General features: G+C 36.2%; 2 protein-coding genes across 2 annotated transcripts; one reads left to right on the forward strand and one right to left on the reverse strand.

Moving 5' to 3' along the window:
• Positions 1-6747: 6747 nt before the first annotated feature.
• Positions 6748-24939, reverse strand: LOC104882552 (protein neprosin). Its single transcript, XM_010666375.2, has 7 exons — positions 24811-24939; positions 24612-24698; positions 24304-24516; positions 24019-24165; positions 8088-8141; positions 7663-7812; positions 6748-7350 (listed from the first exon to the last, which is right to left on the reverse strand). The coding sequence occupies exons 1-7, from the start codon at positions 24937-24939 to the stop codon at positions 6970-6972; spliced, it is 1161 nt and encodes a 386-aa protein (XP_010664677.1). The 3' UTR covers positions 6748-6969.
• Positions 24940-35489: 10550 nt separating this feature from the next.
• On the forward strand, positions 35490-36962 carry LOC104882549 (uncharacterized). Its single transcript, XM_010666370.1, has 2 exons — positions 35490-35556; positions 35758-36962. Exons 1-2 carry the CDS (start codon positions 35490-35492, stop codon positions 36960-36962), a joined length of 1272 nt encoding a protein of 423 aa, XP_010664672.1.
• The last annotated feature ends 28003 nt before the right edge of the window (positions 36963-64965 follow it).

The following is a 64965-nucleotide window of genomic DNA, read 5'->3' on the forward strand; positions in this document are numbered from 1 at the left end:
ATCTTGTTGGTCATCCCTCTAATTAGGAGGTAGTGCACCATAGTCTCTACTAGATTAACCAAATTCAAGAATCGATTGTAAACTACTTATCATCTTGTAAGGAACCCTTGACCTATATCTTTTGTGTAACTTCTAATGCACCCAATTCATGTACAATGCAAGTGATGTGAGCTTAAATACTTAAATAAATATTAATGTATACAAAGGATAGAGAAGTGGAAAACCAAGTATAACTTTGTTACGTCATGTTTTGTTTTTAAGGGTTTTATCCCAATATACAAATCTCTTGATAACTCTAATCTAAGCCAAAGCATTCTCTAGTATGCATATGATGATCAAAATGCATTCAAAAGTGAACAAACCAAAAATGCATGTGATCTACACACACTAACCAACAAAATACTATGGTAAAGTAATATAGGAATAAAAATATAACTATAAACTACATTAAAATCAAATCAAGGTGAAAATCAATGGATTGGAGTCATGCATGCAATGGATATCATCAATCAAGTCAACTAAAGACCATCTCCCCCTTTTTGTTGCAAAAATGACAAAGAACAATAAGATAAAGCATGAAACGCATGTGAGATAGGAAGAGACAAGTAAAGATATAGATATATAAATAAGGTTTTGGATACAAAATAAAGAATTGAAAATATGTCAAGAACAAAGCAAAATGAAAAATAAAATTGAGCCAAGCTATTGACTATAAAGGACAAGTAAAGGTGTGGTACAATGCAGTACATCCAAGGAGCATTCAATCCTAGAACGAACTTCAAGTAGTCTTTCTCTAAAAAAATTTCTCTGCACACTGCACTAGTATGTTGAAGAGAGAAATATCCAACTTTACTAGAAAGGAAGGGGAAAATTTGTACATGTGTTGAGAGTGATTCAACATTTGGCTACTCATTTTATACTTCTATGAGGGAATGCTTCCTCAAATGAAGTAATTAGTGGAGACCATGTGTGGAGGGGACTTCTTGAGCAAAAGTTCTAATGAAGCAATCCAATTCCTAGAATACATAAATGACATATCCAAATGATGGGAAGACCTAATGTAGAAAACTATTGAAAACAAAAGTTCTTTGGTAGAGGAGGAATATATGTTGTGAATCAGGATATGGAGTGACAATCTAAGGTATTTGCTTTTGTGAGGAAACTAGAAGAGCTAGAAACAAAGGAAAAAAAAAAATTTTATGAAGTAGCTAAAGTTTTGGAAAAATGTGCATGCAATATGTGAATAAAAAAAACACACTACAACAAAGTGCCTTATTATCCCCACTATTAGTGAAATCTTCAATAAGTAAGCTACTATAGTAGGCATAGTTGTAGGGTATAATCAGGGAATATTCCATCCTTAGCAAAAGCATTCTCCATTTTCAAATATGTATAATCCTTGTTGGAGGAACCATGCTAACTTGTTGGGAACCTCGGATCACTTCATTCCTATGCCTTGGATCTCATAGGGTGTAGAAAATCTATTCTAGTCTCTCTAAATTTATCACATTGGATAAGCAGGTATTCAAAAAATAATATGGATACCATAAAAAACATAGATTTAGAGAATAATGTTACATAACTTTGATTTTGATGTTCTCGGATCAATTCCAACCGATATAAATAACTTCAAAGTTGAAATGGATCTCATCAACACTATGATTTTCTACTTGATGACTCTTCCTTGTGTCTAGGCACTAAGAGGGTGGAGGCTAAGGTTTTCTCTCTGGACTAAAGCGGAGAATAGTAAGACATGGAAACCCTAACCCCTAAAGGAATATTTATAGGCTTTCTACTAGACTTAAGTGACTTGAGCCCACCATGGGCTTAGGTCACTTAAACTAGCCCAAAAAGGTTGCTAATTGATTAATTAACCATACATTATAGTAATTAATTAATTAGCCCAGTCTAAAGCTACCACTCACTTATCCTTGTGCAACCTTACATAATTACCAAAACACCCTTATCCACAAAAGTGAACTAAAGAACCATCAAACCCTTATAAATCATGCTATCAAGGAATATGAGCTTAGAGCAAGGACCATTAGGACCTATAAGAGTACTGGGTCCTTCATAATCAAATTCTGAAATTGACTCAACATCCCACTATAGAGAGTTAACTACACTCTAGTACCCTATGTATATTACAATGAGACACCAAGTGCTCAGGTCCATGACCTACTATCCACTCCATGTAAACACCCCATGAATTGGTGTCCGTAATCTAACAAGGTAGTATTATCACCTATCAAGATTACCTCTTAAATCCTTGAGTTACAAATCTCACTTATTATGTGATCAATTGACATACTCTAGCTCTAATGGGCATATATCAAATTCCATTAAAGGAATTAATGTGGCCACATTTTTTATGATCACATGTCCTTTGGATCACCCAAGGAGAGACACTATCTCAATCCCATGATATGTCATGATGCCTCTATTAAGAATACCTGTTGCCACTAACCTTTATCAACAATGACCCAATCCATAGGAATATATGATCATTTTAGGGTTTCACCCATAGGTCAAAGCCTCCTATTGATTTCAACATAGACTCAATATCCCCTTAAGGTTGAGAGTCCATGAAATTTAGTATCTTATTGAATCATAACATTTGATAACCTTGCATCATGATTCACAATAAGGACTGTCCAGTGTACATTACTAGTGCACTTACCATGGGAAACCCATCTTGGTAGCCAAGATAAGGTGTCCTTCTAATTAGGAGGTGGTGCACTACAATCTCTATTGGATTGCCCAAATCGATGAACCAACTATGGATAACTTGTCTACTTACAAGGAACCCATGATTTGTATCTTCTGTGCAACTCCTAATGTGCCCAAGTCACGTACAATGTAATAAGAGACATGAGCTGAATGCTCAAATCAATGTTAATACACCAAAAGAATGGAAAAGGAATAGTTAAGTCCAACTTTGTTACATCATGTCTTGCTTTTAGGGGCTCAATCCCAACATATATAACCTATCATGGAATAATCCTACAAACTTCTAAAACAATTTTGGTTGTTAGCAAAGAGGAAGTCGATATGGACAGACTATGCACCAATAGTACCAACCACAACATCAATTTCCAAAGTAGGAACAACCATGAAAATCACTCCAATCATCACTGGAAGTGATGATGCAAACCTTCATCAAAGAACAAGTGAAAGGAAATGATGAATTTAAAAAGTCTATCAATGATTAGAGAAAATGGAATGAAAAGCAAAGGAAGTTCAATGTCTCCACTTCTTAAAGCATCACAAATATCCAGACTATGTTGAATAAGATCAACTTACATCCTAATGGTGAGAAGGGAAAATTTCCAATACAACCATACTATATGTGAAGCCAAAGACAAAGGAAAATTAAAAAACAATTGTAGAAGACAACAAACAAGATTGAAGCACAATTTCTAGAAATATGGAGGAAACAAAGGAAAATTGATCATCAGTTCAATACCAATAGTGTATTTCAATATATGGTAATAGAATAAGAATGAGTTTTCAATGTGATAATCGATCTGCAAAGATGTATTGAATTGGTGCAACTAGGAATTTCAATAATTTTTTGTGTCGATTTGAAGATTTCAACATCAAGGTGTTATTCGGTGGCTACAGTAATTGTATAGAATCTATTTTTTGATACACTACAATGCAAGAAATGAGGTATGCCTTGGTATTGCTTCATGTTAAAGTAGATTTTGATAAAGGTGCAAACTCATTGGAAGTAAAAGCACATCAAATTGACATGCAAAATTTCTATTTCAATATGCAAAATATTGAATCAGTTCTTGTCACCTGGAATTGATTTTAGTTGTGAAGCTATTGGAAGAGTTGATTGATTATTTTGATACAAAGCTAATTTGACATATTTCAATACCAAAGTTCTTCTATCAAGATATATCGGGTTGTAGCGAAATGACCATTTGAATAGAAATAGTTGAGCAGAGTTTAGATTTCCATTTTAGTTTGGTATCAATTTTATGTTGTGTTGTTGAAACAATTTGTGAATTATAATAATGAACCTCTGAAGTTTTAGTGTTAGATTTTCTTAGGGTTCATTTGTGTACATAATAGGTTATAACTTGATATCTAGCTATTTGGATGTATAGATTGATAAAGACTTAGAAAGATAGAGAGATTTAGAGATTTAGATGCTTAGATAGAAGAGTTAGATTCTAGAGTTTGGAGATTAGAGAGAGTTTCAATTGTAATTTTCTTTACTTCCAAACAAGATTTAGATTATGGAGAATCTTGTCATGGATAGCTAAGCTACTATTGATCTTTAGAGAAGCTTTCATAATTCAATCATGAAGAGATGAAGGATGTGTTTCTCTATAATATTCTTAGATTAATTTCATTCTTTTATAATTCTATTTTCTTTATCTTAAGCTTGAATCCTTCTGATTTTCTATTGTAAAACTTACGTATTTGATGGTAAAGAGTCCAACAAATGTGGTTCATTGCATTAACCTCTTATTTTCCATCATATCTAGTATGTGAAGCTTTGGGAGTCAAAATAAGAATGGATTTGATCATAAAAGTTTGAGAATTTCAGTTTCAAAAAGATAATCTCAAACTTTTGCAAACAAATAGGAAATTCTATCCTAAGTGTGTTAAAAATGATAAGTTGTTTGTGACTTGTGAGAAGACTTTTATAGATATTAATGTATCAAATCCATTAGATTCATGTAAACTACATTTGTTCACTGCTCAATTGCTAAAATTGATAGAAGTGTTGTCATGTTATCAAAATTCTTTCATTCATTATTCTTTTGCAAAAGTAATCAAAGTTTAACTTCATTTGGTTCTTGTTGATAATTTATCTCCTTTTTTTAAATCTTTGTGGAGATGACCTAACCACTATGCTAGCCTTTTTGTTTCTTTATATTCAGAAGAAAATTATTTTGGTTTGGCAACAAAAAGTTTCAATGATGAATTTTGTGAAATTGTATAATAATAATTTCATTTATTCATTTTATTTTATCATAAATAATTAAACCAGAAATAGTCAAAACTATTTTCCATTATTTTCTCATCAACCAAACATGGAGATTATAGCTAGATCTTTGTGCCTAAATCTTTACATATCCGATGGAAGTGTATTCAAAAGTGAACATTAAATGATTGAATGCAGTTTTCTATGGTAGGTTTTAGTTCCATCTCTAAATTCATGATTTATGTATAATTGAAGTAAAAATTCTTCTAAATTATTTTAGAAATTTGGCATATTTGATTCTTAATGATACTTTGAATGTTATCCTTAGGTTAGATTCGTTGTGAATGTAAAGATCATCTATGTTTAAATTTTTTAAAAGACTAAGAATTAACCTGATTAAGCAAATAAACAATCAATTAGAAACTTCAAAGAAGAAGAATAAGTTGGAAAATCAGTTGAGGGGATTACTAATAACCTTAAGTCATGATATAAAAAGGTTGAGTTGGAAAAGGAATGTGAAAGCAAGCCTAAAGGAGATGGGAATCTTAATGTCTCATTGGGCACATAAACAATCAATTAGAAACTTCAAAGAAGAAGTTGAAGAAGAAGAAAAAGAAGTTGAAAAATTAGTTAAGGGGATTACTTATAACCTTAAGTCATGACATAAAAAGGTTGAGTTTGAAAAAGAATGTGAAAGCAAGCCTAAAGGACATGAGAATCTTAATGTTTGATTGGGCAAATAAACAATCAATTACAAACTTCAAAGAAGAAGAAGAAGAAGAAGTTGAAAAATCAGTTGAGGGGAGCACTGCTAAACTTAAGTCAGGATACAAAAAGGATGAGTTGGAAAAGGAATGTAAAAGCAGGAGTTGGAAAATCGGTTAAGTGAATTAATAATAACCTTAAGTTAGCACACAAGAAGGTTGAGTTGGAAAAGGATTGTGAAAACAGGCCTAAAGGATATGGGAATCTTAATGTCCAATTGGGAAAATAAACAATTAATTAGAAACTTCAATGACTTTGGCATTAAAGTAAATTCTGGAAAGTCCCCCTTTGTGTCATTTTCTTTGAATTATTTTAGCTAGGGACTAAAATACTAAGTTAGGGCACAAAAAGGTTGAGTTGGAAAAGAAACATAAAAGCAGGCCTAAAGGATCTAGGAATCTTAAAGTTTGATTAGGCAAATAAATAATCAATTAAAAGCTTCAATGACTTTGGCATTACAGGAATTGTAGAAAGGCCCCCTTTGTTTCGATTTCTTTGAATCATTTTAGCTAGGGATTAGCTAAGAATCGGTTGAGGTAATTATGATTGGCATAAAAACAGTCTTGTTTGTCTTAGTCCTTTGTGTGCTCGAGTAGTGCATATGTGTTAGTTAATTCTTGACAACAAATGAATTACTCAAACATATGAAAGCTTGCAATTTAGTTGATTTTATCACCATAAGGTACACTGAAATATTTGTGAAAGTTTTTTAGGACAATAGGACAAGGGTAAAATTGAAAAAAAAAGGAAGATGTACTCAACCAAAGAAAAGATTGACCTTCTAAATAGCTTTCATGGAAAGAAAGAAAAGGGGACAATGAAAATGAATTGTAAAACTAGTTATAGAACTAGGCAATTAGTTCACTTGGGTCTGTCACCCAAGCCTTTCAAAGCTGTAATTTTCTTGAATTTCCCATTTATGTTGTTTGACAAGAATATAGTTAATTTGTTTATTTTCAACCAAACTAAGAATTAGAGGCATGCAGTAATCTCTTCTATGATCCAATGGCCGTTACATGTAATATATTTCTAAAACATTAACAAAATAATTAGCTTTTCATTCCTTCTTTTGAGGAAACATCATGATACGCTGATAGAATCCTACCATTTATAAGAATCTTAGTTGTTGTATCAATCTTAATCATCCATATACAATGACCTTTCTTGCGAACAATCTTTACCACAGACTTGATATGCTAATATCAGTAGGTTCTATAAAATTTAAAAGCATTTTTTTCTTCTAATTAATACCATCATATTCATGGACATTTATCTGAACGACCAGGACCACCATAAAAGAAATAGGTTCCGAACTTAGACTTGGTATCTTTTTGGACTTGTAAATCATAGCAGGAAGGACTAGTGATAAGGGGTGCAAGATTGGGCGGGTTTCTGAGAGCGTTGGATTCATCTATGAGAGCAAGATTTCGGAAAAAACTGGATTTTCCAAACTTGTCACCAGGGAATCTGCCACTTCCCATTTTAGTTGCAGTGTGATGCCCTCCTAAATTTGAATTGAGGATCTCTCCACCCCAAGTTAGTGTGGTGAGAGTGGCACCTGAACTAGTGATGATGGAGGAAGGCCAATATCCTAGATCCTTATCTTGAAGCTTTACCCACCAATTTCCACTCTGGATGTCCTGCATTATTTTTCATTGTGCCAAATAATTAGGTTCATGACATGACATGTATTTTTCCTAAAGTTTGAATTGAAGTTATGACTTGAAAGGGCCAATTCTATCATTACCAAACTTTTGTTTCAAAAAAAAAAAAAAAAATTATTTAACTTCAAAAGAAATCAATTCAAAAGTACTAGTCTGTTGAAAGAGTATTGTTTAACATGCATATTGAAATTGAATGGCATGCACTATATGCACATATATATGAAATAGAATCTCTGAGTAAATTGTTTCATATTCCACATATATTGCTTTAGTAGGTATCTGCATTACCTTGTATATAGTAATGGTGATGTAGAACTGGTTGGTGCCGTACTCTGAAACTGGTTTTATGGGACTACCAATGATGAAGTCACTACATGTTTGCACGAAACCAGGGCAATCGAGATCATAGCAACCTCTGGTTCGACCCAGCCTTTGGTGCTGAAAACATTAGCATATTTTAACATACCAGACATATTATCTCATTCTAGAACAAAGTTTGTCTATGCTACTAGTTTGACTGAGTTGTTCCCCTTTTCTTTTTTCTTTTTCTTTTTTGGAATAGGCATTGCGTATGAATAATTTATCTGAGTTTCCCTGAATATAATAGAACCAATTCGAAAATTATTAAATCACTTTTCATCATGGAAAATTAAAAAAAATTATCCATATATACATTAATGTTATCAGTGCATTAACATTAGAGGCCTACTTACTGTCCAGTGCAAGAAAAGCCTTGTCTTAGTGTCTTTGTATCTTCTTCGATTAACCTGGGAATTAACCATCAAATAGTCTATAAATCATCCGTACCTAATATATTCATGTTCAAAGTATGATCAAAATTGTAAGAAAAATATTAAATGACTTATGACATAATTATAGTCACGTCTATTTCTTTCAACCATAGCAAATTGTAATAATACACAACAATTATCCATATATACAAAAATCTCTACAAACACCGGGCAACATATACCATTTTATGGTCGAAATGTCTTTAAAACCATTACAACTAAGTGACCATGGCCTCATTTGGGATGGCTTCGTCCTTTTAACTTCAACTAAAAGCTAAAGCCAAATCCACAACTTTTAAAAAGTAATATTATAGAATAAAAGTCTTATTAAACATCAAATAACTTCTTGCACGAGCCAAAATATAGTTTCTACAGAAAGTAACATTTTATTGACTTGCATATTAAGCTCTTTTGAAGTCATAAGCTCTTTGAACAAAATTAGCCAAATAGATATAGAAGCTCCTATCAAGCTAAAAAAAAAAAAAAAAAAAGGGTTTTGGCTATTCAAACAAGGCCTGAATATGAAGTTATGCATTTAATGGAATATGAACAACAAAAATATAGCGAGTGATTACAATAGGTTATCACCTAAACTTCATGTGCAAAACTAAATGCACATATCACTGAGATTAAAAAAAAAAAAAATACCTGAGTCAATTTTAAAAATTCCATGCCTCTAAGAGTAAGTAAAGAAACACAAGCCTTATATATATAAAACCAATTCTTAAGGATGAATATAAATTTTTAAACGAATTATAGTGGAAATATACTTCCACCAATAATCAAGTTAATCCTAATAGTAAAATTTTGATTCGAGAAGTAAATACATTTTCATTGAACTTCTCCACAACAAAATAACAACAATTGAATGATCTAAATCAGATGCAGAATTTAAATGCTCATACAAATTAGAACACTAAAATATAAATTAATTATTGGATTGTTCTATTATTTTGAAAGGTTATGAGTAGCCCAGGTGGATCCCTTAGTGGGTTGGCCTAAGTATGAGATTAGTATTAGAGGGAGGTTTTTTACCATCTAATCATAATATCTCCTCTATCTCTCTCCATCTAAATCAAAAGATTTGAGAACTATTCCAAAGAATAGTTATTGAGCCATGGATGTTTTATGAGTGATTTTAACCCCACACACCATGAGCATTCATAGGCATTTTGAAGTATTGAGGCTATCCAAACATAAATTAACTTTAAGTATGTATGAAACACTTCCAACAATACATACTTTCTTATTAATGAATAAAAAGCTTTTAATTATAATATATTTGAATTTTCTCTCAACAATTTTCAATTTGTTGTTAGGATAAAGTCTTTAAAAAGTATGACATAATGTAATAATATATGATTTTATTAATATTTATATTATGATTTTGAAGCACTTACTTACATCACTTGCATTGTACATAATTTGGGTGCATTAGAAATTATATAGAAGATCTAAGTCATGGATTCCTTATAAGTTGACGAGTGGCTTACAAATGATTCATGAACTTAGATAATCCATATGAGGTTATAATACACTATCTCCTAATTGGAGAGATGACTTTTTTTAGTCATCAAAATGGGTTTCCCATGGTGAGTACACTAATATGTATGATTACACATTGGATAGGACTTATGGTAGATTATGACATTAACTATCAAGTAGTCATGATTTTACTATGTTACTATGCTATATGAATTATCAACCTTGAGAGAATATTGAACTAGTGTTGAGTTCTTCATTAACTTTGACCTACCAATGAGATCCTGAGGTAGTCATATTTTTTATAGATTGAGTCATTGTTGATTAAGGTAAGTGACAATAGACATTCTGGAGACAAGCACTATGATATCTCATGATTGACATGAGGTATTCCTTCAAGTGATCGTGAGGATTTGTGATCATAAAATTTGTGGAGTTGCAATAATTCCATTAGTGGATTTAATATACGCTCTTAGTAAGATAGAGTATGTTAGTTGATCACATAATAGGAGGATCTAAGACTCAAGGATGATAGAGGTAAACTCAAGAGGTTGATAGCATCTACCTCATTAGATTATGGACAACAGTTTATGGGGAGCTTATATGGTTGTTAGTAGGTCACGTACCTAAGAAATTGATTAAATTGGATTTAATCAATTTATTTCTTAATTTAATTTCATAGGATGTTGGAGTGCGATTGATTCTCTATAGTAGGATGTTGAGTCAGCTTCGGCTACTATTTTCCTTTAGGTCCTAATAGTCTTCACTCAAACTCACATTCCTTGGTGACATATTATCATGAGTGATGTTTAGGTTTTTATTCATGTGTGCATAAAAGTATTTTAGCAAAAATGCAAGGTTGTACAAGAGCTTAATAATTGTCTTTCTAAACTAAATGAATTAATTAATCAGAGTCTAATAGAGCTAATTAATTAATTAGAACCCAATAATTTAGATTAAGTAACCCAAGCCTAAGATGCACTTAAGTCACTTAAGCCCATAAGGAGGTTTATATAAACCCTCTTAGGGCTTAGGGTTAGAAACTCAAGCTTATTATTGTCTTTTTAGAGAAAGATTCAAAGAGAACCCTAGCCTCCATACCTCTAGAGAGAAGTTTACCCCTTTCTATTTCCAAGATCCAAGAAAGAGCTATCAAGAATAAGATTTCTATGTCTTTGAGATCTTTCTTCATCAACTAAAATAGATCAAAGAACATTCAAATTGTAAGTATGTGATCTCTATTGTTTTCTACACCATAGAATAAAGTTTTGAGGCTTATCTAGTTTTCCATTGGGCCTATGATCTATAGATGCATGTACTTGTTAGAGATCTGGGGATTGGATTAGATTTATCTAGGGTATTCCAACATTTACGATTCTTATCCTTTAGGCCAAATCATGGGACAAATACTAAGTTGGCTAAAACCTAAATGGTAAAGTGGTTATACCACAATATCAAGGCAAGTTTTGATACAAATGTGGTCCTATCATTCTCAACATCTTTATATCATACTTCAAAATTGTTGAAAGCATAGGAGTAATTATAGGAAAGATTATAAGAGAGATTATAGAAAAAAATTAATTGTTCGAGAGATTGTCGAAAAGATTATAGAACAAATTATGGGAATAATTTTTATTTTTATTTTTTATTATTATAGACTTATAAATACCTTTACAACTTTATTCAAGATGCATTAAAAAATGTGAGATGAATTTTCATCTTTTCAACACTCTTCTTGTCAACATGATATCAAAGCATGGTCGTCCTAAAGCAACATCCCTCTTAGATGCCTAGTAAGTCACTTTCATCTCAAAGTCTCCTTAGCTAGTTACTACTTTTTTTATATTTCTTTTATCTTAAAGTCTCACCATAATCTTGAAACTTGATTTCTTTCTCATACACCATAGATAATGAAGTGCCAACAAAAGACCCACTTTTTGATAGCCCTATGATTGGGAAGAAGAAATGAACAAGTCTTGACTTTGCTTTGAAATAGTATGAAGTCATAGGTATTTAACAATATATGCTTGTGAGGGTACTTGGAGTACATTGGTTGAAATATATGCTTGTGAAAAATACACCTCATATTTTTGTAATTTGTCAAAATTTTCTCTCTTATCGACAAAGCCATATATTAATTCAACAATAATACTTAGAATTAAAGGGCATATAGGAAGAGTTGAATATCTATCAACCCTTGACTTTAGATTTGGAGATGTATAAGTTCCACTAAGAAGAATTTCACATAACTAAATTCATTTCTGGTCTTCAACCAGAGCTTGAGCGTGTATACTTAGAAATCATTTCTAATGAAAAAGTGCCTATTACTAGAGAATCCTTTGCCTATGTTTAACATGTCATCCTAAATCTACCTACACTAGACAAATCTGAAGCATTAGCCTTTATTATCCTCCTTAGTTGCTCACCTCTCCACTTGAAAGTCATGGTGGATGTGCAGGTCATACAACCTATGGTGATAAAGGAAGCCGTGGCAGCAAACAAAGTACTCAAGCTACCTTTAAGGGGGAGATACCTACTACTCTTTTTGGATCAAATTACATTTTCAAGTTGTTTTATCTTACAATGTATGAGAAAAGAAAAGAAAATATATAGAATGAAACTACATATTTCTAGCTAGCATCTATAGGAAAAGATTAAGATAAATAAATGAGGCTTAAGTTGCAAGAATTGCACACTCTATATAGCATTGAAATTTGCATTAAAACCTTAAGTTAATCACCTTAAACAAGATAAAACATCCTATTGTATGTGTGCAAGGTTAATTTCTTAGTAACTAGAAATTCTAGAATATGGGGTGTGACAACCCTATACCTAAATAACCTAAAAAGAATGGTGATTTGATCCCAAAATAGCATATTTAAGCCAAAACAAATTCTCATGTGAAGCATTTTACACTTTCATCTACCTCCACTACTTTTATGCATAATTTAGGTAATACCTGTCTTTAACCTTCAACTACTATTCCTTTGATTATTGTTTTTTGTGCATTAATCATATGATGGGTAATTCCTTACTTCTTTCCAATCTTTCTGATCATTTACTTCATCCTTTGTAACTATTGCAATTAGTTATAAATATCATATTCATGGGATTAGAACAATTACTATGTTTGATTTTACACTTTTATTTCCTTGATTTCCCTTTCAACATATTGTCTATTTGCAAACCTGCCTCTCACTTGCACTATTCAATCAAATTTTATCCTTCACATTGCATCATTCAGGATATAAAGAGTAAAAGGACGATTTTTGGGGGATTTGAAAAAAACTGCTTCTAGCCATTGCACAAGTCCTTAGTTATCCATACTACTACTCCCCATAGTATTGCATGACACTATCATCTTGGTGACCCTTCCTCTATCAATCTTCATCAATTGGTTCTTCAGACAATTTGGACTTTCAATAATGAATTATTTTGTTGCTAAATAATCTATTTTCTTATAGTGATTGTGAATCACGTGTCCTCATCTTTTAGAGCTTTCTTTACATCTCTTTCTTAAATTACTTTTTCTAAGGTGGCGTTTGTTTTTTTGGCTTTTTACTGAAAGCAATTTGCTTTCAGAATTTAAGTTGTTTATTTTTTTAGTTTTTGATGACTTATTACTGAATTTTTAAAATTTTTGGCTAAATAGAAAAAGCCAATTTTTTAAACATCCCCAACTTGCAAGCCGACGCCCAACCCTAGCCCACCCATCCCTTGTAGCTCTCTGCAATCGACGATCCTTTGTCATCGATCTCTTTGTCAAGAATCGGGATCGCCTCAAGAAACCCAGAAAAAGGCATTCTCGTGTCTCCGATCCAATCCTGCAGCAGCCTGTGGAGCCTCAACAGCGTCCTGAGTTTGTGCAGGCTCTGGCATCTTTGGATTCTTTTTTGGAGATCAGGATCGTTGAATGTGAAGAAGAGGAGATTGGTGGTATTGATGGGGGTAGTCTGGTAGATGGTGGTGGTGAGGTTGAAGAGAGCGTCGGAAGGCTAAGTGGGAAGAGAGTGACTATGACGGTTTTGAAGATGCCGGTGGTTGTAATTCTAGCTTTGGGGACGAAGAAGCTCGCGGTTGGTATCACAATGTCTATTTTGACCAAACAGACAGCATTGAATCCACCAAGGGCTCCCACTCCCAAAACTCTGAGCAATGCTTCCGTTGAAGAAATTCAGATTGCTGAATCTCAGTTTGTTGGGTAGAGCATTTGTGCTCAAACTGTTTGTTAGGATGCCCATGAGAGTTCTTAAATCATGTGGAATACCCCCCTCCAAATGATTGAATACCACTGAAAGCTGTTGAAGAGATGAAAGGTTTCCCAAAGTAAATGGGATAACCCCTATTAGATTGTTTTGCCCAAACCTCGGAATTAGCAGTTTCAGCCAAAATGGAAGGGAATCTACCTCGTCAAATTGTTCCTTGTCAAGTACTAGCATAGACATTGACCAAAGAGAGGTGTTTGATTAATTGGGCTTGTATTTGTTTGCCCTCTTGAAGAGCCAAGGCTTGGCCACATGAAGTGAGCACAAAACAGAAAGTGTACTCATTGGGGTATAAGCCTTGGTAAAGCAACTTGCGGTAAAAGTTGAGGGAATCAAGTGGATATGAAGTTTGTGAAAAGGTATTAGTACTTAATAGTAATAAAATATTAAAAAAAAAAACAAACAACTTAATACTTAATACTATTAAGCATTATTTAGTATTAAGTTAAATATAAGTTCTATTTAGAATTAAACCAAAAAAACAAACGCCACCTAAGTCTTACAATAAAGTTTTTTCTCATCATGGCTGAGGGAGAGCAATTAATGGAAGAGAAAATGCATGCTTTAAAGTGAAATCATAACTAGGATCTTATTCCTAAGCCTACTAATGTTGTAGTTGTTGGCTGCCACTTGTTATTTTCTATCAAGCACAACCTTAATGGTACAATTGATGGATTGAATGTTTGTTTGGTAAGAAAAAGATACACTTTAACTTCCAACCTTGACTTTATTGAGACTTTGTTTCCTGTTACCAAACTAAATTTTGTATGGGTTATCGTATTTTTGCAGCAAATCAAGATTGACTCTTCACCAACTCAATGTAAACAATGCATGTCTTCATGGTAACTATAATCAAATAGTGTTTATAGTTCAATCACCTAGGTTTGAGTGTAAGGGGGAGTATGTTTGTCAACTAAAGAAGTCTATTCATGGACTTAAGCCATCTCATGTACTTTTGAACTTCATCGGCATATGTTGATCTTGAAATTCATAGTAAGAAGGTAAGAGCTTAACATTGAAATTATGATATTTTATGAGTTTTCTCATAGAAAGAAGATTACATCGAACACAGAAAGTAGAATTCAATGTCAAAACTTTTGAGATAGAAATTGAACCCTTTCTTATAACTAATGATAAAGATCTATATGTGATTTCTCACTTTTTGCTTCCCTAAACATAAAATGTAAATGGAAAACAAATTTGACAATCTAATCATAAGATTAAAAGCCCTAGAATTAATGATCCAAGGGTTGGTTTGTTAAATAAAGTATGGGATTGTTAAATAAAGTATGAAGGATATTAGGAAGGTCTCCAGATTCTCTGGTGAAAAAAGAGGAGTTTTTAAGCTAAGATTGTTCTTAACTCGTAAACCTATACAATTATAGTAGTTGCTCCTTGGTGAAAAAAAACATATATTTCTTTGCTTCCTCCAAAAATTATGTCTTTATACAAAATAAAAACTATGTTTCTTTCCTACATCTGCTGGTACTTTAGACTATTAGTAGTACACTTCCACTCATTATCAGCATATAGATCATATTCTTGCTAGAGTCCACTTAACATGGGATAATAATTGGTGACAGAAATATTCCCTTGTTTAGTATCATGATGTCTAGTCCTAAGTTCAAATTGTTGAGTAACATTGCCTAGATTTATGTAATCCTCATTAATAGTCTCCCACAACCCCTTCGTTGTTAGTGAGAATAGATAAACCTAACTAATCTCTAATTCCATGGGCTTGATTAGCCATGATATTACCATGGAATTTTTAGCATCCCACTACTTAAATTTTGGATCTCCAATCATCAAATCTTGTTTGATTCATCAAGAAGACCTATTTTTAATGTTCTTTCCAAAACAAATCAACAAATGAGACAATAAGTGAAAATATATTAAAACATTCAATCTATGGTCGTTATCTATAGAGTAGTAGGATTCCTTAACTATATTTAAATTTTTAAAAATAACCTCCAAAGTAATGTCAAACTTTTATTAGAACTAAGAGCCATGAACAAGATTCTATCAGAATTATTATAACAAACAAACCAACGGATATGGAGCAAACTTTGCTAAAAAATTTTACCCTAAGAAAACCTAGTGCTTAGCTGCAATGAAGGTCAATTGAGACAAAGAGGTGAAAAAGGAAACAAAACATGAGAAAAGGTTCAAAGAGACCCTTAAACATGCTTTAATACCATGAGAATTCTAGGTAAAAAAATTGGCTTTTATATTCCACTAATAGTGGTACATCAGGAGGGTTGAAAATGATGGCTTAATAAGAATTCTTAGGTTTTCAAATTGAGATAGATATTGAGAGAGAACAAGAATTCTCATTATTTCATAGATACAAGAACCCAATTCACTTCAATGGGATCTTTCATTCATATTTCTTTCCACTAGGAATGTGCCTTCCTTTGTTGACACTAGAGGAGCTACTACTATCATGGGTTTAGTATTCTTCACTGACATGGATGGGAACCAAGACTGAAAAACTTACTGGACAAAGTGAAGGATAGGGATCACCAGTCTTATCTTACTGGATGTTTCGTAGCCCATACAAGCCTTTTCCACATAAAAATGAAATTTTTTGTTGCAATAAAAGCAGAAACAATGAGAAAATAATTTAAACATAGAAAATCGGTATTAATTGATAAGACCTTAAACATAGAAATTTAAAAGTTATTAAGATACAAATAAGGAATCTAATAGCTACATAATCATACAACAATACAAAATATTTCCAAAAATTTTAATTTCCACATAGAAACTAAGTTGTATCCAAGTATTGAAGAGGCTTGCCAATAAGCTATTGTCACTAAACCCAAGATCTCCTACTACATGACTAAAGCATGCTAATTTATGTCTAATCTATTAGATAATAACAAGTAGTGATTACTACTCAAAAAGTGTTATTTCATAGCTTGTAATTAACTCTTTTAAACACTTTTGAGTAGTAGTTATTGCCTTTTAACCCAATTAACATATTAAGGACCTTTGCAAGCACTTCTAATCAATTTGTGTTAAGTTTTGGTGTTTTGATAGCTTTTTGATCACCAAAGCAATATGAGATTGAGGAGAGTTATTTGGAATCCATGGCAAAGCAATGGAAAGCTCAGAAACATGAAGAACCAAATCTTTGAAGTCCTTTGCCATAAGCAAATCTGGAATGCAAGGAGGGGAAGCAAAGAAAAATCTGCCATGAAGCAATTTTTTATGATAGTCATGTCAGCCACTTTTGGAGCACTTCCTAAAGTCCAATTTATTCATGCTATATGTCATTTCAAAGCTTAGGAAGTCAGAAATCCAATGCTTCAAATAGTACGCAATTTGGAGCTGAAATGAAGGAGTTACAGCCATTGGAAGCCGAACACCGCAAGCTGAAAGCCAACTTCACAGCGCTGCGAAATCAGCCTTTTGCTGCGAAGTGATTTCGCAGCCCTTTTTGTGCGTCTGCAAAATCTTGCAGACCTCATTTTCACCTGCGAAATGGTCCTTAGTGCTTCCCGATATTTGCGACCAACACTTTTGGATATTTTTCTTCAGATTTTTGTTGTCTAAATCCCAAAATTCTCCTTGTAAGCCACCAATTATAGGATTCCTTAGTTATTAAGCTAGGAAAAAGGGTAAATATCAAGGTAATAATTATTATTGTAATTTTCATATAATTAGCTCTCAGGAGCATGTTCTCAAGAAGGAACCTTTTGCAAAAGTTTGAAAGGAAGTAAAATACAGAGCCTTTGCTCTGCCTTACCTTCTCACTTTGATTGTATTTTTCATTTACTAGTTATGCACTCTCTGAGGAAGTTCCCCCAGAGAATGAGTAACTAAACCTTTAGTTCCTTGGAGCTAAGGTTGCCGAGAAAGGTTCCAAGTGCATGAATTAGTAGATTTGTGGTTTTAGCCATGAATGAAGAGAAAGTGTGATCCTTTAGTGATTTCTATGTTTTTAGTTAACTTAAAACACCTTGGAGTCACTTGGGCCAACAGTTGGTAAGGCAAGTGATCTCCGTCCATGGAGATGCACTAGTTTACCCCTTGCGAGCCTCTGGGAGGTGACTTGAAGGTAGGATTTTCTAGAATTGCCAACACTTGGTAAGCTTTTGGACTCCAATGAGACATCCATTAGTTATCTCTTGCGAGCTTGAGAAAGGAAGTCCAAGGTTAAAGATCACCTTGAATGGTAAATGCTAAGTAAGAGGCACGAACCATTGCAAGTTACATCAGTGAGAGGGAATTAAATCTGAAATCCAATTAAGGGATGCATTTATACAACACCGATTAGAGAATTGACTATATGTTAATTCTCTAATGCGAGGAAATGAACCATCTGACCAGATCTATGTTTTTGCATGAGGAACCTCCCCTGTGAACCTAAATCTCCAAGGAATGTTTTTCTTCATAAGTAATTTCCATTACTTGTTGTGCTATTAGTTTAAATCTAAACCTTTTTCAACCAAAGTTTATGTTTTATTTCTTAAGCTAACTTTGAAATGAAACAACACCAATTCACTTTGAATTGGTATCATTTGTAATTTGAAAACCCTTCCCAGTGAACGATCCTAGAGTCACTATGCTATAGTAGCTTTTTCTTTGCTACCCTAGTATATGGTGTAATAGGTTATAAATTTTGTTGATTACTCCCTCAATCAAGGAGCACCAGCTGGACACGAATCAGCTGAGACACCAATTGGGCACGAATCAAGTAGGAAACTAACAAAATATTTCAATATCTCAAAGGAACCTTCACTATTGTCTTTATCTATGAAAAACCATCATGTCTCCTTCTTAGAGCGAGGGTTCCTTGATGTAGATTGAGCCTCTTATCCTCATGATAGGCAATCAACCTTAAGTTATTCCATCTCCCTTGGACAAAATTTGGTCATCTAGAGCTCCAAGAAAAAACACACCATCTATTTTTCCATCATGAAGGAAGAGTACTAGAGTCTAGTCCATGCCAAGAATCCTATTAAAAGAACTGTGAGTTTTAGAAATTTAAACACTAGTTATCTAGTGTGACAATGTTGAATGACATGTCCTAGGAGCTGCTGACATGGAGCTGAGTAGATTGAAGTGGAAGTAGTCAAATAAGTTAGTCATGTGGAAGATTTACCTATTCCTTAGGAATTATTTGTTGGTTTGTTTCTATTCTTTAGGAAGTATCTATAGGTAGCAGGTTTGTTGCTATTTTTTTTATGTTTTTCTGTTTTAAGCTAGCTGTGTAAATAAGTACTTTGAAGCTTAATAAAATATATCACTTCAAATTCCTCAACGTTCTGTTGCTTCCTGAGATTTTCTACACTTTGTTTCTATCAAAACCAACAAATTGGTATCAGAGCCAAGTTCTTGAGTAACTTGTGAGGTGAGTGAGCCTAAAAAACCTACAAACAATATCCAGAATGACCTCAAAAGCTTCACTAAATGCACTAGCACCTCCAGTGTTTGATGGAATAAACTATCAAGTGTGGGCTGTCCGTATGGAAGCCTACCTTGATGCTAGTGATCTGTGGGAAGCTATTAGTGAGGAATATGAAGTTCCTCCTTTGTTCGACAATCCAACTATGGCTCAGATAAAACTACACAATGAGAGGAGGCAAAGGAAATCAAAGGCAAAATCTAGTCTATTTGCAACTGTCTCATCTACAATTTTCACCAGAATCATGACACTGAAAACAGCAAATGAAATATGGAACTTCTTGAAGAAGGAATATGAAGGAAATGAACGAGTCAAAGGTATGCAAGTGCTGAACCTGATTAGAGAATTTGAGATGCAAAGGATGAAAGAATCAGAAACAATCAAGGATTACTCAGATAGACTTCTTAGTATTGTTAACAAAGTAAGACTGCTTGGTACTGACTTTTTTTATTCTAGAATAGTTTATAAAATTTTTATAACAGTTCCTGAAAAGTTTAAGACTACAATATCATCTCTAGAAAACTCAAAAGATGTGTCAAGTATCACCTTGGCAGAGCTGTTGAATGCATTACAGGCTCAAGAACAAAGGAGGCTTATGAGACAAGAAGGATCTGTGGAGGGTGCATTTCAGGCCATATCTCAGTACAAGAAAGATATGCAAAGCATTAATAACAGCAGCAACAACACTCAAAAGTTTCCACCATGTCCTTACTATAAAAAATCCAATCATCCACAAAAAAGGTGTTGGTGGAGCTCGGATGTAAGATGTTACAAGTGTGGTTAGCTAGGGCATGTGGAAAGGATATGCAAATCTCAACAACAGCAAGGAGAAGTCAAGGCTGCTGTGGAAGAACTTCAAAATGAGGAACTATTTGTGGTATCATGCTTTGCCACTAACAACTGCCCAGAAACTTGGCTTATAGATAGTGGTTGTACAAACCATATGACTTATGATCAAGGGCTCTTTAAGGAACTTGACAAAATTGTTACTTCCAAAGTTAGAATTGAAAATGGAGCATATCTTGCAGTAAAAGGCAAAGGAACAGTGGCAATTGAAGGCCACACAGGTTTGAAATTAATCTCTAATGTCTAATATGTTCCTAAGATTAATCAAAATCTTTTGAGTGTTGGTCAGCTGTTGGAAAAAGACTATAAGGTGTTGTTGGAGGACAATCATTGCATGATTGCTGATGCACAAGGTAGAGAGGTATTTATAATCCAAATGAAAGACAAAAGCTTTGCCTTGGATTTGATGCAAGAAGAGCAGGCTGCAATTCACAAAGAATAAAGCAATACAATGCTTTGGCATAGGCGTTTGGGGCACTTCCATCATACCGCCCTTTTCTTTATGAAGAAGAACGATCTTGGAAAAGGCTTGCCTGAATTAGAGGTGAAGCCTCCTACTTGTGTAGCCTATCGGTACTGGAAACAAACAAGACTTCCTTTCCCACAAAACAAGGCCTAGAGAGCTACTCTGAAGTTACAGTTAGTACACACTGATGTGGGAGGACCTTAGAGAACACCATCACTGAATGGCAGCATTGAGCACCAGCTTACAACACCTTATACCCCTCAACAGAATGGAGTCGTTGAGAGGAAAAATAGAACACTTATGGAAATGACAAGGTGTTTGTTGCATGACAAAGGGCTGCCAAAGAAATTCTGGGCTAAGGCTGCATATACATCAGTCTTTCTACTGAATAGACTGCCAACAAAAGCTTTGCAACAAAAGACTCCATTTGAAGCATGGTATGGCCATAAACCAAGGCTGCAAAATTTAAAAACATTTGGTTGTCTTTGTTTCTCTTATATTCCACATGTTAAGAGAGACAAATTGGATAAGAAAGTTAGAATGTTGATATCTTAACCAAGCCACTTCCCAAAGCTAGATATGAGTTCTTAAGGAAAAGGCTTGGATTCTACAGCTCCAGAGACAAGGAGGAGTGTTGAATGACATGTCCTAGGAGCTGCTGACATGGAGTTGAGTAGATTGAAGTGGAAGTAGTCGAATAAGTTAGTCACGTGGAAGATTTACCTATTCCTTAGGAAGTATTTGTTGGTTGTTTCTATTCTTTAGGAAGTATCTATAGGTAGCAGGTTTGTTGCTATTTTGTTATGTTTTTCTGTTTTAAGCTAGCTATATAAATAAGTACTTTGAAGCTTCATAAAATATATCACTTCAGATTCCTCAATGTTCTATTGCTTCTTGAGAGTTTCTACACTTTGTTTCTATCAAAACCAACATACAACAATATGCATAGAAAAGACTATTTACTCATCTTAATTTTAACTAAAAAACATACAAGCATGTAGATTAGAGAATGAGCAAATGGAATTATCAATTTTAATTTTTTTAAATTATAAAAATAGAAAATGCGCTAAACCTTAATTGTTTAGTTTTATAGTTCTAAACCTAAATTACATTTTTTTACTTATTCTTTGTAGCACCTACGGGTAATAGTCTGTATATAGAGAAGAATTGTGAAGGAAAAGTGAGTGTAAGGGAGGCAATTTTATCTTATTCTACTATGTATCTTTGTTTTTTTTCCTAAATTATTAATTTGTTGCAAATTCATATATTTCATATAATTTTGTGAGATATTTCAATGTGTCATGTCGTCCATATTGTATGTGTCATTGTTCTATGATGTTGTATTATTATTTAGATATGAATTGGTATGAGGTATTATGACTTTAATTTTGTGGAGGCAGTTCATGGTATGTTTACATTGCAGGAATCATATGGTTTATTACATTGACAAGTAATATTCAAAGGATGGATTAGTATGTGGGGAGTATCTGTGATAAGCTGCAATCATTATACTTGGATATATTGTTTATATGGAACCTTAGATCCTTGGGTGATAATCCCTAAAAATCTTGAGAAAGACACTCCAATGTGGGTGTATGGGATTGATCTTATGCCTAGGTTTTAGTCCTTAAGACACGGGATTAGTCCTACCTTTGGGTTGTTGTCTCAAAAGACATAGGGTTTGTCCTATCTTTAGGTATAAGTCCCAAAAGATGCAAGATATGACTTGTCCTTGAGTGGTAGTCATAACAATGAAAATAATATGTACATTGGTGGGAGAATGGATGAGGCAAAGTAAAGATGGAACCCTCTATAATTAACTTTTATTTATATGTAAGATTATTGTGTATTTTCTAATGATTAAAAAAGTTAAAATGCATGTTGCTCTATGCTCCTTTTAGTTTGATTCATTTTTTAATGACATACATGGGATGAGCATAAACTTTCTCACTAAGCTATGAACTCACCCTATTCTTTCTACTCTTAGTGCAAGTTGAAAGTCACTTGTACATGGGAATTGATGTTTGAGCTTTAGATATGGTAGTAATTGGTTATTGTTTTGTTCATGTTGAGAGATCTTTTTAGACTTGTCTTTGTATTATAGGATGGCTAAATCATTTTGGAAAATGATGTAGTTTATGTTTTGTACACTTCTAATAAGGGTTACTCTTAGTGAACCACGAGGTTTTGGCATGCACAAAGTAATGTTGTACAAGTTTTCACTATGATAAATGATAAATAAAATACACTTTGTTGATTATCTATATGCTAGGTTTTATATCAGAATTTTTTCTCCTTATACATATCTCCACATCCTTATTTTCCACAAATTTACCTGAAACTCATCATCTTATTCTTAGGTTTTGGAAGCACTAATTGAGTCTAGCCTTTATAGGATTAATCAGTGGATCCAAAATATGAGGCATAGCACATCAAAACCTATATATCACAATTAAACATAAACAAAACACAAGAAGATTATAAATAATTTCATAATCACAAAAGAAACAAAAATCAAATGTTGTGGAACCTGCTTATCCATAAGGAAACAAAAAATATGACCAAAGGAATTAGGCCCAAATGCTCCATAGTCGTTTATTGGGAAATACAAGACAATTGTACAAAGTTCAAAAATCCCAACCAGATCTGAATTGAACAAGGACTACACAAAAATAAATAAATACCCCCTGAAAATATTGACAATATTCATCTATTTTTGGAGAAGGAATTCATTAAGTTCATATTTTAGATTTAAATAGGATACATAAATTCAATTTATTTTAGATCTTTTCAAACTTATTGTAGACTTTCTCCTATGGATATCATTCATTTTGAAATACAAATCAACCACCCTAGCAAAAAGGATTAGAACTATGGAATTCTGATACTACAAGTAGGAAATATATTAGATAACAGTTTAATTTTTTGAACCATATATAGCAGTAGGGAAAATATAAATCCCTCAAATTGGTCTTACTGCTAGAAAAAATAATCTAAACTACAATAATTCTACACTCAATCGTCTAAAAAGGATGGCAAGATTCCACACTAGAACTCTGGTATGTATGAGTGGTTGGGCTCATATCCACTAGCCCAAAATTTTAATCCAACCAGAACTCTCATCATAAATGGGTAAATGGATAAGCCACATATAAACTTCTTAACTTACACCCAGAAATATAGCATTGTAATTGAATACTTCTTAGTGATATAACCTTATTAACTTAAGAAGTTTTACCAAAAATAAATTCAGTTATATAGTTCAAAATAAACTTTATACAGCCCACATTCATTTTTCTGAATGAGAAGCTTGAGACAAAAATAAAACAAAACAAAATAAGGCAATTGTTGAAATTTCAGGGCATAATAGGAGAGGCATACCATCCATCCTGCCTCAATGATGTCTGTGTTTGCTATAACAGAAACTCGAGCTAGACTGAATTCTTGATCATTCGTGTAAGGGTTCCACACATTTATTCCCGCTTTCAGTCCATGGAAATTGAGTCCGCTTACAGATACTTGAGCATACTAGTCCATCCATATATTCATTCATAAGGACATAACTAAACAAATGAACTTGAAAGGAATGCATTAACTAATAAAATTCTTCAGTTAGAAGAGAATTTGATCATTGAACCATAAACACAACTAGAGTTGAAAAAGCACCTCACTATAGGAAACGCCTTCTAAAAAGCTGTGATTACGTGGGGTTGCAGATTGATTTAGCGGCACAGAGTGATGGTGATGATCATGTTTTTGGGTTCTACGAAAAATAGGAATCGTTCCCTCTGGGCACTTTCCATGACCATGCCAAGGTTGAAAAAGCTTTGCTTGGGAGTCATCTGCTTTAAGTCCACTGGGATATGAACTGGGTTTCATCTTTAAAATTACATTAAGTCCCCCTGTAAGAAAGTTTCTGATTGAAAATATAACATATATTACTTGTAGGGAGAAAAAAACTTTAAACAGAAAACCTGTATTGTGTGATTTTTGAGCAGTGGATGATCAAAAGCAGGCTGCTGGTAGATATCAACACAGTCAATGGCGTCTCCATCTTCAATCTGCAAGAGTTTGTAACCTTTGAACTTTCAGAAAATTAGTCATATAATAAACCAAACAAAAAATGAGATGAAAGAAAAGAAAAGCGATTGAGGAGTCAATATATATAATAACCTGTAGTGTTTTGAGTGTTCCTCTATGCAGTATCACTTCGACAAACGGAAGGCTCAGTGCATTACCATGGATGGTAATCAGAAGAAATATCCAGAGTGCAACTTTGGTGCTGCGGCTGGCATTAGCCATTTCCAGATCAATATCTCCTTTTTGAATTGTACTATTGGGATATTAATTAATATTAAGTCCATTGTCTTTACCCAGCTGGAAAGTTCCAGGAAGATCTAGTAAGTTTTGATTTATATATTAATTTATTATTGAAGAATATGATACCAACGTGGTCAACTTGGATCCTTTTGATATTTCCATGAGGAAAATTATTATTCTTAATAATTACATCCAGTTTTTTAAACGAATTTATAGATGCAACTGGTGTCAGATTTGAAATTCTTAATTATTATTCCCATATAATATATGTAAACAAGCTTTCCCTTTTTTTTTCCCAAGGAAATATATAAGCTTTTCTTAGTTACAACAAATATGGCCTTTTGGCACTAATTAATTTGTCACTAAAAGATAACACTAAGTCAGTTGTAGATTAATAATTACATTGCTGATTTTTCAAAAAAATAAAATAAAGATTAATAATTACATGTAGTTCTGTATCGATTCAATGTACAATTATATTTTATAATAGATTGGGTATTCTTATTCTTTTAATTAATATTAGAATTTTGCCTTCTTCATAAGGTTATTTAATCCCATTTTAATTTTTTCTGTATTGACCCCTACTTAAAGTGCCCACTAGGAGATGGTGATCCCATTACAAATCGAAACCAATAATGAAACCAGTAACTTAAATGGTGGAACAAGAACAAAGTAATGTAAGAGCAAAGAAAGATATGTCAATAAAGCAAAACTAAATTCAAATCAAGAGAAAAAAAATGAAAATATAAAAAAGTAATAGTGGTCTAGGTCTTAAGGCTGAATACAACTTAAAAGTAACAAAATATCTTAAAATGAAAAGGGTACTAAGACCCACAATCTAAGGATAACTAAATAATCTTCAAGTTCTCATGACCCCATATCACAATACCAAAGAGTTCATCTCCTAGTCATCCCATTAGGGTACAAAAAGGCATACTCTACTGCTTCGAGCTCTACCTCCAAACTTGGCATCAAAACCCAAAATCTTATCTTAAGGCCTCTTCCTTACATAAGTGGTGTGGAGTCCCATAACAAAATTGCATGAAACACCTCACAAATGTAAATGTTATCAAGCCAATCAAACATCAATGGTCAAAAAGTCCAACAACTTATTATATTATGACAAGGTATATAATGTCATTCCTTGTAAACATAAGCATGACAATTTATAATTTCTTAAAGATCCAATAACATTCATTTTTTTAAACTTAATATAAATTATGTGTAATTTGATCAAATAACAATTCAACATAGATCTCATGTCATTAATAACATTAAATGAGTATATATAACATATTCAAAAAATATTTATTTTATGAAAAATTTAGTAAAATCATGTATATCATAATTACTCACAAAAATTCTCGCAATCAAAACTATAACAAAACTCACAATACAATGGCTCCACAAATTCTGGATCCTCCCTTAACAAAAGAAAATTTAAGTGAACTTGAAAAATTGGAAATTTCATAAGAAATGAACTATGATTCTATGCTTCCACTAGCTTACCCTCACTCGAATAGCACTTCAATAGAAAATGTAAATTTTCGTAAAAAAATAAAATAAAATAAAATAAAATAAAAATAAAATAAAGAAGCTAGGCTAATGAAGTTTAATTCAAGCAAAATTTAAGCCAACAAGTTCATTGATGAGTATAGGAATATTAGCAAATGGTCATTAAAAGACTATTAGTTAAACCTCAACCTAAATCAATTACAGGTTTGCCTAAAACAAAGCATGTCGAAATACTCTTAATTTTTCTTCTTACTAATGAAACAAATTTGAAAAATTATAAAATCTCCAAATCTAATCTATCGTGAGCCTAGAAATTTTCAAAATTAATTTATGAACCTAAAACACAATCTAATAACACCAAAATTCTCAAAACTCAAAACTAACATATACTGATGAAATCCTATTGACATTTACTTAATTATTCACTAATGATAAGGAACTTGTAATTGCATGAAATTAAAATCTATGGCTTCATTTTTTAGTATACTAACATATAAAAATAATTAAGAAGCAATACTATTATCCAAAATATCCCAAAATTTCCAAAAACCCAAATGGTTCAAAACTATCATATGAACCACTCTGTTTTTCATCCATAGCTTCAAAATATGTATACTAGGGTATTATTGTTTATATGGTTAGATTTCTTAGAGAGTATAATATTATATAAAAATAATTTTAAGTATAACATTCTTTAGAAAGAATCCCAAAAATTTTAAGAGCACTAGTCCAAACTTCTCAATGAACCTCTCAACTATATTTCCCAATTTGTTTGGAATTTTCTCATAGGACAAACATAATCCAAATGTAACAAGACTTAGATGGAAGGATACGTTATCAAGTTTATTATTTTTTAAAAATAATTTGGTGATTTTAATACTTTACCAAAAAGTCCCAAAAACTCAAAAATCACAAGTTGGTAAGAAGATTTTTTTTAATAAATAAAGGTATTTCTCCTTCTTGGGAAATCCCTTTTTCCCATGAAATTATCTCCATAAACTCAACTCAATCTATTATATTAAAATTGATTGAGCATGCATTGGGTCTTTCCAATGTTGAAACAACTTGGGGTTAACCTATAATGGATTGAAAGATATCACCAAATTCCCCTTAAGTAGCAACATCATAAGATATCATTCTCATACATTTTCCAACAATTTATATATGAATTAAACTTAAAATATAATATTTTTTCACTTTTTTGGCAACCAAATAGTCCAAGAAGGGAAAATGGTTTAAAAATAACAAAAATCTTCACATATGTAAAAAAAAAAAACTAATTTCTAACAATACTTTCCCAAAGAAGAGGTGAAGAAGGAGAGGAAAATAGAAGAAAGAAAAAGAAAAAATGAGATCATTTACCTCTAATGTCTCCTTTAAGTAGAAATGAAAAATTCCCTCGATAAATTTTTAAAGAAAAAGAGAAGATAAAATAAATAAAATCCAAAATAAATAATTAAAAAAAAACCCTAGGGAAATGAAGAGAAATGATTTTCTTTAGATTTTTTCCTTCCTATATTTCCTTTTCAAATATAATTGACATAAATATCCTCATTTGTATTAGGATGTGACCAAAATGTGCTTGGGTGCCACTAAAATTTCAAACATATTCCTCTTTTCTTATAGTACCCAATTCTTCATGTCCTTATATGTGACATTTGGAAACGCTTAAGTGTGGCATGTGGCATGTGCCACTTCTAATACATTCCTGGATTAATTATACTTATACTAATAGTCTAATTAATGTAATTCTTTGCTAGTTTATTTGTGTAGACTTAAGGTTATCGCATTTGAACTTAGGTTTGTTACATTTTCACATTGTTGAAAGTGAGATTACAAGTTCAAAAACACAATTTAATCACAACTTAATTGAAGATTTTGATAACTCAATTTAATCTCAATTGAAATGGAACATTGTTCAATTGATTGACTAATCAAGTTTGAGCAAGTTCTTAAGCTTATTAGCATTGATTGGAAAACTTTTTTTTTTATTATGTCTCGTATTCATCAATTAATTACACAATGACTAAAGCAAATACACCTCACAACAAAGTTTACAAAATGATGCATATATATATATATATATATATATATATATATATATATATATATATATATATCAGTTAAAATGTAACAACCCTAGTTTTTAAGAATCATATATTTGAAGTTTTTTTTCTAAACACCTCATTTCTTATCATTTACCAAGCATGAAGTGTCAAAGAGGATGCAATGAAGTATGAGGCGTTGAAAAGCATGCAATCAAGTATGAGATGTTGAAAGCATTCAACCAAGCATGAGGTATTAAAAGCATGCAACCATGCATGAGGTGTTAAAAGCATGCAACCAAATATAAGGTGTTGAAAGCATATAACCAAGTATGAGGTGTTGAAAACATGCAACGAAGCATGAGGTGTTGCAATGGATGCAAACAAACATGAGGTGTCGAAATACATGTAACCAAGAGGACAATAAGTCACCTTCATCACATGACACATAATAAGGCATGGTGACTCATCAAGCCACTACACCAACTCAAGTAGCTGCAAGAATAAAGTACGTTGCCACAAGTCACTTTTCCTTTGATCAATACTTAAGTAAGTCATGCAACAAGTCACTTGTAAGCTCACTTATTGCAAGTTCTCCTCCACCCCTATAAATAGGAGTGTTCACCTACAAAGAAAAGAGGGAAGAGAAGTGTGAAAAGGCATTTATGTTGTTGTTATTCCAAAGGTTGGATATTTGAATCATCATAATAGAAGTACCAAGACAATTCTAATTTGTCATTCTAAATGTAAATGATCTAATAATGCATAATTTTATTTGGTTTTAAAATTATATATCTCATGCTTAAAATAATATATGCATTCATTATTTTTCAAATATCATGAGATATGCTTTGAAAATGTTTTGGTCCAATGCTATGTTCATAATGAATATGTGACCCTTGTATCCTTGATATATATGTATATTAATAGGCAAGATAGTTTAGTGATCATGAAGGGATATGTACAATTTAGGGAAGCTTTGTCTAAGGAGGCTGGGTTTTAAGCAAGACCATTGTGACCCTTCTTGTGTTTCCTTGGAACTTACCTAGCACGTACTATTCACTAAAAATCATTGGTACTATCATTGTTATACTTTACATTTCTACTATGGTTGTGATTGTAATGTAGATTGGACCAATATTGTGTCATAAAGATGGAGGGGCACACGGTAGCGGATTAACCTTGTGATCTTTTGCACCGAGAGATGAAAGGACACTAGAGTAGTTCGTATGATAAGTGTGTCAAGAGATGTAGAGACACTATCTCTATAAGACACCATGTTATGTGAGATATATGTCATTTGCAGACACATATGATATATGTCGATGGAGGAAGAGATAATGTAGTAGTGATATTGCATGACATTAGGATGTGCCAAGAGTTGGAGTGGTACCATAGTTGTGGATTATGCATGTGTTTGATTGATTATACATCAGGTTATCTGATGTTGTATGGGTATATAATTTTTATACTATATATTATTTACATTAAGTGTTACTTGCATGATGAAACCCTTTTTCTATTTTTAAATTAACCATCCTAAAAACTGCATTATATTAAATTCACTAAGTTGTACTCAATTTGTAGTTCCCCAATCTTTTCAAATGAGGATCTAGTTGAACATGATATTGAGCAAGTTCCGAATGACAAACAATAAGGTATGTAGTCATTGTTACCCTTTTCTTTTTGTTTCTTTTTAGATAAGCTATTGGCATGTAGCTATTTTCTTAGATATGTACAAATTTTACAAGTGGTCGCTAAGGCCAGCTTTTGTGTACTCAAAACCTTATATCTTGGAAGTGTAATGAATATGTAGTTCTTTTATTATGCTTTCTTTTGCCGCACTCTAACACTTATCTTGTTATAATTTAATTTTCCTTCTGTAGAATAGTATCTCCACCTTAATTTTCAAACTAGAGTGGAGACACTATCTTGTGTGGATGGCACCTGCAAGGGTAGGTCATCACATAAAATAGATTATATGATGATGTAAAAGCTTGCTATGATAAAGAGAGAGAGAGAGAGAGAGAGAGAGAGAGAGAGAGAGAATGATTGAGAGTTGATATATATCTATCGTGGTAAGTGATTGTCCTCCCATCATCAATACCAATCTCATCTCCATTGGAACCATGGCTTAACTTCTTTTAAATTATTATCCATCATCGCAAGCATAGTTTTGTTAATTCCTTACTAATAGGTATCTTATGCCCTATTTGGATGGATTTATTTCGTAGCCATCATCAAATATGGTAAAATACTTCATACGGGTAACATACATGTTCTAACTTCAAAAGTTAAGGTATCTATATGAATTAAGATTTAAAAAATAAATAAAAATAAAAGAATTACTATTTACATGAATTAAGATTTTTAGTATGCCTATGGCTATTAAGTGTCTACATGGGCTTTAGTTCCTCTATCATCATGGATACAAGAAGGGTTGTTTCCACAAGTGCCAAGTCACAGCATGGCAGGATGAAGGCTTCTAAATCCAAGCGCTCTAGAATGGATCGTTCTGTACATGAGCTATCCGAATAAGAGTTTCGAGCTCATTTTCACATCCTCGACTTTATCTTCATCCAATGGTGAGACAAAGAAGCTCTGTCGACAGACAGGCTTCCCCATGATATGATTTACTTCAAGAAGGAATAGTTCATAGCTAGACTTTGTTTCCTAATTTCATCTCTCATCAAATAGTTCTTATATTTCTCCTAGATTCCACCTGTCTACATTTATCCAAACGTCATCCGGATTTTCATGAGATGCGGCGTCTAGGATGCATTGTACCAATTGAATCTCTATCTCTTGGAGATTCTCTTTGTGTACACCATCAAGATGAGCCCCAACGAGCGATTTAGCTTGTCAGCTCACATCCCATCCATTTAGTTTGTAATTGACCTTCCTGATTCAAACAAAGATTGGGCTAAAGGGCACGTCTTGGTATTTAGCCCTTTAAGTTGTTCAACGGTGGGGTTAGATCAACTATTCAAGTCAAAACGCTTCCTTGAATTACCAAGTACAGTTTCTATTTTCATATGTTGTTTTATTATTATTGCTCTGAATGGATAGCTAATGTTTTCTTTGTATAGGCAAAGAAAGACGTTACTACCTAGTTGAGTAGGTAGACAAATCTTCATGGATCCATCTCAACAAGTTGTTCGAGATTGACCAAGCCAAATGAAAGTTCTTTATGCTACTGACTAAGAAGAACTTAGAGAGTTTATTAGAGCACCCTCAGCCGTTTGTGATTCTAGTGTTTCCAAGACTTGCTCATCCTACCTTAGTTCCTAGCGAGTACTTTGTCTTAAAGAACTTGTCATTATACGAGGTTTTTTGACTCACTAACGCTAAGGCAAGGTAAGCCCATCTAGACGTACGTGAAAAGAACGCCAAGAGGGCACTCTACTCTAGGCTCCTAGTTTAAGTTCCCATCTAGTTTTAAGCTCCACATCTCAGTTAACCAAGACAAAACCTACGCCCCGTCTAACTAAGAAAGAGTCAAACACAAACTTAAGTGACCGCTTCTAATGAGGCTACTGTATTAGATGGTGTTGAGCATAGCAAGGCCCTCGACTGCATTGTTCCACTTATAGTCACTAAAAAAAATAAAAATAAATAAATAAAAAAAGATATTTGAAACTCTAAAGGTTGTGACTCCTCTGGCTAAGAAGGGGAAGAAAGGTGTCGAGAAGGGTTCAACCTCAAAGTCTACTCCTACTTTTCCTACAGCTGTTGCACCTTTATCTATTCTAGTAGCCAAGCCGTCTGCTAAGAAGAATCAATTCCACTCTACGGAGGAGCCCGTGGTTATTCCAAGTGGATCCACCCTAAGCTCACAACTGCCCCCTATTACAACAATGGACATGCCTACTCGAGAAGAGCTTGACAAATTGCTGAAGTGCTTCCCTTCAGTCACAAACATGGAACTTCCCCTCACCAATATGAATGACCTCTTTCCAGCTACCCAACGAATCCCAATCGAGGTTTATAGTGACCCTGAACAAAGCTTCATCATTCGGGTTCTTTTTGGGACTCCGAACAACATTATAGAGGCAGTCATGCTTATGAAGAGGTATTCGGCCTTGCAGATGACTAAAGTTGTAAGAGTCGTCCTTTTCTTTGTTTTTTCTTTCTTATCTCACATACTTCATCTAACTTTTGTTTATCTCAGATTGTAGTTGGGGTTTAAAACCCAGTGAGGTAGCGCAACCATCTGTCCCAAAGGTTGGAGGCAGTAAAGAAGATCAGGGCCTACAAGGCTCATACTGTGGACGAATAGCAAGAGTTGCAAGATGAATTGGATATTGCTAAGACCGTGACAACTGCAACCCAGAGGCATGCTAAAGAAAGGTCCAATTTTTTTCGCAAAGTGGAGTTAGAAAATGAGGTGCTTCAAATGGAAGTGTGTAGTTTGAAGCTAGACAATACCTCCTTAGGTTCTTCCAAGGCTCAAATGAAAGAAAAGAGCACTCGCCTAAAGCTTGAGCTCGAGCAAGTGCGGGTCGGCATCGTCAAAGAAAATAAAGAACTAAAAGCAGCTTACCAAAAGCAAGTAGATGACTACGGGTACAACTAGTACATAAGGAAGCACGAAATTACTAATGAATTTTCCCCAATATTTCATCTAACAACGAAGTCAAATCAGGTGAGGACGTTATAGTAACAGACAAGTAGAATGCTCAAGAAAAGACTATTGAGGCTCAATTAAGTACTGTAGTTGAGTAGATTACGTTGTGGACCCTCACCCGATCCACCGGACCGGCGCGACTCACTTTTAAAAGAAAAGAAAGAAATAAATAAAAAGTTTGTGTTTTCCAGTTTTGAAAAACCCGCCCCTGGTGAGGAACGGTGTTGTATGGAGTCGCCACTTACTTTTTTTATTTTTATTTTTAAAATGGGAAAAATTAAGTAAGAACAAAAACCCCTAATGACCCTAGTATTGATCACGACACACCCTATGGATTGGGTTACATCCCCACAGAGGCTGATGCACGTTATATGGCACGGCTGCGCCGGGATAGAGTGAGGGCTCGCATGACTGGCATTCCATTTTATTATCCCCTCCGCCCATACATCTTCCAGTTGGTTGACTACTTCATCAGGGGTTCAGAGCATACACCCCGCACAGAGGGGACTGTTCGCATTCCAAAGACAGTTGAGATTCAGGACATCTAGCAAGCCCTGGGTCAGATGCATTTGGACACCGGGACTACTGAGACGCCTGGTGCCATGATAGTTGTGCCCCCATCACCAGACCGAGCTAGTGTGTTCTCTATGTGTTTCCCCGATGAGCTAGTGTGACCTACCTATGGATTTGGGAGATGGCACTGACGAGATGGACATGATCAGTATAGGCCGTATCTTCGATGTAGCCCCACGCGGGCCCCATATTGCTTTCGATATGTTCGGAGTTTCTGTACTCGAGACTGATGGGGATGACTCTATTCCTGATGCCTACACTGATGATATGGATTTTATAGGCATTGGTCGTATCCTTGATGCAACCCCACGCGGGACCCATTCTGCTTTTGACATATCTGGAGTTTCCGTACTTGATGATGAGTCAGTCCTTGATGTCGTTACTTCTGTTGAGGGAGCGTCCGACTCTGAAAAATCTTTCTTCTGACACTATGTCCGGGTTTGTCACTCGCTTTGATGATATTTCTGATGGTAATAATGATATGAGTATTTTCGAGTACTTGACTGTGTCATAGCATCTTCCTTTTATTACACCACCAGCACCCACGACACATATAAATGATGTTGATGATGTGGGAGATACGGATGACCCACTAGGTGGTCAGTCAGAGTTTGATTCTGACACAGAGGACGAGAAAGTCACACCCATTTCTGGTAGCACAGAGTTGATAGATTTTGGGGCACCAGATCAGCCGAGGGAGATCAAGATTGGCTCTTCTCTATCTCCTGATGAGAGGAGTAGGTTGATTGACCTGCTCAGGTCATACTTGGATGTATTTGCATGGTCATATGAGGACATGTCGGGCCTTGACCCCTCCATAGTGCAGCATCACCTGCCCATTTTACCACATGCTAGGCCAGTTAAGAAAATAGAGGAGACTACACCCTCGATGGAGTTTGCAGGTTAAGGAAGAAATTCGGAAGCAACTCATTGTTGGCTTCTTGTCAGTGGTTGAGTATCCTGAGTGGCTAGCTAATGTCGTCCCTATTCCCAAAAAGGACGGCAAGGTTAGGGTTTGTGTTGACTTTCGAGATCTGAATAAGGCCAGCCCTAAGGATGATTTTCCCCTCCCACACATTGATATGCTGGTTGATAGCACTGTAGGGCATCCGATGTTGTCCTTCATGGATGGCTTTTCTGGGTATAATCAGATTCTGATGGCTCCAGAGGATATGGAAAAGACTTCTTTCATTACTGAGTGGGGTACTTACTGCTATCGGGTTATGCCATTTGGGTTGAAGAATGCAGGAGCCACTTATCAGAGAGCTGCTACTACTCTGTTCCATGATATGATGCACACAGATGTCGAGGTATATGTGGATGACATGATAGTGAAGTCCCGAGACAGGACAGATCACTTAGCAGCCTTACAAAGGTTCTTTGAGAGGATCAAACAGTTCAGGCTGAGATTGAATCCCAAGAAGTGCACCTTTGGGGTGGCTTCTGGAAAATTACTGGGACACATTGTTAGTGAGCGAGGTATAGAGATTGATCCAGAGAAAATCAGAGCCATACTTGACATGCCTGTCCCGAGGACTGAGAAAGATATCAGGGGATTCCTAGGCAGATTGCAGTACATCAGTCGTTTCATTGCTAGACTGACAGACATTTGTGAGCCTATCTTCCGCCTTCTGAGGAAGAATCAGCCTACAGTTTGGAGTGATGATTATTAGCACGCTTTTGAGAGGATTAAGGAGTGTCTCCTTTCTCCTCCGGTTTTAGTGCCTCCCACACCGGGGCGTCCTTTGCTTCTGTACTTATCAGTTTCAGACATGGCCTTAGGATGCATGTTAGCTCAGCTTGATGATTTGGGGAAGGAGCGTGCCATCTATTATTTGAGTAAGAGGATGCTTGAGTATGAGTGCAAGTACATTATGATTGAGCGCCTTTGTTTGGCATTGGTTTGGGTCACTAGGAGACTTAGACATTACATGACAGAGTATTCCGTGCTCTTGGTCTCACGATTGGACCCGTTGAGGTATCTATTTGACAGGTCTGTTCTGACCAGTAGGCTCATGAGATGGTTGGTATTGTTGACAGAGTTTGATATTCATTATGTCACACAGAAGTCAGTAAAAGGAAGCATTGTTGCAGATCATCTAGCTTCTTTGTCGATATTCGATGACAAATCGGTTGATGATGATTTCTCTTATGAGCAGATCGTTTCAATGACTAGTATTACGGGATGGCGGTTGTACTTTGATGGTGCCGCCAATCAGTCGGGGTTTGGCATTGGTATCTTGTTGATATCACCACAGGGTGATCATATCCCTAGATCAGTCCGGTTGGCATTCTCCGATCATCACCGGTTGACGAATAATATTGTGGAGTATGAGGCTTGCATTACAGGTTTGGAGACTGCACTTGATCTTGGCATTAGACAGTTGGAGATCCACGGGGATTCCAATTTGGTTATACAGCAAACTCAGGGTATCTGGAGGACTCGGGATGAGAAGCTAAAACCCTACCATGCTTACTTGGACCTGTTGAGTGATGGATTTGATGTGTTAAGGTATATACATCTGCCCAGGGCGGAGAATCAGTTTGCCGATGCATTAGCCACCTTGGCTTCTATGATTGTGATCCCCACGGGGGTGACTGTTAGGCCATTGCTGATTGAAACTAGGTCTGCACCAGCTTACTATTGTCTGATTGGAAAGATAGAGGATCAGATTGAGTTTCCATGGTATCACAATATTTATCAGTTTCTGTCATGCGACACTTACCCAGAGTCAACCTCGGCCAAGGATAGGAGAGCATTGAGACAGTTGGCCACCAGATTTGTTATTTGCGGGGATGCACTGTATAGGAGATCACCTGATGGCCTGTTATTATTATGTCTAGACCGTACATCTACAGATCAAGTGATGAGAGAGGTTCATGCAGGGGTCTGTGGCCCACACATGGGAGGTCATATGCTAGCGCGTAAGATCATGAGGGTTGGCTACTTTTGGTTGACCATGGAAACAGATTGTTGCCAGTTTGTACAGAGATGTCAGGAGTGTCAGATGCATGGAGACTTGATACACGTGCCACCTTCTGAGTTGCATGCACTCACATCCCCTTGGCCATTTTCAGTATGGGGTGTTGATATTATTGGGAAGATCTCGCCCAAGTCCTCCAATGGTCACGAGTACATCTTAGTAGCCATTGACTATTTCACCAAGTGGGTGGAAGCCGCTTCCTATGCTAGATTGACAGCGGCCAGGGTGACCAAATTCATCAGATCGCACATTATCTACTGATACGGGGTCCCTCACGAGCTGATTTATGATAGAGGGGTGCATTTCAGGGGCGAGGTGGACACGTTGATTCAGGAGTATGGCATTCAATATCACAGATCGTCTGCGTACAGGCCGCAAACTAACGGGGCAGTTGAGGCCGCAAATAAGAATATCAAGAGGATTTTGAGAAAGATGGTCGAGACTTCTCGGGATTGGTCAGAAAAGCTCCCTTTCGCATTGTGGGCTTATCGTACATCTTTTCGTACCTCTACTAAAGCTACCCCATATTCTTTGGTGTATGGTATGGAGGCAGTGTTACCTGTTGAGATTGAGATGAGATCTTTAAGAGTAGCACTAGAGCAACATGTATTTGAGGTCGAGTGAGTCCAGTCTCGTTACGACCATCTTAGCCTATTGGATGAGAAAAGATTGAGGGCAGCAGATTATGCTCAGGCCTATCAGAGAAAGATGACCCGTGCATTCCGAAAGAGGGTTAGGCCTAGGAAATTCCAAAGAAGTGACCTAGTCTTGAAAGTCCTTAGGGGATTGATCAGTGACCCTAGAGGCAAGTTTAGACCGAGTTGGAGCGGGCCTTATGTCATCCGAGATCTGACTCGAGAGGGAGCTGCCTAGTTGACAGACCTAGACGGAAATCAGTTCACAGACCAGTCAATGTGGATCAGCTGAAGAAGTTTTATGCGTGAGATCATGGTTAGAGGATGGGTGGCCGTCACTTCGAGTAGCCATATTCCCTATTGCACGCCCATACATCGATATACCCTATTGCTAGCCCTTTGAGCCTTAAGCGGTTTATTATGGCATTTTCTTTCATTCAGCCTTGCATACCTTTTTTGACCTAGGTTGGGGGCCTGCCCCTGTGCGCTTTGTATTTATTGATTAGATCTGTGAGCATTGGGAGCATTGTGTTATTCTTCGTTTGTTCTTTTTTGCATCATTGCTTGTTTCTTTTCTTCTCCGTTTTGCATCTTCACACCGTATTCATTTCGCTTCTGTTTTCTCTTGTGTGATGGTGACGCGCTCTCGTCTCAAGGCTACAAGTCAGGCTTGTCACATCTTTCGTTCCACCCTTAGGTTTTGATCCAAGAGTTTTAGTTTGAGGAGACCATTTGGGTTTGAGATTTGAGGTTCTTTTGGTTGGACTATGCTAGTAGGGTATTCGACCTACGTTGAAAAAAAAAAAAAAAAACAATCACCATTAACAGATGGAAAACAAGGGGTATGCCCCTGCAGGTCAAACTCACAAATGTGACCAAGGGTGACAAGAAGGAGTTATGCCCCAGTCTAAGATATCAATATCATGTCAAAATCCCATAACCACACATATGGTTAAAGTCAGAGAGCTGAAAATATCACAAACATCCATCCTTGAAGAAAAAACCCTCAACTCTAACCCATAACATTCAATATCCACAAAAACTGATAGGGGGTATGCCCCAGTGTGTACATCTGAAACTCAAATATCTCAATGAAAACTCTTAAATACACCACTAGAGACCCACTCGTTTGAACTAATGAACAAGACAATGAATGGGATATGCACCCCTACTAGGTCGATGAATACCGTGAATCTGATCTCGAGTCAGATCCTAGAAGCACTCTGTTGTATGAAGAAACTGAGCTGAATGTGGGGCTTACTCAAACTCTGATGTCCATAACATTGCTAGGTGAAACGGAATGCTTGTGTACATGTACAAAAACCACAGCCAGCATGCAAGGATGGGGGTATGCCCCAGTATGAACATGTCAAAACATAGAGTAAAGGTGCCCTCAATGGTCCCAAATCTCTGTATCATCTGTCTCTAATCACGGGCCTAAGGTAAGTAAACTGAATGGAAAGACAATATGTGACCCTCGATACTCCCCGAAGTAATGGAGACCTGTCAACATCCCATACTCAATCAGTAGACGAAGCCTGTTCGAATGAACCGCATCAAAGCAAACACGAGACCTCATGGCCTCAGGGTGGTCTTACGACTCAGACCGTAATGTAGGCCAGGGGTAAAATGTGAATGAAACGATGGGAAACAAAGACCCAAATCTCCAAATAGATAGTGCCAAATCCCTGTGCACGTAATGTCAAATATCGCAGAACCATGTGAGTGAGGTGACTCAACCATGTATCTAAATAAAAAAAACATCAAACAATAGGTGACATGCACCAAAGAACTCATCGTTCATGAAGCGAGACGACGATCGGCGAGGGTAGCTGAAGATGAAGAGGGATGAGACAAATAATGAATGGAGGTATAGGAAATGGAGAAACAAGCTGGGAAACAAGTGTAGCAATGTGTGACAATGACGAACAACTCATCTTAAGAACGGCGAATCAAAGCAAGTCACTATATGATGGGAATGGTGATGTAGATAATGATCTAGGAAACCTAGTGCAAAGGAAACCCAAACCTCACTCCCAATGTGTCACCCAAATCCATGGTGAGAAGGATCGTTCAATGCTCTCACCCAACTCTTAAAGGAAAAAGAAATCTCTCAAACCCAAAACCACCTCTGATGCTCCCAAGTATATCAACGAATACCAAACAAGCACAATTTTTTCTTTTTTCATTTTTTATTTTATTTTTTCCTTTTTCAATTTTTTTTCATTTTTTTTTCATTCATTTTTTTTTTCAACGTAGGCCAAATACCCCACTAGCATAGTCCAACCAAAAGAACCTCAAATCTCAAATCCAAATGGTCTCCTCAAACTAAAACTCCTGGATCAAAACCTAAGGATGGAACGAAAGATGTGACAAGCCTGACTTGTAGCCTTGAGACAAGAACGTGTCACCATTACACAAGAGAAAACAGAAGCGAGAAAAGAATACGGTGTGAAGATGCAAAACGGAGAAGAAAAGAAACAAGCAATGATGCAAAAAAGAACAAACGAAGAATAACACAATGCTCCAAATGCTCACAAATCTAATCAATAAATACAAAGCGCTTAGGGGCAGGCCCCCAACCTAAGTCAAAAAAGGTATGCAAGGTTGAATCAAAGGGCTAGCAATAGGGAATATGGCTACTCAAAGTGACGGCCACCCATCCTCTGACCATGATCTCACGAATAAAACTTCTTCAGCTGATCCACATTGACTGGCTCTATGAACTGATTTCCGTCTAGGTCTGTCAACCAGGTAGCTCCCTCTCGAGTCAGATCTCGGATGACATAAGGCCCGCTCCAACTCGGTCTAAACTTGCCTCTAGGGTCACTGATCAATCCCCTAAGGACTTTCAAGACAAGGTCACCTCTTTGGAATTTCCTAGGCCTAACCCTCTTTCGGAATGCATGGGTCATCTTTCTCTAATAGGCCTGAGCATGATCTGCTGCCCTCAATCTCTTCTCATCCAACAGGCTAAGCTGGTCGTAACGAGACTGGACCCACTCGGCCTCGGATACATGTTGCTCTAGTGCTACTAAAGATCTCATCTCAATCTCAACAGGTAACACTGCCTCCATACCATACCATACACCAAAGAATATGGGGTAGCTCCAGTAGAGGTACGAAAAGATGTACGATAAGCCCACAATGCGAAATGGAGCTTTTCTGACCAATCCCGAGAAGTCTCGACCATCTTTCTCAAAATCCTCTTGATATTCTTATTTGCGGCCTCAATTGCCCCGTTAGTTTGCGGCCTGTACGCAGACAATCTATGATGCTAAATGCCATACTCCTGAATCAACGTGTCCACCTCGCCCCTGAAATGCACCCCTGTATCATAAATCAGCTCGTGAGGGACCCCATATCGACAGATAATGTGCAATCTGATGAATTTGGCCACCCTGGCCGCTGTCAATTTAGCATAGGAAGCGGCTTCCACCCACTTGGTGAAATAGTCAATGGCTACTAAGATGTACTCGTGACCACTGGAGGACTTGGGCGAGATCTTCCCAATAATATCAACACCCCATACTGAAAATGGCCAAGGGGATGTGAGTGCATGCAACTTAGAAGGTGGCACGTGTATCAAGTCTCCATGCATCTGACACTCCTGACATCTCTATACAAACTGGCAACAATCTATTTCCATGGTCAACCAAAAGTAGCCAACCCTCATGATCTTACGCGCTAGCATATGACCTCCCATGTGTAGGCCATAGACCCCTGCATGAACCTCTCTCATCACTCGATCTGCAGATGTACGGTCTAGACATAATAATAACAGGCCATCAGGTGATCTCCTATACAGTGCATCCCCACAAATAACAAATCTGGTGGCCAACTGTCTCAATGCTCTCCTATCCTTGGCCGAGATTGACTCTGCGTAAGTGCCGCATGACAAAAACTGATAAATATCGTGATACCATGGCAACTCAATCTGATCCTCTATCTCTCCAATCAGATAATAGTAAGTTGGTGCAGACCTAGTTTCAATCAGCAATGGCCTAACAATGGAGTCGCCAATTTGTGGACCCTCACCCGATCCACTGGACTGGCGCGATTCACTTTTAAAAGAAAAGAAAGAAAGAAAAAGTTTGTGTTTTCCAGTTTTGAAAAACCCGCCCTCGGTGAGGAACGGTGTTGTATGGAGTCGCCACTTACTTTTTTATTTTTATTTTTAAAATGGGGAAAATTAAGTAAGAACAAAAACCCCTAATGACCCCAGTATGGAAAAAGCGGTCTGTGAAAACTAGATTCTGGGTCCGTGGATCAGGTTACCCATTGGGAAGGTACCTCATGCGAGGTAGCACCCCTCTAGGCCCGGAACTCGGTCTTTACTAATAAATTGGGTATGTGAGAGTATATGGGTCAAAGGTCAAATGAAACCCTAGGCTAAATAGATGTCATGAATCACTCAATCCTAATTGGTATTTGGCATGCATATGAATTCAACCAAACAAAACAATGGGTGCATATCTGTGGTCCCTAGCCAAACGCTGCATAAAAGGTCAACCAAACACAGATAAACACATAACAAACATTCAGGATCAAGCACCATGCATGCATATGATTCAACAATCAAAACCAATGATGCATACCTGTGGTCCCTAGCCATGTGCTACAGCAGAGGGTAAGTCACCCACGCAACATGTATTCAGAATCAAGCATCAAATTTTATGCCAAAAAGGAAGAAAGCTGGTTGAAATCAGGTAATGGACTCCCCAAATGTCATACAAATCAAACTAGACTTACCTAGACCACACCGCCCATAACCTCAAAATGGGCCCACACTAATTGAAATCAAACACTGACTTAAACCTTCAAGATGGCTCACAAGTGCCCCATAGCAAATGGGTTTGAGCCCCAATGGATACGGGCTTGAAAAATGCCAAAATTGAGGGCTGCCCAAAGTCCTCTTGCAGAATAGGTTGAACTAGTTCTCAACTGGTACAACCTGTTGAGAAAAAGTTCCCAAATTTTTTAGAAGACTCCTCAATAAATAAGGAATGAAACAAAAGCAACGACACTTAATCCCGAGCCCAGACGAGTGAGAACCAAACAAAGCCCGATCAGGTGCTCCTCATAACTGATAGAGTCAGCCAGCCATGGTGCTGAACCGGTTCATCCGGTTGATAAAAAATCCAAGATTTGGTCAAAAAGTTCCTAAATGAATAAGGAAGCAAACAAAAGAAACGGTTCTCAATTCCGAGCCCAGATGAGTGAGAACCAAACAAAGCAAGGTCAGGTATTCCTCATGACTAACAGAGTCAGCCAACTATGGTGGTGAACTGGTTGAACCGGTTTCCAACTGGTCCATCCGGTTGATAAAAAATCCCAAATTTGGTCAAAAAGTTCCTAAATGAATAAGGAAGCAAAAAAAAGAAACGGTTCTCAATTCTGAGCTCGGATGAGTGAGAACCAAACAAAGCAAGGTCAGGTGTTCCTCGTGACTGACAGAGTCAGCCAACTATGGTGCTGAACCGGTTGAACCGGTTCCCAATCAGTTCATCCGGTTGATAAAAAATCCCAGATTTGGTCAGAAAATTCCTAAATGAATAAGAAAGCAAACAAAAGAAACAGTTCTCAATTCCGAGCCCGGATGAGTGAGAACCAAATAAAGCAAGGTCAGGTGTTCCTCGTGACTGACAGAGTCAACCAACTATGGTGCTGAACCGGTTGAACCGGTTTCCAACTGGTCCATCCAGTTGATAAAAAATCCCAAATTTGGTCATAAAGTTTCTAAATGAATAAGGAAGCAAACAAAAGAAACGGTTCTCAATTCCAAGCCCGGATGAATGAGAACCAAACAAAGCAAGGTCAGGTATTCCTCATGATTGACAGAGTCAGCCAACTATGGTGGTAAACCGGTTGAACCGGTTTCCAACTGGTCCATCCGGTTGATAAAAAATCCCAAATTTGGTCAAAAATTTCCTAAATGAATAAGGAAGCAAACAAAAGAAACGGTTCTCAATTCTGAGCCCGGATGAGTGAGAACCAAACAAAGCAAGGTCAGGTGTTCCTCGTGACTGACAGAGTCAGCCAACTATGGTGCTGAACCGGTTGAACCGGTTCCCAACCAGTTCATCCGGTTGATAAAAAATCCCAGATTTGGTCAAAAAGTTCCTAAATGAATAAGGAAGCAAACAAAAGAAACAGTTCTCAATTCCGAGCCCGGATGAGTGAGAACCAAATAAAGCAAGGTCAGGTGTTCCTCGTGACTGACAGAGTCAGCCAACTATGGTGCTGAACCGGTTGAACCGGTTTCCAACTGGTCCATCCAGTTGATAAAAAATCCCAAATGTGGTCATAAAGTTTCTAAATGAATAAGGAAGCAAACTAAAGAAACGGTTCTCAATTCCGAGCCCGGATGAGTGAGAACCAAACAAAGCAAGGTCAGGTGTTCCTCGTGACTGACAGAGTCAGCCAACTATGGTGCTGAACCGGATGAACTGGTTTCTAACTGGTCCATCCAGTTGATAAAAAATCCCAAATTTGGTTAAAAAGTTCCTAAATGAATAAGGAATCAAACAAAAGAAACGGTTCTCAATTCTGAGCCTGGATGAGTGAGAACCAAACAAATCAAGGTCAGGTGTTCCTCATGACTGACAGAGTCAACCAACCATGGTGCAAAATTGAAAACGATGAATGAATTAAACTTGAGCCTAAACGTGATTCTAACACATCAAGAAAACAATCATCCTCAACTGTAATCCTCAACCATTCATAACCAATCAACAACAAACATGTGTGGCCTTTATTATCCACACCCAAGCAATACAATCTTCACATCAAAGGAAATAAAAGAGAATGAGAAAGAAGAAAAAGCATACGAAGACGATGAAGATGACCTATAGGTAAAAAAAAATTCAGCATACTTACCTCAGAATCTTCGCCAAATATGATCCATGTACCCTGATGATGACTTCCAAAAACCGAGATGTTGTAGCTTTCCTCTTCAAAAAACCACAGTGCCGAAGCTTTCCTCCACGCTCTCAACTCAGAAGATGCTCCTCACCCTCTATTTTTCTCACCAACAAAATATCCCCTCTTTCAAAAATGCCAAAAGGTCCTTTGCTCTCCTATCCTCTCACCTTTTATACTCATACCCCTCTCAGCATTTGAGCCTCCTGGTTTCCTTCCCCTTCAGCACCGAAATCCCCTTCATCAACATGGGAACCACACCCCCCATTATTTCTCTTGCACTTACGAGGCCAGCTCACTCCCTTCAGTTTTCAGCTTGCTTCACCACCAAGAATCCATATGGATTCGTGGTGGGCTGCAAGGAACCCAAAGCAAGGCCCAAAATGGGCCCACAACATTGCCCAAAACCGATCTGGAGCTTATGGGCCTGAGCCATGTAGGATTTGGGTCCCAAAATTACCAAAATCAGTGTTTTACACCAGCTGACTCGATGAACCGGCTAAACCAGATGCCAACCGGTCGAACCAGTTGCAAAAAATCTTGAAAATTTGACAGAATGTTCCTGGAAGAGTGAGGAATCCATGAAAAAAATGGTACGCAATTCCGAGTTCCAAAAAGGGAGATATGATCAAAATAATTGCCAAAAATCAGTGTTCTACACCGGCTGACTCGATGAACCGGTTGAACCGGATGCCAACCGGTCGAACCGGTTGCAAAAAATCTTGAAAATTTTATAGAATGTTCCTGGAAGAGTGAGGAATCCATGAAAAAAAGCGTACGCAATTCCGAGTTCGGAAAAGGGAGATATGATCAAAATAATTACCAAAAATCAGTGTTCTACACCTGCTGACTCGATGAACCGGCTGAACCGAATGCCAACGGTCGAACCGGTTGCAAAAAATCTTGAAAATTTGATAGAATGTTTCTGGAAGAGTAAGGAATCCATGAAAAAAAACGGTGTGCAATTCCGAGTTTGAATGAGGGAGCTATGATCAAAACAAGCCCGAGTGCTCCGAACCTCAACATGCCCCTATAAACTCCAATTAAGCTAAAACATCGGGATGACCCCACCTCCTACCTATAGGGTGATGTGAACGACTAGGAAAATGGCCACGATGACCCTCCAAAATGAACCACATACGCACCACAATGGACCACAGACAAGCCCACACGAGGCTCGGACACCGACTAAGCCCAAAAAGGGCCCTAGTGGTGCCATATGAGAACGATGGGTGCAGGTGACGCCCAAAGGATAAATGCCAGTGTCGAGGGACAAAATTGAGGGTCTACATACGTGTTTAGGCAGCCTAGCCCATGATTCTTCCTTTTGTTCTATTAGTTTTAGTCGTTTAGACCTTTGGGTTTGTAAGACAATATCAATTGTTTAGGCCTTCTATTTTTCTATTTTGTGAGACAATTGATGGCCATTTAGGCCTGTAAATACTATATAACCTTTTATTTTTTCTTGACACATTTTAAGTTGCATGCCCCATAGTGTTAGCATTTTATGTTGTTTCTATGATTCATTTCTATTTTTTATTTGTGTAGTTTGACTCTTTGATTGCTACCATTTTGGATTTATTGTTTAGCCATTTTTGGTTTTGTGTCATTTGTCTTTTTCATTGTTAGTCGTTTTAGCTTTATGTCATTTGGTTTTATGGCTTATGTTGTTTGAGCTTTTGTCGTTTGGAGTTGCCATTTGGCTTGCCCTATAAAGGGCTATTTTTTAGCTTTTAGCTTTTAGCTTATTTTGAGCACATAATATTTGCAAAACATTATACTTTATTGATAGTACTATTTTTAGATTTTCTATATTCCATGGTCGTAATAAAGGTGTTTCGTCCATAGTTTGGAGATGGTATGCCCCTAAATCTCCCATCTTGGTTACAATGTACGGGCCTTCCCAATTGGCCTAAAGCTTGTTAGCTCCTATTTCCACTATATTTTCAAAGACCCGTCTTAGTACCAAATCTCTTGGACATAATAGTCATTGTCGCACTTTCTTATTGTATTGAGTAATGGCCCTCTAGTGATATGAGGTTATTCGGACAATGGCTAATTCTTGTTCCTCATCTGCCTAATCCAAATATCTTTCCAAATAAGTATTACGACTCCCAACCTCCCATACGACTATTCTTATTATGGGCATTCCGACTTCAGTCAGGGTAACTACTTTCATCATGTATGCTAGGGCAAATGGCATGGCCCCTGTGGGTTTTCTGCTGGTCATCTAATAAGCCCATAAAATGTCTAGTAGTTCGTCTACCTTTTCTTTTTTCCCCCTTGAGTCGCTTCTTTAATGAATTCAGTAGTATTTTATTTTTTGATTCCACCTAGCCATTACTTTAAGGAAATTTGGGCATTGCATGGAGATTTTTTATCTTCAACTTTGAACAAAATGTCTAGAAAACACTACTGTCAAATTGTGGTCCATTGTCTATGACAGTTGCTTGGGGGATTCCAGAACGACATACAATATTCTTCCAGACAAACTTTGAGACATCTTTAACCTTGATACTAACATAGGCTTCAACTTCAACTTATTTACTAAAATAATATTTTGCCACAAGCAATAATTTTTTGTGTCACACCGATTGGGAGTAGACCGACTATATATATTCCCCATTATGCAAACGGCCAAGGACTTGTAACTAGATTAAAGAATTCAGATGGTATTCAAGGTATGGGAGCATATTGTCGATGTTGAACCACTTCTTGGCATAGCTTTTCGCATCCTTTTTCATGGTAGGCCAATAAAAACCTTATGAATAGGCGTGATGTGCCAAAGTTCGTATGCCCGAGTGATTTTCACATATTCCTTCATGTAGTTCAACTAGGACATATTGTGCCTCTGTGTCATTCAAGCATCTGAGATGAGGTCCCCCGAATGATCGTCTATAGAGTTGTCTATTTATCAAGGTGTACCATATGTCTGATTGGAGCCAAAAAATGTGCCCTAATGGCACATATTTGATATGATTTGTGCACCAAAGGACACTCAAATCACCCAACTTGACCTAAATCGATGCTAAGACCCTAGCCATGAGTTTAACTTGTATTTTGGAGATTTATCTTAGGTTCAAGGAAAGAAAAGTGTGTTGAATCACTTTAGATTTTGAAAGATCAAGAAAGGGTTAAATGAGGAAATAAGTGAGTCAAGACTCATGACAAGGATATGATGAGTTTTTAAGATGATAAATGACCATTATGGAGTAAGAAATAATGCAAGAAAACATGGAAAATGAGGCATGAAGTAAGATTCAACTGCATGGAAATTTAGAACTCAAAATCTAGTGGCAACATATACTCTGACTTTGAGGACAAATTTGGAGCATTTTCTAGAGTCCATTATAGACATACTATATATCATTTCGAAGCTCGGGAAGTCAGAAGTCCAAAGCTTCAAACATTGTGTAAATCAAAGTTGAAATGAAGAAGTTATGGTCATTTGAAGACAACTGCGCAAAACTGAAGGACCATTTCGAAATTCAACTTATGAATTCGAAATCCAATTCGAAATGACCACAATTTCGAATTCACCCACTGCCACTTTGATGTTTCACCTCCTCTACCTTGGGAATTGCATTTAGGGCACTCCATCCTCTCTAAGTGGACCCCACACGACTAGAAATCGCCATTTTTTTTATAATCATTTTGGTAATTATTTTGTAATAAGAGGCCAATGAGAGTGTGTCACATGTTAGGTTATTGATTATTATATAAACTCTCTTAGTTCTAGGGTTTAGATATCTTGAATCTTTTTCTGGAGAGTTTGACATTTAAGGTGGAAGAAGACGAGAACTTTGGTTTGTTTTATTTTCTTCTTTATTAAATATATTGTTTTTAGTTTATTTTGATTCAAATTATGGATTTTTACCCTATAATGGATTATGAATATGACATCACCCCCATGAGAGGCTAAAAAGCCAACTTGGGGCTTGAAGCATGAAAACCTAAGGGTTGGGAAACCTATAGGGATAATGGGTAAATCATTATAACAATGATATTAATTATTGGTTGAATTACAATTTATCAATTTTTTATCATATCCTTGTGAGTTAGTTTAGGGAATGATACGATAGTTTATTACCTTATACTAGTGATTCTTGGTAACTCTTGATCATTAGTTATCCCAGTCTTATTTGTCGTTATTTTTCCCTAAACAAAGCTAAAGGGAATAGGAAGGGTTAAAAAGCCAAACCTTAAACTAGTAATTAATCTCATTCATTTGATGGTTTTACGAATCTGTTTTAAAAAATGAAAAATTAGATTCAGATGTAGTTTTGGGTTATAGAACTCAAGTTGATCACGAATGGTCAAAAACCCTTAGATCACTTCACTTAAAAGACCCTTGTTTTCTTTAATTTCTATACCATAAGTTGGATAGTGGAAAACCCAAAACTTGAATCAATCGAAGTTAAAATCAATATTCATTTTGTTATTAATTTAATTTTTTTTACTTAGTTTCACTTTATTCATATATCGTTTTCCACTTTAGGATTCTAACAAAAGCAATTCATTTACCCTAGTATTGACAAATCCCATAAGCCAGTCCTTGAAAACAATACCCAAAATACTACAAAAGTAGTAGTAGTTTTTTCTTTGATTTTTCTTGGGCAAAGCTACTATGTATTAAACTTAAGTATTTTGGTACAATAGATATGATTAGTAAAAGGATTGCACCCGAATTTTATGAGCTTGCTTTTCGTCCTCAAGGACTTCTCCTGTGCGAAAATGCTTTTTGATTACTTCCATCCATCCCAAATTCACTTGAACTATATCATTTACCCACTCAAGAGATATGGAATGAGTGACCTGGAGATAAATTGGCAACAACATGGCTTCTTGTATTGGTAAGCCAACAACTCTTACTAGTGTATTTGCTCGCCCTTTCTCTTCTCAGGGTACGCATTGGATAGACCATCCATCCAGCTTTTCTATTTGAGCATCCACTAAAGCAAGTTAGCGAGCCATGCCCTAGTCTCTTACTTCATACTCTCGTTGGATCTGTCCGACCACAAGCTGCGAATCACTTCTACTTCTACTTTTATAGCAGTGAGAGTCAAGTCTAAATCAAGTCCAACTAAGATTGCTTCATACTCTGCCTCATTATTGGACGTCAAGAAATTAAGTCGCACAACCTATTCAACTTGTTCTCCAGTGGAGGATTGCAATGTTATGCCTATCTCAGCTCCTGATGTTCTAAAAGCTTCGTCCATATAGAGAAGCCACCATTGCTCTTCACCTTCAAGTTTAGTTCGCTGCTATGGTAGTTCGATTATGAAATCCACAAGAAACTACCCTTTAAGGGATAACTAGGGTTTGTACCATATGTCATATTCACTCAATTCAATTGCCCATTTCATCATTCGTCCAGAAAGATTTGGCTTATGCAACGTGACCTGTAACGACTAATTTGTCAAGACCGTTATTTGGTGAGCTTGAAATTATGAACGGAGCTTTTTGGCGATGATCCACAATGCCGAGATTGTTTATTCCACTTGGGAATATCGTGTCTCTACATCTATCAAAGCTTTGTTCACATGGTAGACAGGTTTTTGCTCCTTACTCTAGTTGTGTCAGAACAATACGGAGCTAAAAGCAAAGTCTAATGCATCCAGGTACACGTATAGCTCTTCTCTAGCCTCAAGATTGCTTAAGATTGGTGGTTCTACGAGATATTGCTTTGTAACCTCGAAAGCACGATCACATTCATCTATCTAGTTAGTTGTTTTTGCTCCTCAAAGCATGTTGAAGAAGAGATAGAGCCTATCGGTGAAGCTTGTTATGAACCGACCCAAGGCAGTTAGTCGATTAGTCAAGCGCTACACCTCCTTCTTATCTATAGGAGCAAGGGTTTCTAACACTACTTTTACTTGAGTCAGACTCACTTCTATGCCCTTTTGCATCACCTTAAATATAAGGAACATTCTCGTGCTTACACGAAATGCGCATTTGAGCATATTAAGCTTCATGTCATACTTGCGCATTAGGTCGAATGCTTCTTTTAAGTGATGGAGGTGCTTGGAGTGGGTTCTAATTTTGATGACTATGTCATCGATATAAACTTCCACCATTCAACATATTAAAAGCTTAAATATGTGTCATCAACCATTGATATGTAGCTCTGACGTTCTTCAATCCTAATGGCATGGCTTTTTAACAATACAACCCTTGAGGTGTAATGAAAGTTGTCTTCTCCTCATCAGGAAGAAACATTGGTATCTGATGATATCTAAAGAAGACATTAAGAAATGACAACATTCCATGCTCGACTATGGCATCCCCTATTTGATCCATTCAAGACAATGGGAAGTTGTCTTTTAAGCCTCATGCAGATCTGTGTAGTCCATGCATATCACCACATTTGTTAACCAAATCAAGTAGGTTGCCTATTTGATAAATCATACTTCTAGTAGTTTCTCGACTTTTGTCTAGATAATTTTCTGACGATCCGAATGGAAATGTTAGACTCTCTGCCATATGGGTTATGTTGCAGGAAGAATGTTTAGTTTATGGGAGGCCATCGTTGAGTCTATTTCGGGCATGTCTAAGTTGCTCCATGAGAAGACATCCTTGTTTTTACGAAGCATTTCACCAAAATGATCACGCTCATCTTGGGTTAGCAAAGAACTAGCGTAAGTCACCTGCTCATCATTTCTTGATAGAGACGGTTACTGTAGTAGGTCAGCTACTAATGGGTCTTTATACTTCGTCTTCTCTTGGAACCGATTTTGTAATTGTTATTGTGTCCCTTTCATTGATGATTTGGGTTCATCTTCAGTGAGGTTCGTTCGCCTAGACTCCACTGCCACTTAGTAACACTATTGGGCAACTAACTAGCTCCCATGCAGGTCTACTTGTCTGGCCTCCATCAGGTAGCTAACCATCTGATGGTAGGTAAACAGAATGACCTTCATCTTGTGCATCTATGACCGCCCCAAGATGACGTTGTATGGTGATAGATCCTCTACCATAGAGAATCTCACATTGAGAGTGACAGGGTCGACTTGAATAGGGAATACAAAATCTCCAAGGGATATCGTAGTGGCCCCATTGAATCCGAATAAGACTTGGCCTAGGTTTTTTGGGTTTTCCAAAATGGTCAATGGTTATCCCATTTGCCTATAGGTTGACATCTACAACAAGTCGATGGAGCTGCTCAGGTCGACTAGAATTTTGCACACATCAAAGCCACTAAGTCCCAGTGTTAACACCAGATCATCCTCATGTAATAATATAACCCATTCGGGGTTAATTAGAGGGAATGTAACTGGTTTGTTGACCAATTGGGCACTTTCTGTAGTGAACGTGCACTGAACTGTATTCACTCGTTCCCTTACTGTGGTCGTGCGAAACATCCTCCTTCTTTGTTGTTTGGAATGATTCTTGTCATCCACAGGCCCCCTCCTATGAATGTAGTTAATCATCGCTCAATGTGCTGTAAAGGAGGCATGAGTTCTTTCCAGCACTTCACATGTCATTTCTTAATGTCCATCAATTGTTCGAACATATTGCTTTAGATGTTCAGCCTTGATTAGTTTTTCCACCAACTAGTGCAAATGCTTTCACTCTTTTGTGGTATGTTCGTGCTCTTTATGATAAGAGCATCACAATCTTTCATCTCATCTAGATGGGTCAACTTTTATGGGCTCCGACCACTTGAATTCAGGAAACTCTCATATAAAAATGAAAATTTTTTAATAAAGGATGGTCAGCAAAGTAAGCTAGACAGTTGTCGTCGCTGCTATCCCGCTTATCTCTTGTTTCCCTGCCTCGACTAGCCATTTGATGCCTTTGAGCTTCCAACCTATTGTTTTTGGTTTCTTGGCTTGTAACCAGGATCTACTTGGATGCTGGTTGGACATCATCTTTGAGCATGACATATTTTTCTGCCCTTTTGAATAAGTCATTTATTGTAACGAGCAGTTTTTTAGTGAGAGACTCAAAAACAGAGTGTTCGGGTTAATGCTCCCTTTGAAGATTTGCATAAGGCCATCTATGTTGTAAGATTCCACCTAGAGCACTACTCGCCCAAACCACATATGAAGTCTCTCAACGATTCATCCTCTTGCATCTTCTAAATGTTTCTTATATTATGTTTTTTAAGAGCGGGACATAAACAATGACCTACAAAGGCCTCTAAGACATCCTAAAAGGAATTGATGGAATTTTACGAGAGTTGGTGGAATCAGGAACTGGGCCATGGAGGTTAGCTGGGAATACCTTGCACAGCAACACATCGTTGCTTATATCTAGCGTCATCTTCTGTCGAAGAGTGCATCAAATAGTCAAACTTATTCCATCATACATGGTGAACTTAGGCACCAGAAACCCTCTGAGCGACTCGTAAATGATTATGTGCGAGCCAAATGACGTGGAGGGCATGTCACCTAGTCGTTTGCTTATCAAACTGAGAGGGGCTTTCATTGATTAGTCCTTTGGAGGTCGTAAATCTGGTACCATACCCTGAGGTAGACGACTTGGCCCAATCATTGTTAGGTTGGCCCAATCGTGCTTTTAAGGCCTCCAACATTCGTAGTGGCCCAGGTGCTACTTTCTCTTGAGGCCCAAGACAGGCTTTTAATGCATCAAAGGGTCGTGAGCCCAATTCTTGACACATTTTCCATTTTGTTTCTAACGAAGCTTGCAGTCTCCTCTATTTGAGTTTGGTCGGTTATTGGGTGAAATGGTTCAACCAACGTTGGGGAATTGCTAGTAGATAGTTTCTCATCTGCTTGTAAGGATAGCTTAGCGCAATGACAAGGAGCTTTCTCTGTTTAGCTTCAAACTGGTCTCAAAGTTGTTTGTTAACTAGGTGTGCGACGGCTTTTCAAACACCCCAAGGCCATTTGTGCCCATAGCTCTTGAGGTTGGACATCATCTTTGAGCATGACATATTTTTCTGCCCTTTTGAATAAGTCATTTATTGTAACGAGCAGTTTTTTAGTGAGAGACTCAAAAACAGAGTGTTCGGGTTAATGCTCCCTTTGAAGATTTGCATAAGGCCATCTATGTTGTAAGATTCCACCTAGAGCACTACTCGCCCAAACCACATATGAAGTCTCTCAACGATTCATCCTCTTGCATCTTCTAAATGTTTCTTATATTATGTTTTTTAAGAGCGGGACATAAACAATGACCTACAAAGGCCTCTAAGACATCCTAAAAGGAATTGATGGAATTTTACGAGAGTTGGTGGAATCAGGAACTGGGCCATGGAGGTTAGCTGGGAATACCTTGCACAGCAACACATCGTTGCTTATATCTAGCGTCATCTTCTGTCGAAGAGTGCATCAAATAGTCAAACTTATTCCATCATACATGGTGAACTTAGGCACCAGAAACCCTCTGAGCGACTCGTAAATGATTATGTGCGAGCCAAATGACGTGGAGGGCATGTCACCTAGTCGTTTGCTTATCAAACTGAGAGGGGCTTTCATTGATTAGTCCTTTGGAGGTCGTAAATCTGGTACCATACCCTGAGGTAGACGACTTGGCCCAATCATTGTTAGGTTGGCCCAATCGTGCTTTTAAGGCCTCCAACATTCGTAGTGGCCCAGGTGCTACTTTCTCTTGAGGCCCAAGACAGGCTTTTAATGCATCAAAGGGTCGTGAGCCCAATTCTTGACACATTTTCCATTTTGTTTCTAACGAAGCTTGCAGTCTCCTCTATTTGAGTTTGGTCGGTTATTGGGTGAAATGGTTCAACCAACGTTGGGGAATTGCTAGTAGATAGTTTCTCATCTGCTTGTAAGGATAGCTTAGCGCAATGACAAGGAGCTTTCTCTGTTTAGCTTCAAACTGGTCTCAAAGTTGTTTGTTAACTAGGTGTGCGACGGCTTTTCAAACACCCCAAGGCCATTTGTGCCCATAGCTCTTGAGGTTGGACATCATCTTTGAGCATGACATATTTTTCTGCCCTTTTGAATAAGTCATTTATTGTAACGAGCAGTTTTTTAGTGAGAGACTCAAAAACAGAGTGTTCGGGTTAATGCTCCCTTTGAAGATTTGCATAAGGCCATCTATGTTGTAAGATTCCACCTAGAGCACTACTCGCCCAAACCACATATGAAGTCTCTCAACGATTCATCCTCTTGCATCTTCTAAATGTTTCTTATATTATGTTTTTTAAGAGCGGGACATAAACAATGACCTACAAAGGCCTCTAAGACATCCTAAAAGGAATTGATGGAATTTTACGAGAGTTGGTGGAATCAGGAACTGGGCCATGGAGGTTAGCTGGGAATACCTTGCACAGCAACACATCGTTGCTTATATCTAGCGTCATCTTCTGTCGAAGAGTGCATCAAATAGTCAAACTTATTCCATCATACATGGTGAACTTAGGCACCAGAAACCCTCTGAGCGACTCGTAAATGATTATGTGCGAGCCAAATGACGTGGAGGGCATGTCACCTAGTCGTTTGCTTATCAAACTGAGAGGGGCTTTCATTGATTAGTCCTTTGGAGGTCGTAAATCTGGTACCATACCCTGAGGTAGACGACTTGGCCCAATCATTGTTAGGTTGGCCCAATCGTGCTTTTAAGGCCTCCAACATTCGTAGTGGCCCAGGTGCTACTTTCTCTTGAGGCCCAAGACAGGCTTTTAATGCATCAAAGGGTCGTGAGCCCAATTCTTGACACATTTTCCATTTTGTTTCTAACGAAGCTTGCAGTCTCCTCTATTTGAGTTTGGTCGGTTATTGGGTGAAATGGTTCAACCAACGTTGGGGAATTGCTAGTAGATAGTTTCTCATCTGCTTGTAAGGATAGCTTAGCGCAATGACAAGGAGCTTTCTCTGTTTAGCTTCAAACTGGTCTCAAAGTTGTTTGTTAACTAGGTGTGCGACGGCTTTTCAAACACCCCAAGGCCATTTGTGCCCATAGCTCTTGAGGTTGGACATCATCTTTGAGCATGACATATTTTTCTGCCCTTTTGAATAAGTCATTTATTGTAACGAGCAGTTTTTTAGTGAGAGACTCAAAAACAGAGTGTTCGGGTTAATGCTCCCTTTGAAGATTTGCATAAGGCCATCTATGTTGTAAGATTCCACCTAGAGCACTACTCGCCCAAACCACATATGAAGTCTCTCAACGATTCATCCTCTTGCATCTTCTAAATGTTTCTTATATTATGTTTTTTAAGAGCGGGACATAAACAATGACCTACAAAGGCCTCTAAGACATCCTAAAAGGAATTGATGGAATTTTACGAGAGTTGGTGGAATCAGGAACTGGGCCATGGAGGTTAGCTGGGAATACCTTGCACAGCAACACATCGTTGCTTATATCTAGCGTCATCTTCTGTCGAAGAGTGCATCAAATAGTCAAACTTATTCCATCATACATGGTGAACTTAGGCACCAGAAACCCTCTGAGCGACTCGTAAATGATTATGTGCGAGCCAAATGACGTGGAGGGCATGTCACCTAGTCGTTTGCTTATCAAACTGAGAGGGGCTTTCATTGATTAGTCCTTTGGAGGTCGTAAATCTGGTACCATACCCTGAGGTAGACGACTTGGCCCAATCATTGTTAGGTTGGCCCAATCGTGCTTTTAAGGCCTCCAACATTCGTAGTGGCCCAGGTGCTACTTTCTCTTGAGGCCCAAGACAGGCTTTTAATGCATCAAAGGGTCGTGAGCCCAATTCTTGACACATTTTCCATTTTGTTTCTAACGAAGCTTGCAGTCTCCTCTATTTGAGTTTGGTCGGTTATTGGGTGAAATGGTTCAACCAACGTTGGGGAATTGCTAGTAGATAGTTTCTCATCTGCTTGTAAGGATAGCTTAGCGCAATGACAAGGAGCTTTCTCTGTTTAGCTTCAAACTGGTCTCAAAGTTGTTTGTTAACTAGGTGTGCGACGGCTTTTCAAACACCCCAAGGCCATTTGTGCCCATAGCTCTTGAGGTTGGACATCATCTTTGAGCATGACATATTTTTCTGCCCTTTTGAATAAGTCATTTATTGTAACGAGCAGTTTTTTAGTGAGAGACTCAAAAACAGAGTGTTCGGGTTAATGCTCCCTTTGAAGATTTGCATAAGGCCATCTATGTTGTAAGATTCCACCTAGAGCACTACTCGCCCAAACCACATATGAAGTCTCTCAACGATTCATCCTCTTGCATCTTCTAAATGTTTCTTATATTATGTTTTTTAAGAGCGGGACATAAACAATGACCTACAAAGGCCTCTAAGACATCCTAAAAGGAATTGATGGAATTTTACGAGAGTTGGTGGAATCAGGAACTGGGCCATGGAGGTTAGCTGGGAATACCTTGCACAGCAACACATCGTTGCTTATATCTAGCGTCATCTTCTGTCGAAGAGTGCATCAAATAGTCAAACTTATTCCATCATACATGGTGAACTTAGGCACCAGAAACCCTCTGAGCGACTCGTAAATGATTATGTGCGAGCCAAATGACGTGGAGGGCATGTCACCTAGTCGTTTGCTTATCAAACTGAGAGGGGCTTTCATTGATTAGTCCTTTGGAGGTCGTAAATCTGGTACCATACCCTGAGGTAGACGACTTGGCCCAATCATTGTTAGGTTGGCCCAATCGTGCTTTTAAGGCCTCCAACATTCGTAGTGGCCCAGGTGCTACTTTCTCTTGAGGCCCAAGACAGGCTTTTAATGCATCAAAGGGTCGTGAGCCCAATTCTTGACACATTTTCCATTTTGTTTCTAACGAAGCTTGCAGTCTCCTCTATTTGAGTTTGGTCGGTTATTGGGTGAAATGGTTCAACCAACGTTGGGGAATTGCTAGTAGATAGTTTCTCATCTGCTTGTAAGGATAGCTTAGCGCAATGACAAGGAGCTTTCTCTGTTTAGCTTCAAACTGGTCTCAAAGTTGTTTGTTAACTAGGTGTGCGACGGCTTTTCAAACACCCCAAGGCCATTTGTGCCCATAGCTCTTGAGGTTGGACATCATCTTTGAGCATGACATATTTTTCTGCCCTTTTGAATAAGTCATTTATTGTAACGAGCAGTTTTTTAGTGAGAGACTCAAAAACAGAGTGTTCGGGTTAATGCTCCCTTTGAAGATTTGCATAAGGCCATCTATGTTGTAAGATTCCACCTAGAGCACTACTCGCCCAAACCACATATGAAGTCTCTCAACGATTCATCCTCTTGCATCTTCTAAATGTTTCTTATATTATGTTTTTTAAGAGCGGGACATAAACAATGACCTACAAAGGCCTCTAAGACATCCTAAAAGGAATTGATGGAATTTTACGAGAGTTGGTGGAATCAGGAACTGGGCCATGGAGGTTAGCTGGGAATACCTTGCACAGCAACACATCGTTGCTTATATCTAGCGTCATCTTCTGTCGAAGAGTGCATCAAATAGTCAAACTTATTCCATCATACATGGTGAACTTAGGCACCAGAAACCCTCTGAGCGACTCGTAAATGATTATGTGCGAGCCAAATGACGTGGAGGGCATGTCACCTAGTCGTTTGCTTATCAAACTGAGAGGGGCTTTCATTGATTAGTCCTTTGGAGGTCGTAAATCTGGTACCATACCCTGAGGTAGACGACTTGGCCCAATCATTGTTAGGTTGGCCCAATCGTGCTTTTAAGGCCTCCAACATTCGTAGTGGCCCAGGTGCTACTTTCTCTTGAGGCCCAAGACAGGCTTTTAATGCATCAAAGGGTCGTGAGCCCAATTCTTGACACATTTTCCATTTTGTTTCTAACGAAGCTTGCAGTCTCCTCTATTTGAGTTTGGTCGGTTATTGGGTGAAATGGTTCAACCAACGTTGGGGAATTGCTAGTAGATAGTTTCTCATCTGCTTGTAAGGATAGCTTAGCGCAATGACAAGGAGCTTTCTCTGTTTAGCTTCAAACTGGTCTCAAAGTTGTTTGTTAACTAGGTGTGCGACGGCTTTTCAAACACCCCAAGGCCATTTGTGCCCATAGCTCTTGAGGTTGGACATCATCTTTGAGCATGACATATTTTTCTGCCCTTTTGAATAAGTCATTTATTGTAACGAGCAGTTTTTTAGTGAGAGACTCAAAAACAGAGTGTTCGGGTTAATGCTCCCTTTGAAGATTTGCATAAGGCCATCTATGTTGTAAGATTCCACCTAGAGCACTACTCGCCCAAACCACATATGAAGTCTCTCAACGATTCATCCTCTTGCATCTTCTAAATGTTTCTTATATTATGTTTTTTAAGAGCGGGACATAAACAATGACCTACAAAGGCCTCTAAGACATCCTAAAAGGAATTGATGGAATTTTACGAGAGTTGGTGGAATCAGGAACTGGGCCATGGAGGTTAGCTGGGAATACCTTGCACAGCAACACATCGTTGCTTATATCTAGCGTCATCTTCTGTCGAAGAGTGCATCAAATAGTCAAACTTATTCCATCATACATGGTGAACTTAGGCACCAGAAACCCTCTGAGCGACTCGTAAATGATTATGTGCGAGCCAAATGACGTGGAGGGCATGTCACCTAGTCGTTTGCTTATCAAACTGAGAGGGGCTTTCATTGATTAGTCCTTTGGAGGTCGTAAATCTGGTACCATACCCTGAGGTAGACGACTTGGCCCAATCATTGTTAGGTTGGCCCAATCGTGCTTTTAAGGCCTCCAACATTCGTAGTGGCCCAGGTGCTACTTTCTCTTGAGGCCCAAGACAGGCTTTTAATGCATCAAAGGGTCGTGAGCCCAATTCTTGACACATTTTCCATTTTGTTTCTAACGAAGCTTGCAGTCTCCTCTATTTGAGTTTGGTCGGTTATTGGGTGAAATGGTTCAACCAACGTTGGGGAATTGCTAGTAGATAGTTTCTCATCTGCTTGTAAGGATAGCTTAGCGCAATGACAAGGAGCTTTCTCTGTTTAGCTTCAAACTGGTCTCAAAGTTGTTTGTTAACTAGGTGTGCGACGGCTTTTCAAACACCCCAAGGCCATTTGTGCCCATAGCTCTTGAGGTTGGACATCATCTTTGAGCATGACATATTTTTCTGCCCTTTTGAATAAGTCATTTATTGTAACGAGCAGTTTTTTAGTGAGAGACTCAAAAACAGAGTGTTCGGGTTAATGCTCCCTTTGAAGATTTGCATAAGGCCATCTATGTTGTAAGATTCCACCTAGAGCACTACTCGCCCAAACCACATATGAAGTCTCTCAACGATTCATCCTCTTGCATCTTCTAAATGTTTCTTATATTATGTTTTTTAAGAGCGGGACATAAACAATGACCTACAAAGGCCTCTAAGACATCCTAAAAGGAATTGATGGAATTTTACGAGAGTTGGTGGAATCAGGAACTGGGCCATGGAGGTTAGCTGGGAATACCTTGCACAGCAACACATCGTTGCTTATATCTAGCGTCATCTTCTGTCGAAGAGTGCATCAAATAGTCAAACTTATTCCATCATACATGGTGAACTTAGGCACCAGAAACCCTCTGAGCGACTCGTAAATGATTATGTGCGAGCCAAATGACGTGGAGGGCATGTCACCTAGTCGTTTGCTTATCAAACTGAGAGGGGCTTTCATTGATTAGTCCTTTGGAGGTCGTAAATCTGGTACCATACCCTGAGGTAGACGACTTGGCCCAATCATTGTTAGGTTGGCCCAATCGTGCTTTTAAGGCCTCCAACATTCGTAGTGGCCCAGGTGCTACTTTCTCTTGAGGCCCAAGACAGGCTTTTAATGCATCAAAGGGTCGTGAGCCCAATTCTTGACACATTTTCCATTTTGTTTCTAACGAAGCTTGCAGTCTCCTCTATTTGAGTTTGGTCGGTTATTGGGTGAAATGGTTCAACCAACGTTGGGGAATTGCTAGTAGATAGTTTCTCATCTGCTTGTAAGGATAGCTTAGCGCAATGACAAGGAGCTTTCTCTGTTTAGCTTCAAACTGGTCTCAAAGTTGTTTGTTAACTAGGTGTGCGACGGCTTTTCAAACACCCCAAGGCCATTTGTGCCCATAGCTCTTGATTTTCTTGCTGCAATTGTTTTGCTTGCCATAGTAAGGACTACATACACCGCTCATATTCCTTTTGATTATTTTCCACCTTTTTCTTGCCAAGCTTGGAATCGCTCATTAGCATTTTTCGAATAGGTTGTAGGAGGAGTGTTAGTCATTGTGTTTTTCAGGCTTTTTTGTTCTCGTTCCCACAAATGGTGCCAATATTGGTGCACAACCAACAAATAAGTATCTAACTAGTATCCACATGTCGTAGACGGCGATTGCACCTATACAAAAGGAATGTCTAGATGGGTTTTCCGGGCACACCCCTTTAAAGCTTGAGTCATAAGTGAAAGGTTTGAGCAAGAGATTTTTCAAAAAAAGTAGCAACATATCTTCCTTTTAGTGAATAATGACTATTTATCCTCACCCAAAAGTAACATTTTTCTCAGTGCCTTTGATTGCGCTTTTATCGTCTATAATGCTAATGATTGTCAACTCATAACGACTGTTGTGCCTTGATGAGCTTTAAAGTTTGGCATTTTAGCTTCATAAAAGTTGCATTAATCAACGCACTTAATGTCTGTTGTAGTTAATGCTTGGTAGGCTGGACTCCATAGTGTCCGATTGGTTTGCATTCGTTTGCACCCTAGGGTGGATGGATAATGCTACATGGCTCTTTATGCATAACATGCATTACATTAGACAACACGTAGGGATCATGCTAGACGACAGTGAGTGTCCCATGCTAAGAAAAAGAAAAATAAGCTTATAATTTAAATTGTTTTATATAATAAATAAAAACATTTCATTAATAAAAATTTTAAATTGCAAAATGCTCAAAATAATAAGCTTCAAACTATGGTATGTTAGAACTAAAAAAATTTATTATTTTTCATAATAAAGGAAAGGTAACACCTCCTAAATTAAATGAAGACTGAGAGATGTGGAATAATAAGATAATACATATGAAAGCAAAACAACAAAAATACCATGTCCAATGCACATGGCTTTAAAATTAATTTTGAAGTAGATAAGATATTAAGTGAGTGTTTGGTAAACCAACTTAATAACTTAAAGTGACTTAATAACTTAATTTAAGTCATTAAGTAAGTTAAGTATGTTTGGTAAAATAACTTCATGGTATGACTTAAAATAAAAAATAATTTAAAATAATAAGTAAAAACAATTAACTTATTTTTTTAGTTCACATCTTCATTTTACTTTTTTACTTCCACTCGCCTTAGTTACCTCCACGATCTCCTTTACTATTCTTGACATCTACTATTACTCAACCTCCTTTACCCTAATTATAATTTATGAGAATAAATATGTCAATTTGACAATTTAAAATATGTTTTAAGTTGATTTTATCAAACAACCTTAATACTTAAAGTAAATAATTAAGTAATAAGTTTTAAGTTAATAACTTAAGTATAATTTAGTATAAAGTCGACTTAAGTCATTAAGTAATAAATATTAGATTTTACCAAACATCCCCTAAGATTGGTTACACAAATAAACACTTTCTTCTCTTTTTCTTTTCTTTTTTTTTGTTATATAAGAAAAGGTAACTTGTTGTTCTCTAATTGGTGTTGATGGAGAAGTTCATGATTTAAAATAATTATAAGATAATTAAAATTAACAATCATTTAAAATATAAGTATCCCATGATATATTGATTTTATAATATGTTGACAACATTTGGGGAGGCTCCTCCACTCTTTATATGCATATTAATAAAGAAATTCAATATCAATATGTTTTAAAATAATTTTTATCATATTGATTCTCTTTCAATGACAATGAATCTTCCATTATTTACAAATAATAGACATGAAAATTTTATTTAGGAGGAGATATCTTTATCCCCAAATAAAAGAAGTCAAACCCCATAAAAATTTAAAACAATCGACAATTAACATAAAAAACAAAAATAAAAAATATATTGTGATGATTTTATTATAAACCCCGTATTTCGCTTGATGCGTTCCTACTCGATAGCGAAACTTACTTTTTATTATTTATTTGGTGAAAAATATGATTTTTAGAAAAGACTTGGAGTCGCCACTTATTTTTGTTTTTATTTTTTTTAGGGAAAACAAAATAAGAAAGAAAACTCTAAGTGTGACTCCTTATTTGGAAAAGACAATCTGTGAAAAACCAAACTTGGGTTCAGGGGTCAGGTTGCTTATTAGGAAGGTACGGTAAAGACCGTAGCACCCCTCTAAGCCACCAAAAATGGGTCTCTACTAAGTAAGGTGAAGCAAGCATGACAATGGATACGGAAATCAATGGATACCAATGAAATAGTCAAATAATAAAGCGAATCATGCATCATAATAAACAAAGTGGAAGTGAGGTCGTACCTTGGTAGCCAATAATAGTGCTCTATCATGGAAACAACGTTAATGCGCAAAAATGAATACAAAATATATCACATGTGTATCAAAGATCAAGACAAAAATCAAACAATATTCTTTAAGCATAACAATTAACAATCAGAAGAGAAAATTCATATGTGAGGCCCCTACCAAAGCCCAATTTATCTTGCATGAATTAGTCTCACAAATTCCATTATTTTGGAATTATAAAAAATTCATTCTTGCTTATTTTAAATCAAGATAAACATAAAATTATTTGAAAATTGAAGAAAATTTGTACAAATGCATACCAAAATGAGAATGATAGCAGACTTATTAAAATCTGGATTTTTGACGACCTAAAACTCTAATAAATGATGAAAAGTTGTAGAATTTAAAAATACTTGAAAACTGGAGTGGAATTAAAACTGTTCGAAAGAAAACTAGAGTTTCAAAATTTATTTGAAAATTAAAGTCTCAAAAATTATTTGAAAATTAGAGTCTTGAAAATTAAATTTAAGAATTGGAATTTTGGAAAGTAAATTTGCAAGAAATTGGAATTTTGAAAATTATTTGAGAATCGGAGTTTCGAAAATTAAATTATGAATTGGAGTTTTGGAAATTAAATTTGAAAGAAATTGGAATTTTGAAAATTATTTGAGAATCGGAGTTTTGAAAATTAAATTATGAATTGGAGTTTTGGAAATTAAAATTGAAAGAAATTGGAGTTTCAAAAATTAATTGAGAATTGGAGTTTTGAAAATTAAATTATGGAAATTAGAATCTTGGAAATCATTTGAAGATTGCATTTAAAATAAATAAATAAATAAAATAATGATAATGATAATAATAATAAGCAAGTGTGAAGATTGGAATTTTGAAAATTGGAAATTAAATTCGGAAATTGGAGTTTTGGAGAATTATTTAGAGATGGAATTTTAAGATAAATAAATAAATAAATAAATGGAATAATAATAATAATAAAAATAATAATGATTAAATAAATAAATGTGAAAATGTTAATTTTGGAAATTATTTGAGAATTGAATTTTCAAAAATTAAATTTGAAAATTGGAATTTTGAAAACCAAAGTTTAGAAAGTTAAAATTGGGAATTAAATTTAGAAATTGAAATTTTGAAAATTATTTGAAAATTGAAGTTTTAAAGATTAAATTTGAAAATTAAAGTTTTGAGAATTAAACTTTAAAAAATTGGAGTTTTGAAAATTAAATTGAAAATTGGAGTTTTGGAAATTCTTTGCAAATTGAAATCTTGAAAATTAAATTAAAAAAGAAAAATGTAATTTTGAAGAATTATTTGAGAATGAAAATTTAAAAAAATAAAAAATAAATAAAATAATAATAATAATTAAATAAATTTGAAAATTAAAATTTTGGAAAGTTATTTTAGGAATTGGGAAGTTTCCAATTCTTCTCTTCACAGTGGAAGCTTGTTCAACTGGAAATATGATGACTAGAGGAACAAATAATGTTTCTATAATTTAAATATTTTAAATTAATAAATTATACAATTTTATATATTATTTATATGTTATATAAGTTTATTATTTTAAGATTATTAATTTATTAATAAATAAAACATTCATTTATAATATCTTCTATTTATTAATTTATGTTTGTTGAAGTAATACTAAATTTTTAAGTTTAAATATAAATAATTTATTATTAAAGTATATATTTTTAATTTCAATAATAAATTGTAATTTAATAGTTTTTAAATAAATTTGAAAGTAAAAAAAAAAAAATTATAATTGAAATCTCAATTACCAACTACAGCTTAAAAGTATACTATTATTTTGATAAAGATAAATTTATCATAATACAAATAAATTAATATCTTAAAAAACAAAAAATTGAATATCTTAAATTAATAAATTATACAATTTTATATATTATTTATATGTTATATAAATTTATTATTTTAAGATTATTAATTTATTAATAAATAAAATATTTATTTATAATATCTTCTATTTATCAATTTATGTTTGTTGAAGTAATACTAAATTTTTAAATTTAAATATAAATAATTTATTATTTAAATAAATTTTTTAAATTTCAATCATAAATTGTAATTTAATAGTTTTTAATTAAATTTGAAAGTAAAAAAAAAAATTATAATTGAAATCTCAATTACCAACTGCAGCTTAAAAGTATACTATTATTTTGATAAAGATAAATTTATCATAATACAAATAAATTAATATCTTAAAAAACAAAAAATTGAATATCTTAAATTAATAAATTATACAATTTTATATATTATTTATATGTTATATAAATTTATTATTTTAAAATTATTAATTTATTAATAAATAAAATATTTATTTATAATATCTTCTATTTATCAATTTATGTTTGTTGAAGTAATACTAAATTTTTAAATTTAAAT

Source organism: Vitis vinifera, chromosome 2, assembly GCF_030704535.1.
Source record: "Vitis vinifera cultivar Pinot Noir 40024 chromosome 2, ASM3070453v1".
NCBI classification, from domain to species: domain Eukaryota; kingdom Viridiplantae; phylum Streptophyta; class Magnoliopsida; order Vitales; family Vitaceae; genus Vitis; species Vitis vinifera.

Coding starts and splice junctions, on each gene's coding strand:
- LOC104882552 (XM_010666375.2), bottom strand. CDS start 24,939: ATGGCTAATGCCAGCCGCAGCACCAAAGTTGCACTCTGGATATTTCTT. Junction 24,166..24,303: donor AAGGCGTTTCCTATAGTGAG/GTGCTTTTTCAA, acceptor TGGATGGACTAG/TATGCTCAAGTATCTGTAAG. Junction 7,813..8,087: donor GGCTTTTCTTGCACTGGACA/GTAAGTAGGCCT, acceptor TAATGTTTTCAG/CACCAAAGGCTGGGTCGAAC.
- LOC104882549 (XM_010666370.1), top strand. CDS start 35,490: ATGGCCTTAGGATGCATGTTAGCTCAGCTTGATGATTTGGGGAAGGAG. Junction 35,557..35,757: donor GCGTGCCATCTATTATTTGA/GTAAGAGGATGC, acceptor TATTGTTGACAG/AGTTTGATATTCATTATGTC.